Source organism: Myotis myotis, unplaced genomic scaffold (assembly GCF_014108235.1).
Source record: "Myotis myotis isolate mMyoMyo1 unplaced genomic scaffold, mMyoMyo1.p scaffold_m19_p_1, whole genome shotgun sequence".
Taxonomy (NCBI): Eukaryota; Metazoa; Chordata; class Mammalia; order Chiroptera; family Vespertilionidae; genus Myotis; species Myotis myotis.
Window position 1 is genome coordinate 26419273 of NW_023416313.1, and position 72089 is coordinate 26491361.

Consider the following 72089-nt stretch of genomic DNA (forward strand, 5'->3'; position numbering starts at 1 on the left):
GCATTTCTAGTGTACTCTCTTGAGTAGGAAGAACTGTCGCCTGCAATTATTTGGAAAGTTACTCATCCTTTCTACTCTACTAAAAGAATGATGGTTTTTAGGAATAAAGATTTAACTAGGGATTTTGGGCTATAACACAGGCTTTAACCATGGGACTCCGGGAGAAAACTCCTCACTTTTGGCACCCCATTTAAAAATGGGTGTGGACGATTTTTAAAAAGCTGCAAGGTAAGCTGTAACCTATGTGACCTAAGAAGTATAAGGGACCCACCCAGATCCATGTGTTCATTACAGACTGTGTCCTGGGAGAAACTGAGCCAGGCATGGTACCTGCAGGAGCCCACTGCCCTTTCTCAAAACTGTCAGCTCTCGGAGGGGCTATTTCTGATTCTCTCCAACCAGGGCCCACTGTTTGGATGGAGCCCAGTGACAGCTCAGCTGGTATGAAAGGTGCCCCAGTGTCTTCCTGAAAAAGATCGTAACACTCTTCCTCCATATCCCGTCTTTTCCCAGGAGATAGGAAACTGGAGAGCCAAGGGCAGGGCCCAGGAATGACCATCGTGCCTCACATCTCCTAACCACTCAATAAACGCTTAAAAAAAAGGCCCTTGCTGGGTGGCTCAGTTGGTTAGAGCATCATCTTGATATGCCAAGGTTGTGGGTTTGATGCCCAGTCAAGGCACAAACAAGAACCAACTAAGGAATAAGTGGAACAACAAAAATCGATGTTTCTTTCTCTGTCTCTCTCTCTCAAATTGGTAAAATTACAAAAAAATTTTTTAAGGAAAAAGAAGAGAAATATAAAATAAAATGGGTGTTCAGCTTTGACAGTACAAAAGGGAGATGGAACTAAAGTTGATTTTTGTTAGTTGCTGGGTAAGAACCAGAACAGGAAGAGAGAAGAAACAATGATTTTAAAGGTACTTGGCAAAAGCATTGGATCCTTATCTGGTTACTTGTTTGTAAAAGTAGCTTCATTTTAGGAGCAACTTTAAGTGGCCAGATTCCCAATATTCTCCCCAAGTACTTCCACGGCAAGGCACTTAGTACCTAGGCAATCGAAACATCTGCGTGCTGGGCAGATACCACCGCACAGTAAAGGCACTCAAACAATTCCCCTTGCTTTTTTGATTAGAGCACCGGGGAGGGCGAGGGCGGGGAGGGCAGGAACGCGCAGGGAATGGCGTGGGTGGCTCAGTCTGCGGGTGTCCTGCCTGCGAAATAAATGGGCAGGCTTGTCTGTCTAACAAAACGGGAAGGACTGTTTCCAGCACGGAATAATTGTCCTTAAAAATGTTCCCTGTATAGCCCTGACTGGTTTGGCTCAGTGGATAGAGCGTCGGCCTGTAGACTGAAGGGTCCCAGGTTTGATTCCAATCAAGGGCATGTACTTTGGTTGTGGGCACATCGATGTTTCTAACTCTTTGTCCCTCTCCCTTCCTCTCTGTAAAAAAAAATCAATAAAATATGTTTTTAAAAAATGTTCCCTGTACATATTTTTATTAGTATACCATAACATTTTTAAACAAAAATTTAAATTGATTTTAGAGAGAGGAAGGGAGACACTATAACCAGCTAAGCAGTTGTTCCAAATTATGCATCTGGCCAGGGAAGTTACACCATAAAGTTTTTAATATTAAAGCACCCATCGGATTAAGGCTTGGCATAGTTTTGAGAAGTACACACATTAATGGTTAGGGTATTTTGGGGAGTGAAGCTGCTTTGCCTCAATAATGATCGTAGCACAATGCTTTTTTACGAGTGGAATTTTCACTTTGGGAACAGGCTCATCTGTTTGCCTTTCTAATACCCTCTTTCTAGACTAATAGTTTGAGCAATTCATTTAACATTTTACAGCAGCATCAGTATATTTTACTCCAAAGCCTTTCAATGCAGCCAACAAGTGCTGCAAGAAGAAACAAAGTATAAGACAAGCTGGCAGGGAAAAGTGATTCTGAGCAGAGAATAAGGTTCCCGACTAGGAGTTCCTAACATGGGACCGTGGACAAGCTTTAGGGGATTCAAGAAGTCCCTGAAATTTCCTGGGAAATCCCGAGTCCATGCTCATCTAGGGACAGAGTGCCTCGTTTTTATGAGATTCTCAGAATGGTCTTCTCTACCCAAACGAGTTAGAATCACTCTTGTAATAAGTCAGGATAGACTAAGTTATGCTGCAGTAACAAGTTAACCCTGAGGCCTCTGTGATTTAAACCATCGTTGCTTCTTAAGTTACCTCCCCTTCCAACTCTTTGTCAGACAACAGATATGTGTTCAGAGCCAGTTCTGCTTAATGGCTCCTACCTAGGACCCCAGAGAGGGAGTGATCAGGAGCCTTGGCGTCTCATGACTTCCCTCCAGGCAAAACCCTTACTTTTTCTTTATCCGTCAGATTTTTATCCTCACTGTAGACAAAGAGGGGACAGAACCCTGGAGGTCCAGTGACAACAAGGTTGTGAAGATAGACTCCAGGTGCATAATTTGGAACAGTTTTAAATGTTTTTGTTGGTGTGGGGATGTGGGGAGTAGACGGCAAAGAGGGGCGAAGGAGATGTCCGATTTCTCAGGTTAGTTTCTGAACACCATTTATGTTCCAGGAAGCATTCTAATATACATCACCTACTTCCAGGTAGAAATAGGCAGCTTATAATAATAAAGCACTGTTGTAATTTTCAAAGATTAATGCAAAGACAGGAATAGAAAAAGATGGTCTATGGTGGTAGAGAATATGCGTATCAGAAAAGTTGAGCTAAGGGAAGCATCAACTGAGATACAACTTAACGCTGAGTCTCCTGGCAACCAAGGCAAAAAGAGAGACACACCCAAATAAGGAATGTGGACAAGTGCTTGTAAAAAACCTCGTGGTTCTAGGGGACCGAATTAAATTGATATTCATTGAGACATTGATAATAACTGCATGAACTTGAGCAAGTGAGAATGTTCTGGGCCTTACTTTTCCATAAGTGATGGGAACTGCCTGCTGAATCAGAAGATTTATAAACTCCTTCTAGCCATAGAAGGAATGGATTGACACTTCGAAGAATGGGCTTCCTTCACACTTTTCACCAGGATTACATACGTCTTCATTAGAGAAATGTTTATAGTTCCCTATAGATGCATGAGATTCCCCCTAGTATGCATCCACAGAGACATGTGACAGAGTTCTTCACTCTTTACCAATTTTAAAGCTATCATGTATTTCACATGTCATGAACCTAGCTTTGGCTTTGACATTCTTCTGTAGTCACAGAAAAAGCAGTCTATCTAAAAATACACCAGAAACGTAAAAGGTAATTATTTAGCACAAAGTGTTAATAGAAAACACAACAAAAGCCACAATTAAACACAATTATTATGTTTTTTTTTTCCCAATTGAATTAAAAATGCTTCTGTGTTGCCAGGAAGGAGAAAAAAAATCATAATTGGCAGACTAGGAGACGTTTTCATATCCCTGTTCCTCACATCTAGACAGAGCCTGGATTTCTTCCTGGAATCTGTGGAGAGTGAAGAGTGTCGGTGTTAAATCTCACTGCTGGAAAATGGACTTTGGGTTTTAAAAAATGTCTTTAAAAAAATTATTGATCTTAGAAAGAGGAAAAGAGAGAGATGAACACTGATTTACGGTTCCACTTGTTTATGCCTTCACTGGTTGATCCTTTTTTTTAAAAAAATATTTTATTGATTTTTTACAGAGAGGGAGAGGGATAGAGTTAGAAACATTGATAGCTGCCTCCTGCACACCCCCTACTGGGGATGTGCCTGCAACCAAGGTACATGCCCTTGACCCGAATCGAACCTGGGACCCTTGAGTCCACAGGCTGACACTCTATCTACTGAGCCAAACCGGTTATGGGGTCACTGGTTGATTCTTGTATGTGCCCCGACTGGGGGTTGAATCTGCAACCTCAGAGTATCGGGACAATGCGCCAACCAACGGAGCTTCCAGGCCAGGACTAAAAACATGTTTTTATTTTTTGTTACATTTTCTGGACCCCCTGCTTCTATTTCACTACGCAGCCTACTGTTAATTATATTTCATTTTTATTAGCAGTATTCTTACACATTCTTGTGGCTTGATGATTCCCCACCCCCTTTTTTTTTTCCTTTTTGGCTTATGAGTTTTGATATTTAATAGTAAAGATGGTAAAAAAAAAAAAAGGATTGATCTGGTCCACATTTTTATGAAATGAGAATGATTATCATAAAGCTGTATTTCAAAACCATGGTTGAATACAATATATTAAAATTTGACAATTGATAAGTACAAAGACCAAGATATTTTACTTTATCATTTATTCATTCACTTGTTCATTCATTCATAGAAGCAAGCATGTTTCTTCAAATCAGGAGCAGTGAATACTGCTTGGCGGAGGCCCTTAGGCTGAGTCTCTGTGGAGCATTAGGGCTGAATCAGAACCAAGACTCACCTGGAACCCAGGAACAGCACCTACCTGTATTCATCCATGCATTTTTTCCAGGGTTTTGAGCAGCAGTCTTCTCAGGCCAGATTGAGAGATGGATTATAGTTTGATCAGCCAGAGCTGGGTAGTCTTAAGAGGTAGTTACTGTTTTATCAGCCTCACTGTCACAACTTGTTCCTCTCAGTCTTGAAAGTCTTATAGATCTTAACTTCGAGGATCAGTTTTACTGGAGTTAAAACATGGAATTCTCACCTGGAGTTGGCCCACCTGGATTAGTAACTTGGCTTCACCACTATGAGCTCTTGACCTTGGGAACTTGTTGCTCAGCATGTTTTCTCACCTTTAGAGTGGGAGGTAATATTAGAATTTATCTCATGGGCTCGTTAAGAAGATTCAATGCAATAATGATAGTAAAGCACTTACCTACTGACTTAATAAATGTTAACTATTCAAATTATTAAGAATTAAGGTCATTTATGTAAAGAACTCTAGGTTTCAATGAGGTGGAACCAGAGGTACCTTTGAACTGTCTGACTTATCTCCATTATCAATGGTGCCTAATATCTTCCCTTTAGCCCTTCTGCACCTTGTTCATGAGCGAGCGGGCTCACCTGTATGGACGCCAATGGGTGCTCCTGCCCCAGGTCTCAGCGGCTCTCAGCTGGAGTGGAGCCTCAGAGATGGCAGGGAGGAGGGGTATTGGTTCCCCTGGATCCATCCCAGCAGACTCTTCACATGAGACCACATTTCCTCTCTTATTGTAGAGCCACCAACCAGTCACTTATCCGCTATACGATTTGCAAATATTTTCTCCCCTTCTGTGGGTTATTTTTTGTGGTGTCTTTGAAGCACAAAATTTTTTCATTTTGATGAAGTCTAATTTACCTACTGCCTTCTTTTGTCGTTTGTGTGTCATATTGAACAAACCACTGTTTAAATCAAGATCATGATGTACTCTTGCTTTACTAGTTTTATAATTCTAGCTCTTCCATTTAGGTCTATCATCTAGTTTGAGTTATTTTTTGTACATGGTGTGAGGTAGGGGGCTTCACCATTCTTTTGGATGCGGATATCCTATTGTCCCAGCACCATCTTTTAAAAGGACCATTCTTTCCCCATTGAGTTGTTTAGGCACCTTTGTTAAAAATCAATTGATTGCAAATGTAAGGCTTTATTTTTGTTGACCATCTGGGTTTCTTACATTTTCATTTTTGGTTAGCCTGCCAATTTCTAGAGAAGTCGGCTGAGATTTGGATAGGAACTGCAGTAAAGCTGTAGATCAATTTGGGGAGTATTACCACCTTAACAATGTTAATTCTTCCACTCCTTTATCATGGGATGTCTTGCCATTATTTTCAGATCTTTTAAATTTTCTTCTAATGATGTAGTCTTCACAGTATACAGAGCCTGGCCCTTATTTTGTTGTTTATTTCTAAATATTTTATTCTTTCCAATGTTATTGAAAATTAAATTGTTTTCTTAGTTACTTATTGCTGGTGTCTAGAAATACAATTGATTTTTATATATTGATCTTGTATCCTACAGAATTTGTTCCTAATACTTTTTTGATCTATAGCTTTACCTTGTGCAACCTACCATAAAACATCCAAAATCCCAAGTCATTTAAGCCTTTTACAGTTTTAGAATAAAATAATTTTAATTGTGGTCCCAATTCAAACTCAGATTATTTGGACTAAATTCTTGCTCTTCCATTTAAAACTATGGGTTAAAACATTGCATCTTCTAGTGCAAAAATAAAACATCTTTATATTTTCCCTAAAATGAAACAATGTGTGTTTTTTAAAAAATATGTATTTTATTGATTTTTTTACAGAGAGGAAGGGAGAGGAATAGAGAGTTAGGAACATCGATGAGAGAGAAACATCGATCAGCTGCTTCCTGAACACCCCCTACTGGGGATGTGCCAGCAACCAAGGTATATGCCCTTGACTGGAATTGAATCTGGGTCCCTTCAGTCTGCAGGCCGATGCTCTATCCACTGAATGAAACCCGTCAGGGCTGAAACAATGTGTTTTATCTTAGTGTTCACTTAGTCTGATTTATGAAACAACACTTCAATGCTGTTCTACAGTAGTTGATATGTCAGATTTGTATTTTATGCATTAACTCAAAGTGAGAAGACACAATCATGCCACTTTAGCCATAGCTACTTGGCTTTTGCACTCAGATCACTATTTAAAAACCATAAGCATCTTAGCTGGAGTGGCTCAGTTGGTTGAGCGTTGCCCTGTGCACCAAAAGGTTGCTAGTTCAACTCCCGAACTTAAACACAGCCATCCCCGGGTTGTGGGTTTGATCCCTGGTCGGGGAGTGTTCGGAAGGCAACAGATCCAGGTTTCTCTCTCATATCAATGTTTTTTTCTCTCTCCCCCTTTCCTCTAAGCATGTCCTTGGGTGAGGATTAAAAATAAAGTTAATTAATTAATTAATTAATTAATTAAAAGCCATATATAATCAGCATCTGTTCATTGTTCAAGGTCATGAGTAGCAGCTGCAGGCTTTTTGCCCCCTCCTGATAGAAAGATACTGTGAGTAGGTAAGATGTGTTTGAGGTATGAATGCACAAAATACTGGAAGGAAATCTTGGATTCCGTTTCACTCCTAGATAGATCATCACTGGTTGTCCCTTCCATTCACTGGATAACATGGAATTTTTTGGATGATTTTTGGTCAGTTCCCTGACATCACTGAGAGCTTTTACTTGGGTATTAAGTATTTAACATTTTCTTGGCATTCAGAGACAAGGAGAAAAGCCTTAGCATCAGGGAGAAAAACGTTCTCTTTTCAAAAAAACCCATAAAAGTGACTTCAAAGAATTGAAGAAAGATACAAAAAAGCAAGTTAAAACAGTTAACAGAGACTTGACATTTATTGTGCAATTTTATCTCCAACAGAACATGTGGCATTCTAGAGGTATATGAGGTAATAAAATCAATACTCCAATTAGAACACCTGAAATAACTGGCTCTAGTAACAAATGTTTCTTATAATTAAAAATATTAAATGCTTAAAAAACTCTTATTACATTTTAATTTCCTAAAAGAAATGCGCCTAACACTTAAAAAACAACTTACTCTTCTATATAAATTGTTCACAAAAAAATCTTGCTATTCTATATTACACTATGCATTTATAGTTTTATTAACTTGTCCCTAGTGGGCGTTAACTCTACACAGTACAATCAAATAGAAGTGATTCATAGAGAATCAACCAAGACTCCAACAATAAAAATATCAGGATCAATGGATTTGTCACAGTTTCTCCACAAGTGTTCATCATAGAAAACAGAGTAAAGGCAAGTTGGCCCCAGTGTCTGGCTGCTACATGAAAGTCCAGAGGAGAGACATAAAGGCAATGCTTAAACGGGGCAGGGGCAGGCCGGGCCAGAGACTTGGAACGTTTCAGGACCCACCTCTGGGTTTGGCATGCCCTGTTTCCAAGAAACACAAGCCACGCCTTTCTGGCCTTGACATGCTCTTGAACTTAAACACAGACAGAGATGTTAAAGCCACAACCACAGGAAAGAATCAACAGGTTACTGTATTTTCCTACAAAATCTTCACAACAGTTTTCACAGTGACATCAAAAATTAAAACCCTCTTTTCCAACCAGACTCATCAGTTCTAAGGCGACAACACATGTGAGAAGCAAATGGAACATTGGCTAACTGATGCCATTTCTAACATCTAGGAGTTCACCCCCAAAATATCACTTTGCTCAGTTTAAATTTTTGCTTTTATATCCCTGCATTTTTATACTGGGAAAGTACAGAATAAATCTGAACAAATAAAAGATTTAAATGTATTCACTACTTTTTAAAAAGACTTTTTACTCTTCATCATAGGATCTTAAGTAAGTGAACCCTTATGCAGAAACCTTGGCAGTTCCCAGAGGATATATGGTTATGTGCTCCTACTTAAGCGTCAACAGACTTTAAAAGGTGGTTTTTAAATAATAACACATATCAACTTTCCCTCAGTGGCATAAACAAAAGAACAAATCCATTCCAAAGGGTTGGGCTTTGAGAACTTTGACTATGGGGAAAACTGAACTAGGCATTCTGCTTAATGAGCCCAAATTGATCCTTTTATTAGCTGAGCATCCCAGGCAGTGTCCTTATCAATAAAATGGTGATAACAGCAACAGCCTTAGCAAAGCACCTGGCACACAAGATCTCAATGAACATTAGCGATAGTCATTACTGTTGTTGTCAGCGGTTTTGGATGGGCCTCAGTTTTCCAACAAGGCAAAGACCCATGGGGCCACTTGTACTGGTGCAGTTATTCTGAGAATGAACTGGTGTTCGAACAAGTCTCATTAGCAGATGTATTTTCATTGCAATCTGGGGAAGTGTGATTCAGTGAAAATCTAGCCCTTATATTACCAGCTATGGATGGTTACGAGAAAAATTAAACTGGTCACTTTTACCACAAATATTGGTAATTTAGAGGTTTCAATAGCCAAACTGATCAAGCTAGTCATTAGATGAGCAAAGTCCTTCCTTTCAATATCTTTTACAAATGAATATACAGTGGAGGGTAAAAATGGTCTCTCACTTGCAAATATATGTTACAACTTTAAATTTTACATATGAGGAGGCAAATATGGATGGATTATTATTTTTGCACTCCACGTTGTCTGGTATCAATTCCTCATTCTCCTCTAAAAAACAACACAAACAGAAGAGCCAGTGCCACTGGCTGACAATGCAAGAGGGCCATCAGCTGGGTGACATTTTCCTAATTATTCCAAGCAAAGTGGTTATTTTTATCCAGTACTTATACCACTGCAAGAAGCATGTTTACAAAAATATATCATAATGATACACACTGCTGTTTAGACACATTTACATTAGAATTCTGACTCAAGCATTCCGTTTGACATGTTCTGCCAGCCAGTTTTGGTTAAGTGTTGCCACATTAAACAGACATCAGCCAGACTTGCACCATATGTGCAAAATCATTTTCTATTACATTTCTAAAAATTTGTATCTGAGCTGTCAAATATCACACAGCTCTGTACTGTGAAACGACACAGTACTGAATGAGAAGTTATACATTTAAATATTTTCTAAAAACAAAGTTACCTAAGAATGAGATTTTTTTAAATGATTAAGATCTAAGAAAAAACCTAAGGAGGTAGTCAGTGGGTGTTAGGTTCAAGTTCTGGAGCACAGGATAAATGACAGAACCGAAATAAAGGCTAGGGAATGTTTGCTTTTCTGAAACTAGTGCACATTTCATCTTATTTGATGCTTCATCCATATTCTGACAGCAACAGAAGGGAGGGAAAGCCATTAAAGGTGGCAGAAAAATGTAGAAATCATGAACGGCAGACTCCCAAGCTTGGAGTACTGTCCAGATTTGGGGAAAGCATCTGACATTTACTGAACTGAAGAAACCATTCTACTGATATTGGACACATGGAGTAGTTAGATCAAATATATTGTAATAATTAAACCTCCCTCTAATCCTAATGAAGGTATCTCTAAGGTCAACGTTTTTATGACTTGGGAAGGGCTAAGCAAGACCCAGACTATACAAGGATCCACATCTACAGCTGTGAAGCAGCTCCATGTACCTCTGATCCCCCTACCGAAGCGGGTGACGGCAATCTTCTGCAGATGCCCTACTATTATCCGCTACGTTCCTAGCGACCCCTACGAAACACCGACGGTGACAATAACCTAAACGCTGTGGTGCGCGTGAGGAACGAGAGTGATGCCAGGGCTCAAGGGCTGGATGAGATATTTTCAGGCAGAAAGGGATGGTGCGAACTTTAATGTTTAGCGTTTATCTCCAAAGCACCTGGCACTGAGGTTAACCGTGAAAATTCTGAACAGTGCACCTTCCAAGAGACAGTGAGAAATGTGACTTCAGCAACTCCGCACAGACTACAGTTCCCACAAGGTCCTGGCCCACGTCCTCCAATCCAGACACTGAACTATTGTCCCGAGCCCAGCGGGGCTACAGGCCACTGCGAAAGCAGGTACGCTTTGCGACAGGTTTTAATTTGGAAAAACTCGGGACACATCAAGACGCTGCCACTGTTGGAAGGTACGGGCACTTCCGACAGCTGGGTGATGGCCCACACTCGGCCACTGACAAAAACATCACGTTCGTCGTCGGTGTCAGGCCAGTCCTGCAAGCGCCCCTCTCGCCAGTGCAGTGGAGCCCAGCTGCACCCGGAGCTGTGTTAACTCGATCTGTTTTATACTCATGCTCCACCGACTCAAGAAAGATTCTAAAAGCCGAGTCTACGTTTCTTGTCATGAGAACAATTTGTCCAATTCCAGACAAAGATGCGGAAAATTAAATCAAGAAAACAGGCAACATCTTCAGGCCTCCAAAGAGATCAATGGGAAGGCTGACAGCAGGGACAGCGAGCTTTTAACCGTCCTACATAGCGGCCATGCTGATCCCGCAGAAAAGTAGGTGAGCCATCTCTGCAAGCCCTGATTTAAAAATCAGGTGCCCACGCAGGCAACCACCATGAACCAGCTACGATACTAGCCTTAAAGGGGAAGCCTAGAGGATGGCATGGGACACGGACCAAGGAGCCAGCAGAATATCTAAGCAGATCCTGTGTCATAGCCCAAGCGTGAATACACGGGCAGTGAAGAACATAACAGAACATCTGACCAGGGGCAGGGGGTAGCAGGTCCTAGTTCCAGGAGAGGCATCAGAATGGGCTGTCTGATGCTCAGTCATCTTTCTGGGCCAACATGAAGTTCCAGCATTTTGCAATCTGTGAAATATTGGAGAACAGCTGATACAGAAATAATTCACCTGGAAAGGGGATGAGAGGCAAGAGACCAGGTGAGCCTTTGGAGCAAGGATGTGTGCAACCAGGTGGCTGGGGAGCAGAGCCTTCCCAGGCGCTTTCTTCAGGGGATGGTAACGGGAGTGGGGCCAGCACTTCATCAGTAGCACGCTGGCACATAAGGCCATGGAGAGTGCAGACATGCTCTCAGCGTCGCCATCAGCGAAGACCAGCACAGCACAGGTGAGCACACACCAGGTGATGCTGAGAGGTGAAGCTGTGTGCAATTCTCAAGATTACAGGAAATGGTAAGAGCTGATAGCGTTTAAAAGCAGTGGGCAGCCCTAGAAGGTTTGGCTCAGTGGATAGAGCGTCAGCCTGCGGACTGCAGGGCCCCAGGGTGTGATTCCAGTCAAAGGCACCTGCCTTGGTTGCCGGTTCCCTGGCCCTGGTGGGGGTGCATGCAGGAGGCAACCAATAGATGTGCCTCTCTCACATTGATGTTTCTCTCTGTCTCTCCCTCTCCCTTCCACTCTCTCTCTAAAAAATAAAAGCACTGGTCAAATATTGCTGCTATACAAAAAAAAAAAAAGGGGAGAGGGGACATGTACTCAGCAGTATGGATAACAAAATCCAATGCAAAAAAAGAAAAAGATGGATTGACAGATGAGGTTATGGTGGTTATTTTTCTTCTGGCCAAGATTTCATGTCATCAAAGAATCTTACAAAATATTGATTTCCTAGACCTTTAAAACTCTTCAAGAAGTACCTTTTTCTCTGTATAGCCCAATATTAGTCGCATGGTTCCCATAAACAACATCCCATTTGCCCTTATCATTTCTTAAAAACAAACAAACAAAAAAAACCTCTCAAAATTTTAGGTAACTTTTCCAATATAGGATCAAAATATTCTCCCCCCACAACTTTACAGGTCTGACAAATGACCATCTCTATACACATTAAACTTTTCAGTGGTTGAAACTATTTAAAAAGCTAAAGACAGACCTATTTCTCGGCCTTTGCAACTTAGTTGATGCAAATTATTGAACATAAAGGAATATTATTTTACTTTAACAAAAAATGGGAAAAATAACTACTTTATAAATGGATGCTCATAAACTTTAAATGAATTTCCAAAATCTTTATAGTCCCGTCTGTAGATGACATTAACAGCCTTCAACAATGCTGTCCACTCAGCCCTTTGCTTACAAAGGATGTGGCATCGGCATCAGCCTGAGGTCCAAGCCTCTCCTGAGGTCCAAACCCGAGGCCCTCAGAACTGGGCCTAGCCTCTCTGCAGCATTTGGGTAAGAAATGGCTCCAGACACTATGATTTCACACGTGAGACTCAACCAATCAGCTCAGGGGAACGTTGGGGGAAGCAGGCACTCACAGTTGGGAAGAAACAATTTTCATCAGTGACAACGAGAAACAGAAGTTTTATGCAAATTCTGAAGATCAACTGAGCACAGAAAGACCCTCAAGTTTCAGAGAAATTAGACAAGCCCATTGCATAGTTGTCAGAATGGCCTTGAAGCTGTGTGGACGCAATTCCAGAACATCTGGTCAACTCAGTCAATACCATCAGTCATACCACTTGTTTGGTCTTCAGTGCACCAAAGGACTGGCTGGAATTCTCACTGTTTAACCCGCCACTTTGGCACTGTGTCAACAGAGCCTGACTTTAGGTTACTGGAACCTACAAAATCAAGCATTTAACAATGGTTGGGATCTTTGGATGTTTCTTGACTGACATAATGAAAACTATTACTCTCTGTAAACTCCAGAGATCACCTAGTGCCTTCCTGATCAACATGGTAGGACTTTTTTGGTAAAAATAATCGAGAAAAATAGCTGACTTTCAACTAATCACTGTCTAGAGATGGCCGCTGTTCTCTGGTTTCTATTTAATAATAGGCTCTGTCAATGGAGACACAGCATATTATGTTACCTATCTGATGTCTTTGCTGAGAAGCATGAATTCAAGTCTTTGGAAAACATAAAAATGACTTATTTGAATTAAAGAGAATGCTTGTTCCATAGTAACCCATGTCTCTACCTTCCCTCATGGGCAGGAACGCAGCCCAATCTCCCATAAGGACCAGCTCTGTGCAGGAAGCAGAACTTACGTGAAGATTTCAGACAGGTGACCAGGAGTTTGTCTCCACCCCCTCATCCTCACCATGTAATCTTTTAAAATCAATGGTAGCTTTTACTTTTTACAATATAGTATTCTGAAAATCTGTGGTAGGCTGCACAGACTTTGCCAACAACCCTAAAATGGATTTCGATCTGGGAACTGCGGCAGAAGGTCAAGAGAGTTAAGACTGAGGCTGTGCATTCTGACAGATGCCATGCTGTGGGCTCTACAGTGATGGAGACAGGACAGTCACAATGGCGACTCTGGAGAGGACCGGCTGCTGCAATGGAAAGGTTTTGTCCACTAATCCCCGGACCCATCCTGGGAATTCTTACTGAAGACTTCATCCTGGGAGGCCTGGTGATCGATCCCTTCATAAAACGAGCCACCATTGTGCAGGAAAGTCCCCACTGCGCGCCCCTGCCGGGCGTGACCCACAGCATCGCTGAACACTTTGTTTATCTGCTCCTCCGAGGGCATCCACCAGTCGGGGTTGGAGGTACAGTGCATCCTAATGAATTCTGCGGGAATATACACAATAAAGAGAGAGAAACAGCTGGTTTTTGCAGAAGATGGTAGAAGAGGCTGCTTATACGTTAACAGAAGCTCTTGAGAAAAGCTTTATGAGAACTCCAATGCAATGCCATGATGATGTCACTCATCAAACCGTAAGTTTCCTACTCATGGGCAAGAGCACAGTCCCGTAAGCAAGAGGGTGATCCTTCTAAGGAACCTTTGCTACTGAAATTGAAAGTAAACTCGATTTGTAAGACATGGTAGGCACCGTGCCTGGTAAAAGTTAGTGAGTCACATTTTCAAAACCCCTGTTGTCACTGCCTCACATGTTTAGGATGTTAACTATCTCCAGAAGGAGAGCAAACTGTTCACATGGTATTCTTCAGTCAGCTACTAATTTGTAGATTAAGTGCAATAAAATCACAAAATCTCAAGGAGTGAGAAATGGCCTAAGTTTCTAGAAGAGCTTTGCACATTCTTAAAATGTTATAGGTTATACTGATTTCTCTAATTGCCTATATATGCACTGACAAATATTTTTAAAATGAGGTTTCCTCTGAATACTCAATTTCACCAGAAAGCAATTAGCATGCCTGGAAGAGTAAATACATAAAAAATAGCTAAGCTCCCAATGAAACCAACGTGGCCTCCTATAGAAGAGCCCAATGAACCCCTTCTGTTTCCTCAGGGGGTGAGGGCTCCTCATCATTCCTACATCGCTATTTCAATGGGACCGTTGTAAAACGCTTTGAACATTCTGGGAAAGTTGTAAGTCCGCCTGTGTTTTTTGCCCAGCTGACTGGAAGTTCAGGATGCCTGCTGCTGTTTACACACTGTTTCCTTTCCAGCAATGCTCCCTCGGCGGGGCGATAGTTCTTACTGCCCAACTGGGTTGGTCTGAAATTGCTTTGTGAAATCCACACTCTATCTGCCCTGGGGAGAAGCTAACGCCTTGAGTTCCTGGACCAGCGAACTCCCTCGCCCTGAACTATGCCCAGTGGACTCCAGCTGAGAAGACAGAGGTCAGGGGTAGGTGGGAGGGGGAGGGTCTACCCAGGTTGCTGGCTTGGCACACCCTTTGATTCTGCCTGAGGTGAGATACTCACTTGCCTCCCTCAGTCCCAGCCCTGGACGCCTTCCTTGGGGAAAGCATTCTGTTAATTCAGCTCCTCACTCCGCAACAGCTGGGAGCCTAATGGCCCATCCTGGGGTGCGAGCCTGGGAAACGCTGAAGGGCAATTCTAAAGTCCAGGTCATGACAGTGCTGGGCAGAGAAAGGAGGTATTCTGGGACCTCAAGGACTCAAATATCTGCACCTTATTTTCTCACCACTGTCCTCCAATCATCTCCAGCCGGACTACTTATTGGCTCCAGAAGCCGGGACTGTTTCCTATTCCTCCTCTGTCCTCCTCAAGTCTCTTCTGTATTCAGTGAGCATTCGACAACTGTTTCAATAACTCGCCTATCTGTTCAGATCCCCCTCTCACATGAACCCAAGGAAATGAGAGACTCAAAGCATCAGCGAGAGGAAAGAGAGGCTAATGGATGAGGATGCGCTGCTGTGACGCTCCCCCCATCTACCGCTGTGACAGGACTGTCCCTGAAACGGACAGACTATTAAAAGCTAAAGGTAGGGCTCATTCTGTGACACAGATGGGACGCATTTGGGAGCAGGCCAGCCCAGGCTGATTCTATTCCCTGAGCTCCCTGCTTTCCATCACTGAAAGTGGCCCTGGTCTGAGGCTTCCTTGGCCACTGCAATCCTGTTCACCACCCCCGGGAGTCACCAGGCCCGAAGCTTTAGGGAGGGAATCCCAACTAGGTCACAGGAGGGCCCTAGGATTGCAGCTTCTGGGACAGACATATAAATGCTCTAACCAGCTGCCCTGGACAGACAACTACCATTCCGTGCCCACACATTCTCCAGTGGAGGCCTGTGGGTCATGTCCCCACGCGGGCATGGGCTGGAGAAGGCAGCGCTGCTCAGGCAGCCTCCCCGGCGTTAGTGTCGCAGTGGGTGTGGCAGCATCCTCAGGGCACGGGCACTGGTGCTTTGGGACGTATGCTAATCCCTGTTTCACATACTTGCTAGTTAACATGTAAAATGTTTAATAAGGATTTCTGCAAAGGGACACCACTTGAGGCCCCTTATTCTGAGTCCCTTAGCCCCAGGGCAGCTTCTGCAGCACACACGGAGCCTACATTCAGGGGAGTCCCAGGCCTGCCCCTGCCTCTGGTCCTCTTGGTGAGGATCCCATCAGCTCTGATGATGTTGGAAAATACAGGACATCATGGGCAGCTGGCTCAGAAAGATCCTGAACATTTCCATCGTACCCACTCTGAGCAAGTGGAATTTCCAGAATGGCCAACAGGGGGTGCTCTAGAGCACCTGTGCCTGGTTAATATGGGTGTATTCATGCCCGTGGTATTCGGAAGGGCCACGAGGGCCATGGGCATTAGGATCACCCGGGAAGGTCCTGAGGCACAGCAATGCAGCCTCCCTATGCCCACACCAGACCAGTTGAATCAGACACTCAGGATGGGCGTGGGGAACCCAGCTGCTAACAAATACTACACAGGCGTTTAGCACACTAACAGTCACTGCGGGCACCCAGCAGGAGTGTGTCCTGGGTGATAACCGAGGCCTGGTCAGCGCTCAGGTTTGCCCCCGTGGTTTCCTCGTCAGGAAACATTTGATCCATGTCCAGGGTAAGTCACTGTTAAATCTTTCCAACCAATAAACTTACTACTGACCTATCCAGGTGAACATTGAGCTTTTTAATACGACATTTTTCAGGTGTGAATGGTGTATTTGTTGGCTCTATAATGTTCCTAGTTGTCTAATGTCTGCCTGTTTATTTGAACCTGCTACCTGAACGGTGTATCTCTTGATTCTTCCTCCTCAACCCCTGCCTGGCTTACCAAGTATGGATCAGATGCAAAGTAACCAGTTATTAATACAGATGAAGCAGTGCCTTCATTTTTAATACAGGAACTTTTTTTGAAACTAATAGAATAACGTTTGATAGGGCCAAGTAATACTGTAGGCACTGAGGAAAATGAATTCTACATAAATTTAAGGAGTTTGGGGGCATGTATTCTTGAGAGGGCAGCTAGATGGGGAGGGGGTGGGCCACAGGCTGCAAATGAAAATGGGCTCTACCTACCACCTGACTAATTAAAACAAACCACTCCACGTCTCCCCTTCCTCTGTGCCTGGCCCAAGGCTCCAGTGTGGCCGGAAAGGGCCTCCTCTGGCAGCAGAGCAAGTCGGAACTTAGAGCGTGAAACATGAGGTGCTATGCAATGCTACGGGCCGTTCAGGGAGAACACCAAGGCTAAAGCAAACTAGGAGCTTTTAAAGAGAACTTGTCGATACCCAGTAGATGGGCCACAGGAAGCCTATGAGGTCTCAGTGGGGAAAAAACCAAAGAAACAGGAAGGGCTACACTTGCACGCGAGCCACAGCCAATGCGGTGAAATGAGATCACAGATGGCGACGCTGAGCGGAAGGATGCAGTACCTCGGAGGCATGTTACTTTAACTGGATCCAGAGGGCGTCTTTCGGGACCTGTCTCTCCTGACTGCACTGACCTTTTCCTTTTCCCAAGGCCGCATGAGTACTTAAGCTCATCGGTCGTGAAAACAAATCTGATGAGGTATCGCAGGAGCCGTCGCCCATCTTTCTTTGAAGAATTCACAGCCTCGTCCCACTGTTTGCTCGTTATGTAGACAGGATAGTTGTTCAACAGCTGCTTGCTTCCCTGGAAGAGCGAAATATTTTCTCATTACCCACTTAGCCAGCCAGCCAGACGCCGAGGCGATCTCCATTTCAAAGGCAAACGTGCTTTCTCCCCAAGTGGCTGTGGGCTGACAATGAACCAGGTATTGAAGAGCACACAAAATTGCTCACACTCAGAACGGGCACTTTTCAAATTACATTTGCATTTTCTGTAACAAGAGCCAATGAGGTATAATGAACACCTTTGAAAGAGGAGCTATTTATAACTTGCATTTTAACAGGTAGGTTAAAATGTGTCAAGATCCAATGACAGGGAACACTATTTAAAAAGAACCCATAACTTTCCTTTTCAATCCATTAAAATATGCAGAAATGGCTTTGAAGAGTGTGATCAAATAGGCCCCTTCCTCCTGGGGTTGGCAGTGACGTACTTTTGGAAATGATGCTGGGGGTCTATTTTCATGAGGTATCACTTGTGCTTATGCACCTAACACCTGATAGCCATTGATGACATTATAGTGGAAACAACATTAAAAAGTAAATTTAAAAAAGGGGGAATTGTGGAAACTGAAAAAAAAAATTAATAATAGTACAAAACAGGTGGGTTTTTCTCTCTCCAAATTATAGCTTTTGCAAATGCCACTATGTCAATTCAAAATTTTTCGTACTTTTCACCTTCGTAATTTATGTCTGCTATAAAATTCCCAAGCTAAATAGCTGCAGTGGGACTAATTATGGGAATTTCTGTAACATTTATAAGCCATGTTTAGTCAACTGCTCCTACACAACCATTACTTTAGTTCTGGCTGTCCATAAAATTCTACAGTCCAGGACAATTAACCCATGATCTCAGTTTTAATGTACTCCTTCCCCAGTAATTAAGGTGTACCAAATAACGAAGGGAAAATGCATTCCATTTTACAGCTCTGCAAATTTACTACAGGTTATAAATTTGACAATGTTTGGGTCTATTAGGGTTTTATTTCAAAAAGTGTTCTGTGCAGTTAAGCGCTGAGAAGGGCAAACGGCATAGACACCAACAGGAAGGGGACAACCAGATTTGGCTATGAAACCGTCACTGAATTATACACTCATCTCCAAAGCATTCATCCTTTCGTGAATGAGCAGTAGTGTGACTCAGTTTCCTTTTTAAGGGAGGATGTTGCACATGGTTTGTATCTGAATTTAAAGTCACCTTGCTCTTTTCTGGTTAATCCTCACCCGAGGATATTTTTCTACTAGAGGCCCGGTGCATGAAATTCATGCGTGGGGGGTGGGAGGGAGGGGAAGGAGGTCCCCTCAGCCCAGCCTGCACCCTCTCCAATCTAGGGCTCCTCGGGGGATGTCTGACTGTTGTTTAGGCCTGATCCTCAGGCTGTTGGACATCCCTCTCACAATCCGGGACTGCTGGCTTCTAACTGCTCACCTGCCTGCCAGCCTGATCACCCCTAACCGCCTCTGCCTGCCAGCCTGGTCACCCCCAACTGCCCCCCCTGCCAGCCTGGTCACCCCCAACTGCCCCCCCGCCAACCTGGTTGCCCCCAACTGCCCCCCCCCCCCGCCGGCTTGGTTGCCCTTCATGGCTTCCCCTGATGGCCTGGTCACCCCCAAAAGCACCCCCTGTCGGCCTGGTTGCCGCCAACAGTGCCCCCTGCTGGCCTGGTCATCCTTCACTGCCCTCCCCTGCTGGCCTGGTCGCCCCACACAGCCTGCTGTTCAGTCATTTGGTCGTCCCTCACTAACCCCCTGCTGGCCTGGTCATCCTTCACTGCCCTCCCCTGCTGGCCTGGTCGCCCCATGCAGCCTGCTGCTCAGTCGTTTGGTCATCGCTCACTAACTCCCCTGCCGGCCTTGTCGCCAGCCTGTTTGGTCGTCCATTTGGTTGCCATGGCCCCCGGCTCTTTATATATATAGATTGCTTTTAGATAGTTGAAGGGGGCAGGCATTGATGTAAGAGAGACATCGACTGGTTGCCTCTCGCATGTGCCCCAATTGGGGGGCAGGGAACAGACCTGCAACTCAGCTACGTTTCTTGACCAAGAACTGAACCCATGAGCCATGTGCTGACGCTCTAGTCACTTAGCAACACTGGCCAGGGTTCCATTTGGGCTTTAATTGAATCTTGGCTCCGGGTCTTACTTGTTGTGTTTCTTAAGCAAGTTATTACTTCAACTTGTTGGATCCAAGTTTCCCTAACCATAAAATGGAAGGAATTAACTAAGTTATCATAGGTTTAAGGTTTAAGATACGAGTATTTGGGAGCATAAATCAATCCTGGCCTTGTGTATTACCACAAATGATCAAGTGATGGGCAGGAGCCCAGACTCCCAAAGGGCACCTCAGCCAAGGCTGCCGTCTCATGGGGGACATGATGGAGGTGGAGGAATGACTTGAGTCTGTGGCAGTGCAGATGCAGAAGCCAGCATGAAAGATATAGAATCAAGGGGCTCAGGCAAGCAATTCAGAGAGCCACAGTATGGGAGCCCGGGGAGTCCAGATGATTCCCAGGAGAAATGGGTGCCCTTCACAAAGATAAGGGTCAGAGGGTATATCCGGGAGGAGACAGAGGCAGGTAGCAAGGAAGAGAATTCCACTGCTTCCCATGCACAGGGAGGGAAGGGTCACAGGGTTCTGATTGGCTGACCCCTCAGCCAGGAGCGCAGCCCACTGGGGCCTGGGGAAGGTGGGATCCAGGGCTTGCTGCCTCAGACCACGAGCTATGTCAAAAGCGTTCCTGTGGAAGAGCCTCCCTAATAACTGTCACCATGTATCGAGCTACGGGTGAGCAGCCCGAGGCTGCCACATGCACCCTGTACCCCTGGCCACAGGCTGAGATGCTGGTGTAAGCACAGTGGTGGGCTCTGGTGCAGGCCCCGGCCAGGTGACACATTCTCTAAACGTAAGCTGTCTTCTGTCCCAATAAGGATAACAATCCCAGCCTGCAGGTGTGGGGAGGAGTCCACCAATCTCCCCACCAGGAGATAAGCCCACGGGGGCTGGGATGATTATCTGCTTTAGTCTGTGTCTTCTTCCAGGGCCTAGAACAGTGAACGAGAGAGCAGGTGCGATGAACATCTGTGACTGACGATGCAGTGTACGCCACCGCCACCAGCACATGGCAGACACTCAGTAATGCGCTGCAATGCAGGCTTCTTGCCTTGTTTTCAATCCCTGCGGCATTGGGACACTTGAAGAGCTTCTGACTCTAATAAACTGGCGAAGTTCAAGAACTTTAAGGAGACCATCAAAGTCAGAGGGCCATTGAAAAGAACGATGAAGACAGAGGACTCCCACCTTCCTTAAGTGAAAACCAGCTTCTCAGGTACGGTCCCTGTAAGCACCTGTCAGCCTGGGAAAAGGAGACCGTGCAACTGGTTTTAAACCTTGTGGTCATTCAACACTGCACAAGTTTTAAAAGGGCTTTCCCTTGGGTGTATGAGCTCATCCGACAAGCTAGGATTCCCACAGCTGTTTGGCTAAGGAGGTTAAGTCCTTTCCCAAGGTCTCCTAAGCCAAAAGGCAGAGCTGGGAACCCTGCCCCCAATTTCAGAGTTCATCTCTCGGGCCAGAGTTGAGTCTATTTCAAGACGGGCAGTACTTGAGATTAGGGAGCGACAATATGGGGAAGGAGCTTTCTCAAATCCTTACAAAATATACTCAGACACCTTTCCATGAAATGTAGCACTCATAAAATATAGAAATAGCATCCGGAGGCAGTTTTTTTAAGAAAGAAAAAGAAAGTAATTTACAGCTTAAAACAACTCAGAATGCTCTGTGTTGTGGATGAGATTTACCGTACATGGTTAATAGAAATAAAATGTAGTAAATAATACCTATGAGAAAATGCTCATATGTCTGACATGACAATAAAAATAATATAGTAGTAATGATGATGGGTCAAGTTTAATAGTCCTATGCAGAGGAAATGTAGGCATTTCCCCTACTTTTATGTTTTCATAGAATTCTGATCGCATACTCTCCTCAACTCGCCACCAACAGGTTATTAAAGTCTGACCTACTGTTGAGACAACTTTGAAAAAACCAAGATGAACAGTGAGTGCTCTATGTCTTCATAGACTCAACCAAACGGAAGACTCAGATGGACGCTGATTTTTCAGTAAGTGCAGAATTCATCTTATAAACAATGTCCTGGCGAGCAGAGAGGGTCTAGGGTCTGGCAATCAGGGAGAGCTTCTTGGAGAAAGCGAGCTTTTCAGATGTGCTTTCTGTATAATAGAAATGTTAAGCTAGGAAACTGTGGGCCCTGTCCTAAGGAGAAATCCAGTATGTGACATTCATTTTGTATCCACACTTTAGGAAAGTAAGTTCAGTTGGAAAATGGAGAAGACAGGATCTACTGTCACAGCCCAGGTGAAAAGTGATGAGCGTGAACCAGAGACAAGATGAGAGACTATTCAACATGGCTGTCAAACACGCGGATGCCAGGAATGAGGACGAGGAGAGTCAGTGATGCCTCAGAAATTTCTGCCTGGGGTTGGTGCCTCGTTAAATTTTTTAAAATATATTTTTGTTGATTTCAGAGAGGAAGGGAGAGGAAGGGAGAGGAAGAGAGAAATAGAAATATCAATAATGAGAGAGAATCACTGATCCGCTGCCTCCTGCATGTCCCCTACTGGGGATCGAGCCTGCGACCTGGTCATGTGCCCTGACTGTGACTTTCTACCTCACAGGTCGACCCTCAACCACTGAGCCACACCGGCCGGGCAGTGCTGCTTTTCGTGTAGATCAAACAGGAGTCCAGATGGGCATTCAAAGGGGTCTTGAGTTCGGGGTGCATGGCATTCCACTGCTGGTCAGGCTCTGGACCCCCTGGTCCAGAGTTGAGCCCTGGAGACTGGTGGTTCGGAGCTGGATTAGGGACTCGTTAACCTACAGGAGGCTGATGTTCAGCGAGAGAGTGAGAGAACATGACTGACCAGGAAAGGGTGTGGAGAGCAAGAGAACGATGCAGACCCGGCTGCGTGGCTCAGTGGCTGAGCGTCGACCTATGAACCAGGAGGTCACAGTTCGATTCCCGGTCAGGGCACAGGCCTGGGTTGTGGGCTTGATCCCCAGTGTGGGGCGTGCAGGAGGCAGCTAATCAATGATTCTTTCCCATAACTCATATTTTTTCTTCTCTCTCTCTCTCTCTCTCTCTCTCTCTCTCTCTCTCTCTCTCTCTCTCTCCCCCCTCCTCTCTGAAATTAATAAAAAATATATTAAAAAAAGAAAGTAAAATTTTTTAAAAAAGAGAGAACAATGCAAGATGAAACTCCGGCGAACACCAGATGGAAAAGGCTAGAAACCAGGAGAATGTCCTGGCGTGAAGGCCGCAGAGATCATGGAGGAGGGTGAAGTTCTGAGGCTTCTTATAGGGCATTCTGACACACAGTGGAGCTGGAGACAGATTCCAGGTGGTGGGAGAGCAAGTGGAAATTCAGAGGGTGGATATGACGAACAGAGACCCACCTTTTGAATGTTTAATCACTTTTAGAAAATGAGGTCACCATTTGGCAAGTGCTTTCAAGGGCAGGCACTAGGAGGCTAATGGGGATGAGATCGGGGCTAGGCTTCGAGGAGGGAGATGTGCTGTGGTGCAGAAGGAAGGTGCTGCCAGAGGATTCTTTGGGTGATGGAAGGAGAAAGAAAAGATAATAATTGGTGGAGAGAAGGAGGAAGAAAAGGAAGGCTTATTTTCAGGGTGGGAAGACTTGAGTGTGTTTGATCCTCAGGAGAAGGACCCAGAAACAAGAGAGAAATCAGTGCACAAGACAAAGCATAAAGGCTAGCGCCACATCTTAGAAGGAGGCGGCGGCGCTGGGTAAACTAGACGTGGACCAGCCAGCACTGGCAAGGGCACTGCCCTCGAGGGAGGTGTGGGGTGTGCGCGAAGGCTGATGGAAGTGTGGCAGAAGTCAGTACATGGAATTCAACTAGGGTATCTGACTATCTTGCTGAATTCGAGAGGGGGTGTGGTGGGACCAAGGATAGGCTGTGGCTGCCGCAAAGGACCAGGCCTTTGAAAGCCCTCCTCCAAAGTTCAGGGGAAGAGAGCGTCTCAGGTCACAGGGCACTGAGTCTCAGTCTGCACGAGATGACTCCACCCTTTTCATCCCGTCTCTCACAGCGCGGGGGACTGGACCACTGTGTGGCCTTGTATTTCTTCAGCAGAGGCACAGGGGTCGGGTGGGAACAGGTGTGGGGCAGGATCTACTAAATGGTAAGCACAGGGATAGCACTTTCATATTATTTAACTGGACGCGGGGAATGCCAATGGATGTATGACCACGAGATGACAGAGTGGGTCAACAACGTACTGTTACTGACTTGGACAACTCGGCCTGCCAAGTGGAAAAACTGAGCTACTGCAACCTCCTGTTATCAATCCTAGACACTGGTAACCCCCGTAAGGTACAGTGCAGTGGCTTCTCCCACTGCATTAGGTTCTGCGGTCCTAAGATGAAAAGCACACACCCAGAAAACAGCCTTAGATCCTGCACCAATGCACTGGTTTAACAGGTACAGCCATTACCATCAAAACAGACCGCTTCTCCTACACGATGAAGAGGTCGTGGTTTCTCCCACTGAGGCCCAGAGGAACAGAATGCTCACATTCAGGGGCCCTGATGTTCGGGAAACATCTATCTAAACACTGGAGAACCTCAGCTTGGGTGACGTCGCACAGAAAGAGGCGTTCGGGAACCCTGGCTCTGCCTGAGGAACGACAGGTGGGGACTCCCATCTCCAGCCCCCTGTGCCAAAAGAATGGGGGAAAAACTTCCCACATTATTTAAACGGCGATTTCTCTCTTACTGCCCCCAGAGTTCAGACGGACTCTTTGGGCGTTAAATACATGCATCATCTTTTGCCACAGGCTGCATCCTCACAGGTGGTAGATGCCTAAGCCTCAGCGAGTCAGAAATGTATTTTGTTAGCCAACCTGTTCTGGGATATGTGGGTAAGCCATCAAGACACTTCATTTTAAGGAAATTCCCGATGGAACAACATTTACCTCATTACAAATGGAGACCTACCTCGGAGGGCTGCTCAACTGGCTGTGGGATCATGAGTTGGTTGTGATGCTGTAGCACCGTCTTCAAGTAATCTAGAACAGTCTGGCAGGGCACTGGTGGGAGAAATTGCAATGATTATACATTAGCTAACCTGCCACAAGGAAACAAAACCATTTTAAGGTCTAAAAAGACTTTTGACCTAAACTTGTAAAAAAAACCCACCTGTCTAAAGCAGCGGTTCTCAACCTGTGGGTCGTGACCCCTTTGGCGGTCAAACGACCCTTTCACAGGGGTTGCCTAAGATATCAGATATTTACATTACAATTCATAACAGTAGCAACGAAAATAATTTTATGGTTGGGTCACAACATGAGGAACTGTATTTAAAGGGCCAGAAAGTTTCTTGGGATATATTCCTAGAAGTGGGATCACTGGGTCAAATGCAAGTTCCATTTTTAACTTTTTGAGGAAACTCCATACTGTCTTCCATAGTGGCTGCACCAGTCTGCATTCCCACCAGTAGTGCATGAGTGTTCCCTTTTCTCCGCATCCTCTCCAGCACAAACACCAATCAGAAAGGATATATGCATCCCTATGTTCATAGCAGCACAATTTACCATAGCTAAGATTTGGAAACAGCCTAAGTGCCCATCAGCAGATGAATGGATTAGAAAACTGTGGTACATCTACACGATGGAATACTACACTGCTGTAAAAAAGAAGGAATTCTTACCATTTGCAACAGCATGGATGGAACTGGAGAGCATTATGCTAAGTGAAATAAGCCAGTCAGTGAAAGAAAAATACCACATGATCTCACTCATTTATGGATAATTAAGACCATTATAAACTGATGAACAAAAATAGATACAGAGGCAGAGCAGCATCGAACAGACTGTCAAACTACAGCGGGAAGGCTGGGGAGGGTTGGGGGGTGGGTAAGAGATCAACCAAAGGACTTGTATGCATGCATATAAGCATAACCAATGGACACAAGACACTGTGGGGCGGGGGTAGGGGAGGCCGGGGGAATGTCAAGGGGGAAAAAAAAAGGAGACATATGTAATACTCTTTGTAATACTTTAAGCAATAAAACAATTTTTTAAAAAAATATTTTATTGATTTTTTACAGAGAGGAAGGGAGAGGGATAGAGAGTTTGAAACATCGATGAGAGAGAAACATCGATCAGCTGCCTCCTGCACACCCTCTACTGGGGATGTGCCCGCAACCAAGGTACATGCCCTTGACCAGAATCGAACCTGGGACCTTTCAGTCTGCAGGCCGACACTCTATCCACTGAGCCAAACCAGTCAGGGCAACAATTTTTTTTTTTTTTTTTTTTTAAATAAAGGGCCAGAAGGTTGAGAACCACTGGTCTAAAAGGAAACAGAATCTTCTTGCATTTGACATGTAGTTATTTCCATTTGTGAATACAGAACAGATGCTAAGGTTTGGGGGGAATTTTTAGGCTCAGCACAATTCCCTGAAAACTTTCCAGTCAAAATTAATCTAAGATGAATTTAAGGAACGTCTCACTGAAGGAACATGATTTGTCTTCTTTCACTCAAGTTGTAACAGTTGTACCCAATGAGGCCCTTTAAAATTAAAATACTGGAAGCTAATACTCTACTACTTTTTAATCAATAACATAACACCCATTTTTTTAAAATATATTTTATTGATTTTTTACAGAGAGGAAGGGAGAGAGATAGAGAGTTAGAAACATCGATGAGAGAGAAACATCGATCAGCTGCCTCCTGCACATCTCCTACTAGGGATATGCCCGCAACCCAGGTACATGCCCTTGACCGGAATCGAACCTGGGACCCTTCAGTCCGCAGGCCGACGCTCTATCCACTGAGCCAAACCGGTTTCGGCATAACACCCATTTTTTTAATGACAGATTTATACCTAGTTCTTCAGAGAGCAGGACTGTCATGCAATTTAGTCCTGTTTCCAACTGGAATTACACCTGCCACACAGTTCCCATTAGGTTTCCTATTCTCTCTCCTCTCAAGAAACCCAACTGACCTGGCCCGATTCAGATTTGGTTATTGTGTAGGTCATTAACTGCTCATTATTTTTTTGAGGCTTAGTCTTATAGAATCACTGAGTAATTACAATAAAACTGACCAGACAGCAATCCAACATAGAGCCTGGCATTTTTTGTAGCATTGCATAAGCAATTCCTACATCTTAAGATTTATCTCAGAAGCCTTTCAGGAGTACTAAGTAATTGTTTTTAACGGCCTTGGTAGCTCAGGTAATAGCCTAATTTATACGAATTATTGCCACTATGTCTTAGCTGGGTGTTTTCTTAAGATGGTTTTGTCACATTAAAGAAAATAAGAAATATTTAACCTAAGCCCCAATTTTAAAGTACCACTACTGGGCTTTCTTTACTTTTTCTCACCACTTTTTTTTTTTTTAAAGAAAGCAAACAGAAATGATCATCTTTATCCACTGCTAACAGCTTTGGGATTTTTAGGCAATATCACATTGACACTACAAATCAAAAACCCCATCAACACCCTTTGAAGAATTTGAATGACAGGAAGTAGGAGTGGGTTAGGAAATGTTTCTTCTTGCCGAAAAATTATTTTCTTAAATAACCATCTTTATAGGCTGCTGCCTTACAGTCCTGGGTCACAGGCCACTCTTGGATCATCATTTAAATATATTCTTCAAAAGTCAACAAAAAGAAGGCGTACCTGGCCCAGTCTGAAGTAGGACTTTCCTTAAACCAAAGTTTAATAAGACCAGTCAAGTACCCACAATGTCACCTGCCTATTCAAAGTCTAATCCACTTAACAGATTCCATAGTGAGTGAGAACCAATCTCTCGCAATGGGCATTAATTACGGGAGAAAAAGCAGCAGCCTGGAGAAGCTAATGGAGGCAGAACACAGGTTTGTGTCTGAGTTCTGGATTTCACTGACTGGGAGCCTCCTTTGGGATCCACTTGACTCCCTGGGTTGAAGTCTGCGCTGCACAGGCTGAGCGGGAGGACCCCAGGAGCAGCACTCTGTCCTCAGCGTTTGTGGTTAGAATCGAACGCAACTGGACAGATGTCACTGCTTTGCCAAGTAACACGGGCAAGGTACTGGATCTAGTTTGAAAGTTTCAGTAAAATTTGTCAATACTGATGAATGGATTAGGATTTGAATGGAAACTTCTTTTGATCCCTTACTCATATTTGAAATCCTGCCATTTGAACAATAGGATGGATCCTGTGAGTATCATGCCACGCAAAATAAATCTGACAGAAAAGGACAAGAACCACGTGATTTCACTCACATGTGGAATGAAAACAGAAAGCAACAAACCAACAAATGCATGAACACGGACAACAGTGTGGTGCTCCCAGAGGCAGAGAGGGCTGGGGGGAGGCTGAAGAGGGTAAGAAGGGAGTCAAATATATGGTTATAGCAGGAGACTAGACTTTGGGTGGTGAGCACATGATGCAATAAACAGATGATGTATCACAGAATTGTACACTCAAAGCTCATATAATCTTATTAATCAATGTTGCCCTAATACATCTAATGAAATAAAACAAATTCTGAATATTCAGTATGACTTCCACCTTGTTAAAGTAATTATGTGTCTAGAGAAAGAGACTGGAAAGAAATAAGCCAAAGTGTTAATAATTAGAAATTAACCATGATTATATTTTAGTAGCAGGATTCGTGTAGTCATTACATTCATCCTTTATCGAACTTGCAAACATCAGTTTTAAACAATTTCTACAGTGGGCATGTATTACAAGAATCTGAAAGTTGTTTGAGGGATGTCTCCATTCCTTGGCTCTGTTACCCTCAGTGCTGATCATGGGCCCTGGAAGGGCTTGGAGGTCGACTCTCCCATTCTGTACACCCCGAATACTAGTATTTGGGCAGCAGTGCGAAGAGCTGTGAGCAAGGTCAGCTGCTTCAGACATGTTGCACTTAAGGGGCTCCCCTCAGGCGAGTGGGTCCTGTTGGTTGGTGCCTGGCACACAAGGCTGAAGGCCAGGAAGATAAGGCTCAGATTCAGCCAACTGCTAAAAACCGGAAATAACCACTGCCCGGGCCCCCGGAGCAGCCCCGCCCCTTTGCCCCCCATGGCAAACTCCCAGCCCTGGTCCTCAGGAGGCAGAGGCCTCAGGACCCTCTCCCCAGGGCCCCTGCCCTCACGGATCTGGGACATCACCCCCGATTGAGGGCTCTTGGGAGAGTTGCCTAGATTTACACAGGGAAGCTATAAAATCAAGTGAAATGTTTTCTGTGGAAAAAAATAAAATAAACCAGTCAGCCTGGAAAGTAGAGGTAGTTGTGTCTCTTAAAGCAGAGAGGAAAGGGGGAAGACCATCCTGACCCACAGCTACCCCATGCTGCCTGCCCGGGGCACACAGGGCACTGAGCAGGAGCGGTGGAAAACCCGCGGTCCTCTTGCCCTTTTGTTTTGTTACCGACAGCTCTGTGGACACACTGGGTTTTGTGAGTGAGGACGTGTGGGGACCTCAGGGATGGGGGGTGAGGGGCCAGGGCTTCCCGTGTGGTTTTGTGCAGCCCTGGCCTGACCCTGTTCCTTTGGCCTCTAAGGAGAGAGAGGTCAGGGCTTACGGCAGCCGAAAGATCACAGAATTCCCAAGGAGCTGACGGATGCTCCAGAGGCCTTCACATCTAATTGTCTCCTGGTGCACGTGACGAATCCTAAGCGAGTCATGGCTGATGGAGAAGCCACCCCCAGCCCCATCGGGCAGGGCTCACTCACTCACGCATTCTGACAGAGTCAGGTCCATCTAGAGCAGGGGTCCTCAAACTTTTTAAACAGGGGGCCAGTTCACTGTCCCTCAGACCGTTGGAGGGCCGGACTATAGTTTAAAAAACAACAACTATGAACAAATTCCTATGCACACTGTTCTTTTTGAAGTAAAAAAACGAAACGGGAACAAATGCAATATTTGTATTTGCATGTGGCCCGCGGGCCGTAGTTTGAGGACCCCTGATCTAGAAAGTTGAATAAAAAAATGAGGAACCAAAACTGTAGCAACTTCTTACTAACGGGAAGTGAGGATATGAAGGTGCCCCAATGTCCCTACTGCCTGTCCTGATATTGACATTTACCATTTTTTTCCTCCTCTATGCAGTGACATTTTAAAATGTATACTTGACAATTCTGGGAAAAGTATCAAATACCTGGGAGGGAGAAAGCAAAGTAGGAAGATCTTTTGCGTCAATCAAGTCCGAACTGAGAGGAGTCGGTTGCCAATATCAGGTTGCAAATACCTGAGCTCCCTAGATGAATGTGCTGCGCTCACAACGAAGATGCCCTGGCCTGGGTGGATGATTCACGTCGTCATCAGGGAACGTTAGTTAAACCCACACAGACAGGGTCTTCGAGATAGTCTGAGAGACCCAGCTGGTGTGGCTCAGTGGCTGAGCATCGACCTGTGAACCAGGAGGTCATAGTTCGATTCCCAATCAGAGCACATGGACGGGTTGTGGGCTCAATCCCGGGTAGGGGGCATGCAGGAGGCAGTCGGTCAATGATTCTCTCTCATCATTTATGTTTCCATCTCTCCCTCTCCCTCCCTCTCTGAAATCAATACAAATATATTTTAAAAAAGAAGCTGGTCTAAGAGAATACTAGTATGTAACAGTTCACTGACAGAAAGGGTAGGGAATTGGTCCAAAGGTAATTGTTGGATACTATTTTTTTCCCTTCATGCACTGACTCTGGCACTTTTGAGCTGTGTGATCCCGGGCAAGCTACTTAGCCATTTGTACACCGTAAGCGTCTATAGATGCAAGTGGTGGACCTTTTTAAATTAAATGTAAAATATCGTCACAGTTAACTGGTTAACCTCTCTTAGCCTCTGTTATCTCAGTTATCTCATCTGTAAAACAAGAATATTACGCCCGGCCTGGTGGCTCAGTTGGTTGAGCGTCATCCCACACACATAATAAAAGACTGCGGGTTTCATTACTAGTCAGGGCACATACCTAGGTTGGGGGTTTGATCCCCGGGAGGCAATAGATTGTTTTTTTCCCTCTCTCTATAAAAAAAATCAATGGAGCCCTGGCCAGTATGTGTTAGTTGGTTGAGAGTCCTCCCATGCACCTAAAGGTTGCTGGTTCGATTCCTAGTCAGGGTACCTGCCCAGGTTGTGCGTGTGGTCCCCAGTCAGGGTGTGTGCTGGAGGCAGGCAACCGAACCATGTTTCTCTCTTACATAGATGCTTCGCTCCCTTCCTCTTTCTAAAATCAATAAAAACATATTAAAAAAACAAATCAATGGAAAATATCGAGGATTTTTAAAAAAAGGGATATTACTTACTGCATACATGAATTAACTGAAATGCATGTAAAGCAGAAGGCACCCAGCACATACTGCCTAACGTAAGCTATTGTTATTTCATGAATTGGAGCCTAGTGAATTCCTGAGAGGGGCCACTTACTCGACTCTGCTGACTTGGCTGCTGTCTAGTCTGAGTGACAACTGTGAGGTACGGCTCTTCCAAGGAGCTGCTGCAATTCTCTTTTTGCCTGTCCTAAGGGCACTTGGGTTTCAAGGGCCTGATTTTCATTGCAGATTATTGTGTTAAAATCTCAATCAGAGTTTCTCTTCTCATTCCTCAAGCGTTATGTAAGCTACCTTGCTCTATAATTGTTTGTAAATCTCAAAACTCGATCTCAAAATACACGACGTACAATTTCACAGGGAGACCGACATCCTTCACGGTCTTCGACGACCAGGCCATCTGCGCTGGTAACATCTCTGAGTGTCCTACTTACATCGTCGCTGTAAAGTATGAGCGCCTGAACTGTAAATAGCTAGAAATAAACAATGAGCTTTAAGCATTACTCAGCCAACAGATGCATGGTTATGCTTTTGATAATGACAACATTCTGTGTAACCTAATTGACGTGTGGATGCTACATGCCTGACACTGGGCTGGAGAGTAGGGATACAAAGGTGACTTGTCTCTGTCCTCAAGTACCTTAATGGCCTGCCTCTCCCGTTTCAGGCCATCAGGAGAGAGACATATACAAAAAGTAAGACCTTCCCCTGATACGGACTTTAACAGAAATAGGCTTGATGGGAAGTGGTTGGTTTTGCCTGGGAACCGTGGGAGAGGTTTGTTAAAGGGGAGTGTTCCCTGAACCGAACACTGAAAGGCGAGGTGGAGTTTCTCAAGTGGGAAAAAGGACGCTGTGTTCTCAGAAGGGACAGCAGGCATAAGGGGAGACCAGAGGCAGAAAGTGTATGGCTCCTCAGGAATGGCACTGTCCAGTGGGGCTGGGACACTTGGTGTATGGCGGGAAGTGAGATTCAAGTCTACAGAGACAGGCAGGGAAAGCCCAGGCAGCAGAGGATTGCGCGTGCCGCACGGAGGGTGCTGGGCTTGATTCCATGGACGTGTGAAGCCTTCAGAGGCTTTTCAGCAGTGGCAGAGCCTGGCGTCTGGGAGAGGAGCTGAGTGGCGACTGCAGCAGCCCGTGCTGTGAGATAAGCCCCGATGAAAGCGGAGGGTGAGAGGAGGGAGCCACTGATGGGGATGTCTGAGCTGGAATCCACAGGAGAAGAGGCTGAGAACAGCGGAGAGAGATGCTGTATGGACAGACCTGAGGTTTCTCACCTGGGGAACTAACTGAACGGTGCCTCTTCACAAGGTAAGAATACCACCTATAATCTAAGAAAACCACTCAAGACAGGGGTCCTCTACTACGGCCCGCGGGCCACATGCAAATGCAAATATTGCATTTGTTCCCGTTTTGTTTTTTTTACTTCAAAATAAGATATGTGCAGTGTGCATAGGAATTTGTTCATAGTTTTTTTTTAAACTATAGTCCGGCCCTCCAACGGTCTGAGGGACAGTGAACTGGCCCCCTGTTTAAAAAGTTTGAGGACCCCTGACTTAAGATTTCTGTCTTACTAGGCAACAAGTTTCCCTCTCTGGTTCTTAAAGTCACCATTTACTGAGTGCCTACTGGGAGACCTAGTTGCTACTTAATGAATACAATACTTCCAACCTTCCTATAGTGTTATTCACCTCACTTTACAGAAAGAGGAATCTGCGGCTCAGAATCATTAAGTGATTTGCCGGAAATCACAGCCTGCAAATAGCAGGAGCAGAAATCCAAACTCCGGTTTGACTTGAAATCCATTCTCTTCACCTCCCGTTGTTCTGTGTCCTTCAATCTCACCTATGGCTGTAACAAGAGTTGTGATGACTTTTACCAAATTCTAAGTAAACAAACTTGATTCTCTGTTCATACCATTTGCTCTAACTTTTAAAAAAATATATTTTTAATGATTTCAGAGAGGAAGGGAGAAGTGAGGGAGAGACAGAAGCATCAATGATGAGAGAATCATTGATCAGCTGCCTCCTGCATGCCCAACACTGGGGCTAGAGCCTGCAACCTGGGCATGTGCCTAGCCTGGGAATCAAACCATGACCTCCTACTTCATAGGTTGACGCTCAACCACTGAGCCACACTGGCTAGCCTCTAATTTTTTTACAATGAAAAATTTACATGTATTCATTGTCTCTCCCCCCCGTCCCCCCGCCAACACACACACATTAAATATGATCACAGTGTGTTTCTCGGGCCCAGAAGTCGGCCAAGCATTCTTCCGCAAGCACTTCTGGGCACATGGGAGTCTGCAGGGCGGAGTGGGCAGTGGAGGTACTGGCGAATCCACACTGCATTAACTCTAAGGGCTTTTTATTCTGGCTAAACTACTATTACCCCACAGCTGACATGCATTTACGTTTAAGAATCTTACTTAGAAAACGACAGCTGTGGACTACTAGGATCAGAACTGCGCAATCCAAGGTTCGTTCTCCAGTTTGTAGCAGGCGATCCCCTTTATTTGCGGCTTCTGTGTTTGCAAATTTGCCTGCTCTCTAATGGTCAAATCAACACTCAAGGGGCTCGTGGGGTCGTTTGCAGGTCACTGGAATGTTTGAGCCGCCCACGCACACATTCCCAGCTGAGGCCGAGCAAGGTAACGCTCCGCCTATTTCAGCTCTCACACTACAAACGAGTGTCCTTTTCATGGTCTCTTCGATGCCACATGATGCACATTTGTGCGCTTACTGTTGGTGATTGCGCAGTTTAAAATATACTCCAATGTACAGCTGAGTGCCGTCTAGTGTTGCCAAGTGCAAGAAGGCTGTGCTGTGCCTTAGGGAGATGATCTGTATCAGATCAGTTTCATTCAGGCACGAGTTATAGTGCTGCTGGCTGTGAGTTCAATGTTAATCAGTCAACACTATATATTAAATAAGGTCTCTCTAAACAAAAACAAACATAGAATAAGGTATTACCCGGCTGATAAAAATGCTGTGACCAAAGGCTCACAGGAACCTAGCTCTGCATTTCCCCTAGGATAGTGGTCGGCAAACTCATTAGTCAACAGAGCCAAATATCAACAGTACAACGACTGAAATTTCTTTGGAGAGCCAAATTTTTTAAACTTAAACTATATAGGTAGGTACATTGTTATTAACTTAATTAGGGTACTCCTAAGGCTTAGGAAGAGCCACACTCAAGGGGCCAAAGAACTGCATGTGGCTCTCGAGCCGCAGTTTGCTGACTACGGCCCTAGGACAGTGGTTGGCAAACTGCGGCTCCTTGAGTGTGGCTCTTCCACAAAATACCACGTGCGGGCACGCACGTAGAGTGCGACTGAAACTTCGTGGCCACACTCAAGGGGTCAAAGAGCCGCATGTGGCTCGCGAGCCGCAGTTTGCTAACCACTTCCCTAGGAGCAATGGTTCAGTGTTCAGTGCCCACAGCAACTTTAGAGAAGATAACTACCATGAAAATGAGATCAACTGTTTTGAGGGTGGAAGTTGCTAATAACCTAGATCTGGAGCAGAGGCCTGGAGTACATTCCCAGGTCTGCACAGACATCACCTGTCCAGGTTTCAACACCTCTGTCTGTAAATTGGAAATACTGGAGTTACGAGGATAAACTGAGATGATATTAAGTGTACTTTTTAAAAAGTAGAAAGTTCTTTAAAAATATCAACAAGTATTTCTGTCCTATAATGTATCATAATAATTTTACTTAGGAAATTATTTTTAAATGACCATATCTTATGGTTCTAACACCTGTATTTTCATATTTTAAAATCTCTGAACTTGGTGTTCGAAGATAATTATAATCTATTGCAGAGTTTTTCTTCTTTCTTAGTGGAACACAAAGTATTGGTGTGCCTTACATTCACCGGGGTCTTAATTTACATGAAATAATGATCTTTGATATCCATCCTCTCTTATGACTTTTTGTCACCTAGTGCTGATGGTAAGCTTTTTAAATACATGTCAGTACTCTAAGCTGACGCCCTCTCCACGAAAGGTTTCCCCAGCATTTTCCTTCATTTTTTATTTATTTTTTAATCCTCACCCAAGGATATTTTCCCATTGATTTTTAGAGAGAGTGGAAGTGAGAGGGTAAGACAGAGAAATATTGATGTAAGAGAAACAATTCAATTGGTGCCTCCTGCACGAGTCCCTATCGAAGGCCCGGGCCAGGGAGGAACCTGCAACCAAGGTATGTGCCCTTTACCAGAATCGAACCCAGGACCTTTGGTCCACAGGCTGATGCTCTATTCATTGAGCCAAACTGGCTAGGGCCCATTTTCCTTCCTTTAATAACCTCGCAGCTCTTTGTATTCCTGACCCAAATATCTTTTCCTTTTGTGCCTTTTTTCTTTTAACCTGTTTTCACTTTACTTTAAAAAATTTAAACTTTTAAACAGACTGTCTAATTTCTAGTGTGATCATCTAACACAGAAGAAAATGTGCTAATGCGTCTTTGGGATAAAATATTTAATTGCCTACACGTGCAAGTTAACTTTGGAAAGTAAGTTAGCGAGTATTGTCCAGAGCCCTTTGCTTGCAGGTAGTTGATAATTAGTAAGACTTTGTTGAATGTTTCACAAATAATACAGTAACACAGACCCTCTCAAGTGGTGCTGGAAAGAACACCTCTCCCCGCCTTTCCTTTTAGTAAGATCTACCACCTTTCTTTCCCCCTTTGATAGCTACCCAAGCAAAATCTTTTCTTCCTGTAAACTAATAGGCTCATGTCTTTTGAACGTTCACATCAAGAATTGCTCTCAGGTACTAATGCTTTATTTCAGGAAAAACAAGAACAACAACAACAAAACAAGAATCTCAGCCAAAACCGGTTTGGCTCAGTGGATAGAGCGTCGGCCTGCGGACTGAAAGGTCCCAGGTTCGATTCCGGTCAAGGGCATGTACCTTGGTTGCGGGCACATTCCCAGTAGGAGGTGTGCAGGAGGCAGCTGATCGATGTTTCTCTCTCATCGATGTTTCTAACTCTCTATCTCTCTCCCTTCCTCTCTGTAAAAAATCAATAAAATATATATTTAAAAAAAAAAAAAAGAATCTCAGTGCTGCTCACCAGCATGACTGTGGGGAGGCAGAGAAGTGGCTGAGGCAAGTGTCTTGGCTCAGACCTAGAGCAGGTGCCCCATCTCCCTGTTAACCTTATTTCCTCTGCTAACTGCGGGATGCTACCATCTCCTTTATAATCATCCATCCTGCTGGGCTGTAACTAGGTTCCACCAGCGGAAGGTCCCAGGTCCTTCCATGCAAATGTACTGGCCTCCAGGACAACAGAGGTCTACCGGGGCCAGTGGGAAGCTGACATTGATTAGAGAAAATCGATCCCACATGACACTGGAAAGTTACTACTTGCAAAATACTCTTGATACATGCAAACCCAGAGTGCTACTTGCTGCACTTTTCTTCAAGTGGGTATCTAAAAATAACAGATTCCCCCCCTCAAAACAGATAGCTAATGGAGTGAGAAGTGGATTCTTGGGTGATCACCAGTCTGGTTGGTTGTTTAGCCAAAACAGAAGTTGGGAGATGAAGGCAAGAGGGCAATAATGTCCCTTTTTGAGTCGAGTTTTCAGCTCCAGGTGACACATTCAACCTGATGCCCAATGCTAAGGTGTCCCCAGGTAGTGAGGACCTGTATAAAGTGATCACAAATAAATTATTTCCTGCGCTTTATAGTAATTTTTTTCTATTCATAATAGTCAAACTGATTTTCATCTTTATAGCTGGGTTTCAGTATAGATTATTAACGCAACCATTGTTCTCCATGTAAAATGTCTGTTGGTTCAAGTTCAAGGTTATCAACAGGGCTGAAATGCTTACAGTAATAGTAATTAGCTAATATCAACCTGTGCTATTCAATGTCTGAGTGTCAAGAGGGGGTCAAGAAATTGCAGCATTTCTGTCTTCCCGGGAAGTAGACAAGGACAGTGATTAGTGGCAGGTCTGTGATGCGTTATCCCCAACATAGACATTTCATCTGGGACAGATTCAGGAAATGAGAGGTGGGCTGAAACCCCCTATTTGCATAGAACTTACCAAGGACAGATGGTTTGCCAAATACTTAGGATTAGGAATTAGGCAATAATACCCTGGACATTTATGTCACCTGTCCTTGCACTCTAGAACTCTTACCCACAGCTCTGAATAGCTGCTTTAAGTATCACAATTGGTTGGTCTTGATTTTCTCCCTCAATGAAAGAGAAGGAGTGGGGAGTAAAATGGGAAATACTGCTTTGGGGGTAAAATCCCATAGTTAATCGACCATCATTTATGGAACTGTGAAAGTTGTAAAATCCCACAATGTGTTAGCTGCACCCATATCTCTCTGACTTGGAAGTGCTCTAGTTCCATTATAGTTTTGCAGGTTCTACCCAGTCTCTCTCCTGCAGTCAGTGCCAACCTGCTGGAATACGTGGCAACCTGGCAGAAGACACCGTGACTCTGTATCTAACCCCAAGGCTCAAACACAAAAGAAGGAATGGATTTACTTTACCTCTTGCTTCTGTCCCATAAAACTACTGTATTAAATCTAATTCCAAAATATTCTGAACCAAACCTTAGGTCTACTTGGAAAATTGTTTTAAATAAAATGAAAGGAAATAAATTTCTGATTTGGCAATTCTTCACAATTGTTTTTGCTTCCCACGTGGGTGACTTCTTTCAACATGCCCTTTCTAGATTCAGCCGCCTAATTGGGTGGCACAAAGACACCGAGTTAGGAAAAAAAGTGACTTCTGTTTATATTTATGTATCAGCTTTCAAAAATTTAAACGTAGCCCTGGTTGGGTGGCTCCACTGTCCTGTACCACTAACAGGTTGCAGGTTTGATCCCTTACCCAGGTTGTGGGTTCCATCCCAGACGGGGTGTATATAGGGAGCAACCATCAATGTTTTTATCTCACATCCATGTCTCTCTTTCCCTGCCCCCCCTAAAACAACCAATAAAACATATCCTCAAGTGAGGATTTTAAAAGATTTAAGTTTATTATGTATGCTTTATTTTGAACATAACGTATTAGTATAGTAGAACATGTACTATGTAATTAACCAATAAATGTGTACATTGGTGCTCAAAATTTTTTATCAATGGCTGTGTAATTAAAGAGGTTTGAAGATACTGCTCTAGATAATGATCTTAATATTTTTTAAGAAAACATGTGTGTGTGTGTGTGTGTGTGTGTATATATATATATTTTTTTTTCTTTTTTTTAGGGAGAGAGGGGAGAGGAGAGAGGGGAGAGGAACAACCGGTTGCCTCCCATATGCACCCTGACTGAAGGCACCCTGACGGAGAATTAAACCAGCAACCTTTGGGTGCACAGGACAACACTCCAACCAACTGAGCCACACTGGCCAGGGCTTAATATCTTTTGTCAGCCACAGACATGCAGGCATGAATTCAAATACATAAGCATAATCAGTACCTTGCCATAAAGATGACTTTTACTTTTCTGCAAATCTAGTGTCTCTAAGAGGCAGAAAATGCCTCATATTTTGCCAGGGGCACAAATAGTTTGGGATCAGCCTAATTACTGGTCTGTCTTCAATCTATTCCTTTTAGTTTACAGCTGCTTATTAACTGTACGGAGGAGTTTGCATGCTAAAAAGACACCCTGCCTGTTGAAACTTAACAGGAAAGGTGAGAAACTAATGGACTAGAAGAGTTCATCTGTTCATTACTACTCAAGCCCTGTCCCTCTGAAGGTATCATTTCATTTTAATTTCTATCTCTGATTAATAAAACACATACATCAATGTCTGTAAAAATACAAAAGGCGTTTTAAAGGAACAGGGTCATTTTTTTAAGGAAACTCAGGCTCACAGTGCTTGGCCTATTCTGATCTCACTGTACCACACGTAGGGATCACTTTTATATCAACAGAGGCATCTTTCAATGTGACTATGGCCTTCAGGCCTTTACCCAAGAATTATGTGGCTTAAACACAGACAGGACAAGGCTAGTGGCTCATCCTGAAGTTTCTGTTTGGCACAGGCAGGCTAAGGGTACCCCGTGCATACTTGTTTTTCCAACTCTTCTACATCGCTGGCCAAAAACAAACAAATAAGCAACATATACATGCATGCATACACGCACACAGATGAGACAATGGAAAGAAGGAAGCTGCAGTTGTCCTGTAAGTAACATGACAGGTACCTGGGATGCTCTCTAATTTCCTTCTGAGCTCTTCATTTTCTTGTTGCAGTGAAATGACCTCGTGCTCCAGCTCTTGGCATCTGGGACAGTAGCCTTCCTCCTCCTCCTCCTCTTCGTCTTCGGGCAGCGTAGAAGACGACGGGTGACCATGGGATTCAGACGTTGCCGGGGAGGTCCAGCCTCCGAGTGTATGCACGGGGGAGGTTGACAGAGGGTCCACGTCGGCCAGGTGGCCATACTCGCTGACCGATGAGGTGTTTGGAGTTGGAAAGCTCCCCGAGAGCAGGTAATTTTGTAGGGAGTCAGTGAAAACTCTCAAAAAGGCAGAAGTTTGTTGTTTCCTTTGCATATATTGCATCTCTATGTCTACATTGTCTGAAGTCTGACTGTGGACCCCTTTCCCCATGTGACACGGGTCCTGTCTTTCAGTGTAACTTGAGCCCTCCTGCTTGACGTAAGAAATCATGGACTGAGAATGGTTGGAGTCCAGAAGTTTGCCTCCACAATTGAGGAGGCTAAGAACTCGACTGCACTGCTGGGCAAAGGCATCCAAGATCATGCGACTCTCTGAAACACAGGAAAAGGCACATTAGAGACCAGCAGCCAAAGACAAGAGATAAGCCAAGTCCCCAATTTTGAGTTTAACATTAAAAAATGTTAGAAATATGCATTTCTACCATCGCATATCAAGGTGGCATGGAGAATGCACTTTTAACAAGATGCGCAGCTTCCTGCTGTTCTGGCTGGTAGGGTGCCTGATGAGTCGTCCCCAGCGCCTTCCTCTGGACTGTGTGCCTTTGGGCACCGTAGAGAGATTCCCCTCCCTGTGGCATTAACTGGCCTGCACAGGTCTGAACTCGCACCTATGGCTTCATTAATGTCGTTACTCTAATGAATCGAGCCAGCCACTGCAGACTCGATTTCTCATTGATAGGAGGGCTTAGAGCAATCATTACTTCTATTTCTGGAGTGCCCTCTCGCCCTTGCTATTAATCAGCTGGCACAATCCCTGCCGAGAGTACGTTGCTCCCAGATACAAATGGGGAAGAAAGATAAGTCTTTTTGAAGAGCTCACTAGACATCTAAGATAAAACAAAGAGTGGGCCCATCAGGCACACCATGAGGAGTCCCAGAGCAACACTGTACGTGCTATCCAGTATCTGTGCCCACTGCTCCTTCTTTTAATTTATCTGCCAACTTGGATTTCTCGTCAAGGCCAACGTTTAGGCTGATCTCTGTCAGCGTCATCTGAAAAGCAGCAGTGGCTCTTCTGTCAGGGTGCCACACCTCCTAAAATGGCATGAGAATGCCAGTTCACATACACGAATTCTAAAGCTTATTAACTGTTAATTGGCGAAAGCAAAGAGAAAAGAGAAAGCAATCAATGCACTGACAAAAACAAAGGGGAAAAAAAACACCCCGAAACGGTGGAAATGTGATTTAATATTGTCAGTCTAAACGCCTGGAAAATTCATCCTAAATATAAATGTCACAAGGTAGAGTCCCTTCTTTCCTGACCACCACCCAGCATGGATGAGCTACTTCTAAGTCAAGAGAGAGAGAGAAAGAGAGAAAGAGAAAGATAGAGAGAGAGAGAGAGAGAGAGAGAGAGAGAGAGAGACAGAGAGAGACAGAGAGGGAGAGAGAGACCCCCACCCCCAAATAATGGCAACAAACAAAATATTGTAGATTTTTGGTGTCAATAACTGCTGTTTATGATAGTGTGTAACCAGCTACTTGCTGTCTCTGAAAAGGTTGACTAGCTATATTTTCCCCCTTGAAAACAAACAAGAAAACAAAACCCCCACAACTTTTAAAATGAAAAATGGTGAGATCCTCCAGGGCTTCTATGGGAACAAGGAACCACAAGAGTTGTGATTAGAAATTGATTTCTCCAGAAATCCAGGATATATGACCAATGACACCACCCTTCGGAAACCTCCATGCTCCACTTTGCTTTTTTCTTTAAATTTTATTTATTTATTTATTTATTGTTAATCCTCACCTGGGGATATTTTCCACTGATTTCGTTTTCAGAGAGTGCAAGGGAGGGGGAGAGACAGAGAGAGAAACTTTGATGTGAGAGAGACTCATCCATCCATTGAACTGGTTGCCTCCGCACGTGCCCTGACCAGGGCCGGGGATCGAACCTGCAACCAGGTACATGTTCTTGCCAGAATCAAACCCAGGACCCTCCAGTCCACAGGCTGATGCTCTATCCACTGAGCCAAACCAGCTAGGGTGCTTTTTCTTACTATTCTTTCCTGAAGTAATTAAGGTACTGGGAGAATTGGAGGGGGGTCCACATCTCCTATTTCAAGATACCTGGCATACAGGAAGCACCCCTCATATCTCCCAAATCCATACAATGCTACCGTTCCCAGATCCCCGTGAAACAATCAGAAGTCAGCACACAGAGGCTGGCGCTCTTAGGTTCAGGAGAGGAAGAGAGACTACTTTCCATGAGCACAGTGGGGGATGGAGTGCACTGGGGTCGGAGGGCTGGCATGGTACCTCAAGAAACATTTACTGAATGCATGAGGGACTCCTGTATACAAACAGAGGATCTCAGTTCATAGCAGTTTCAGCTTTACTTGGGTGGGGGTGGCAAGACCCCTCCCTCTAAGCGGGCTGGGAGGCCACAGTAGCATTTTCTTCTTGGCTTGTGCTTCCTCACTCTTAGGAGTAGTACTGCCCTGGACACGGGCAGGAGGGCCCCTGCCTAGACCCTCCCCTCTAGCCCACACTCTCCCCACAGCGAGGAATGGAATTCCCTAGTCAAACTGCTTCCAAGGGCTGGTCTCCTCCCTGAGCCATCTTCCCAAAGACAGACCATGGCGCCAGAGCTTGGAAGTTTGAACTGGGGCAGCCACACGTGTGTGCATAGGAGGTCCCTGCTACAGGAAGATGACGCTGGGGGTGGCAACAGAAGGCCACGGGCTGGCTGAAAGTCAAACGTGGTCATGATGATGGTGTCTTTGCCAGGGTAGGCAGATAGAACATACTTTTGTTTGTTAGCTTGAGTAGGTCTTTTAATTATTTAGATCTATGATATGTGGGCTTGCATTTGTACCCCTGTCCTGAATCCCACAAATAATAGACAAAGGTCTGTTGTTTTACACTACTAGTTTGAGGGCTAAAGAAGGAACCAGATGCCAAGCATAGTTTCAAGCCAGAATGGATTGATGGGCTGGGAACTTGGCTGAAGAAGCTACCAAGGTGGTCTGTTTCCTGCCTTGGAGAAAAAGGGATATAGACATGGCAAGCATCTCCACACACCAACCACTGGAATTGACGGTGCTCTGCCCCCTGCCAGGTGGAGTGAAGAATTGAGCCCATGATTTAAATAAAAACTTAATGGGGGAAAGACCTCAAATATTTGGGTATCAGTTCTTCACTATGACCAAAAACAAGATGGCAAACAGCTGAACCATTTAACTGGGGTGGGTTAAGATGTTGCCTCTTCATTTCTTTACTTGCGGGTTTTTGTTCTTTTATTAGTAAAATCAAAGGATGATATTGATTGGGAATTTTCAATTCTAGCACACTAGCAGTTTTCATTCATTTTAATCCTATAATCCCATTCTAGACCTGAAGTTGTATTTACTGTTTGCATTTTAATCAGCATAGTCCCAATTGATTTACAGCCTATACACTGTTAACATAACCTTGATGAAAGGAACAAAATATGAAAGGGAAGGCTAAAATAGAATTGTCTAGAAAAAATTGCTCAATATATTTGTTCACTATCCTAAATAAGACTCAGTAGTTTTAATCATATTGATAAATCACATTAGGGTAAAGATTTAAGGGAAAAGAATCTGACTTAGGGACAAGTATGATTTGTTTTCTTAATTGAAGGATAAACTCGTAATATGCTGAAAAAGAAATCATTATGTAATACCCTACATTATGAAGATAATGTATTAAAGTGCACTCATAATATCAGAGAATAGCTACAACCATAAATAAGTTTTTGCCTGCAGTTTTTTTAAATGCTGCATTCTCAGACTTGACATATGCAAAAACAGCAACTATAAGTGTTAAAATGGAATTTCTTCTCTTTTCAGTATGTTAAAATATTTGAATAGTTTTAATATCAATACATTGAAGAGTGTGATGAAAAATATTACTATTACACTTGGTAGAAAACAGTAAATCTTTCCACTTAATACATTCTGCAGCCAGCAATACTTCAGCTTTCCAGACAGAATATAATTAGAAATGCAAGTGTTGTGCTATGCCCGTTATCGCTAAGAAATGGAGAAAAGTTGTTTTCATATGCACACATTTGAATGGCCACTGATCCATGATTCTTAATTGTGCAAAGTGTGAACGTGTATTTTGAATTTTTAAACTGTTTTTCCCCTCTAGTCACAGAATGCTCCACTCAGATGATGGCCGAGAAGTACAAAGTCATCAGTTTACAAAGGGACTTTAAAACTACTTATTTTATGCCTAACTTCTCTGATAGACACATAAAATGTTAGTCACAAACCACCCTACAATGACCACTTCTGTCTAACTTATTTTGCTTTACTGTGCAGACTGTTGGGAGATATCAGGGGGCAAATTGCACCTAATCTGATTCCGGAATCAGAACCCATGGTTATTTTTTTAATTAAAAATTTTCATTTCTAGAAATTTTTCTGAATTTAAGTGGTTTAATCCATCTTAAATCTGTAAGTGAATAAGACAGATAGGAAGTCAGCAATCAAACACAGGGTCCCTACTTTAATGTGCTTCTTTGTAAGCAAAGCCTTGGGTGGAATTTGTCCATCACAGCATATCCCCAAGAGTATTCTGTTTCTATGAAGGAGATCACAGTAGTTGAGATTAGTGGTAACCTTTTGATTTTAGCCCAGCCAAGGGTGAAATCTATTAATATTAAAAATGCAGAAGCCAAAAAAATTTTTGTGACTTACTATTATGTATTTATATAGTATATCTACCCAAAGGATTTCCAGCTAGTTCAAAATAGATTAATTTCCTTGAAACAGTAATATACCTTCTTTTTAAGAAAGGACGTCATGGCATAGAAAGTTAGAGAATGAATGCCTGTTTGGAAGCATCCCCCTTGTCTTAAATCAATGAACTATGTCTTTTTAAAAAAATGTCATCCTATTTTTTTTTCGTAATGGCAAACATCAACACAGCAAAACAGGATGTAATTTTTCTAAATAAATAAATCAATGATGTGTCAAAAATTAACAGATGAGTTAATATACTTGGTGCTATCAAAACCAGATGGTGCTCCCTAATACTCATCCTGCTCAGTCAATCCCTGAATATTTTCTGGACCATCGGTATATAAAATAGGATGCTGCTATTTGTGATGGCAAACAAAAGCAATCATGCCTGCCAAGCACATACTATAACAGGCAGCATTTCAGCTCTGCTAGACAGAAAGTAATTAGAATGCTTTTAATGTCCAAAAGAATGATGCTGATAGGCTGCCACAGATGTGTAGATTTATGAATATTTATATGGTGGTTTATAGCTGACACTTTTATCAGTTGAAGAAGATAAAATATCTGCCTGACTCAAAAGCTTGACAGTCAGGTTAATAAAATCTCATTAAAGAGAATGACCTATGCAATTATATAGGATTTATTGTAATTCATTTTTGATTGTACTCTGCTTAAAGATGCAATTTCCCATTTCCTGATGCCAAATTTAGGCTGCATATCAAGATCTACGTGGGTTTTAACTCTAAGCCTCCCGCAGAGGAAAAACATGCTTTTAAAACCATGGTATATTCACCCCTTTTAAGGAAAATTAGTAGTACACTCTTCATGATATTTTATAAGAATGTTGAAAAAAATCTATTTTTAATCACGTATTTCTCTTCTCAATGGTTTATGGCCCTTAATGACAAACGAGATTCACTTCAAGCCTTTCATCTCCTCACTGCATTTGCTCTGGACACTCTTATTCCCCTTCTTCTATACTTGACTCATTTAAGCATGTTCTGACTATTTCCAGTTTTCTTTACTAGGTGGTTTGAGAAAATTGCAATAACACTTTTGTTAGGGGGCAACAAATAAATGACCACCCCCACCCCCACTCAGTATGCTTAAATGGTCATCCCTCTGAGCACACATGCTCATTGGTTCAAAGTGGAACCACTAGTTCATCAACGAGCCAATCAGCACTTCAGGTGACTGTCCCTCTGATGGTCACTCACATCACTGTGCCTGTTAGGAGATGGCCTTGTCCATCAGTGACTAATAGGACCACAATTCATGATGTCTAGTACCATGGGCTATTTTTTCCCCCCAGACCAAGCACGTGGTATCCTGACCTTCGGTGTTATCAAACTTACCACTCTATGACCTCTCTCTAAAAAAAAAAAAAAAAAAAAAAAAGACGAAGAAGAAAGAAAGAGAAAAAAGAAGCCTTGACAATAAAAGAAAGGGGTCATCGACAAGCCCCTTTTCACTTCTTTAGATTCAGTGATGTGATTTCCACCTGGGGACAGAGACAAAGTAGACTAAATAGGTTATTAGAAGAAACACTAAAAGAGAGCATTTGGAACACAATGAGAAAGGCAAAAAAGAAAAAGGAAAGGAAACTACTGTGAAAGAAAGCAGCAGGGAAAGTGCCAGAGTAGGAAAGACTATGGGCAGGATAGCAAGTGACTAGTGCAGAGAAAAGAAGGAAAAAGCAAGGTTAAAATAAAACTATGGGTAAAAGTGGAAATGAGAGGGGCAGATTTATTGTGTATAAAAGGAAGTAACAGACTGAAAGCCAGCAACCACTGACAAGAGAAAGCAAGATGAGAGTAAAGACTAAACTGGACCGAAAAAGGAGAGGGGGGAAAAGCCGAATGAACACGGTGGAACTGAGGTTATGCAAATGAGTTAAGCAAAACACAGAAAACAGGAAAAGGACTCACTTCTGAAAAACAAAATAAAAATATAGAAAGATAAAGCAACGCTGGGGTTAAAAATGGGCATGAACAAATCAAATCAAGTCCGGGGAGGAAGAATACAAACCTCTTACTGGGGGTAAAACAGAAGAATAAGGAGGAAAATAAAAGTGGGCAAGTAACCTGGAGAATGAATATAAAAACACAACAGAATACTGGGCCAAGAGCAACTGAAACAAACAAATCACAGTGAACAATACGGGCACCCACATAAGAACCCCATTCAAAGCAGTCAAACGTCTCCAAATCAGTGAGGTATGCAAAAAAAACCACAAGTCTTCACTATAACCTGTAATTAGGTTTTCTTGCTCAAAACCCATCCTTCATGTGTCAAAATATTGACAAACAACAGAACACTGGCATCGGCACCTATAACTCATTTAGAGACAATGCTCGTATTTTCATTAGAAATAAAGCCCTGGATTCACGGAGATGCAGAATTTGGGGCAAGGGGCCTCTAAAGTGTCATCAAAGGCCTGAGCAGGAACTTTTAGTTCTCATGAGCCAGGAAAACGTGGTTGCGTGTCCTCAGGGAGCAGCGAGGGCCCTGGGACGCAGGCCCCGGGCTATGTGTGCACTGGCCCACCTTCCTTCCCGCTGCAGGCAGGAGGGCTGGCCTTTTCCCAGCCCCAGTCCTCCCCACCCCCCGCCCCCCAGGCTCCAGGTGAAGGAGAGGAACCGGGTACCCTGGGGTGCACCCGCTCCACAAGGCATTTCTGCAGGCCCTGGCCCAGACGCTCCGGGGCGGGAGACCCCGCGGCGCAGCAGGGTCCCCCCCCACTCCCGCGGGGAAGCGGGCGGGGTGGGGGTTTGCGTGCCAGGGCCGGAGCGCCCGGGCTCTCGGGGCTGGGGCGAGCGGCGGGATGCCTTCCTCCGTGAGGTGGGCCGCGGGGTCGAGCGCCGGGTCCACCTGGTGGCGGGGACGGAGGAGCCCACGGGCTGGGCTGAGACTTTGGGGGGCGGGTGGGGAGAGACACAGAAGCGGAGACCAAGCGCGCACTAGAGCCAGCCGCGCAGACCGCGACACTGAGCGCATCAAAGAGGAGGAGAAAAATAGGACCAGAAGGCAAAGGAGGAGAGAGAGAGAGACGGAAAAACAAATGGGGAGAGGGAGGCGAAGGGAAGAAGTGGAAGGGAAAACGTCGCGGCGGCGGAGGCTCTCCAGGGAGGGCGTCCCCCAGGTCGCCGGAGCAGCTCGAGAGTGTCGGGGCGCGGCCGCGGCTGTCACCCTGGGGCGTCCGGTCTCCACTCCGCCTGCGGCCTCGGCGCCACGGCTGCCCCCCGCGACCCCGCCCGGTCCCCGCCGCCGACGGGCCGCCTGGGCATTTCCTGGGCGCCACGCGGGATCCGAGCGGCGGAGCCACCTGTTAAGAGGCGCGCGCCGTCGGAAGCCCGGGACCGGGCGGCGGCCACGCGGCGGAGCCCCCCACAACTTGCTGCCCGCGCGGGGAGGCCTCCGGGGCGCGCTCGGACGCCGCGACGCCCAGCTGGGGGCTCATCCCCCAGCCCCCCGCCCCGCCGGCCAGGCCCGGGGCGCGGGAAGGTGTCCGCCGTCCCCAGCGGCCCCGTCCCCGGTCCCCACCCCGCCCCCCGGCCGGAGCGGGAAGGAAAGTTGCGCGGAAGAGTTGGCACCTGCGCTGAGCTCCAGGCTCGCCCCGTCACTGCCGGCGCTGCTGCCCGCGGCGGCCGCCGGCCCCGAGCCGTACCGGACGACGGCGGCGAAAGACGAAGATGAGGATGCGGCGGGGGCGGCGGGAGTCCGCAGGTGGCCCTGGGAGGCGGCGGAAGGCGATGACGAAGAGGGGGCGGCGGCGGCGGCCGCCCGGCCGGGCCCCGGGGGGTAGGTGCTCTGCGCCGGGAACGGCGGCGGCGGCGGCGGCTCGCTGCTGCTGATGGAGACGGCGGCGCGCGTCGCGAAGGGCGGCGGGGGCGGCCGGACGTGCGGCAGCTCCACCAGGGTGGGTCTCTCGTAGCGCTTGGCCAGCGCCGGTCTCTTGCCGGGGAACGTCTTGAGGACGCTGTAGGGGCTGCGCTGCTTGTAGATTTTGGGGACGCTGGGCCCCTCCTCCGCGGGCTGCATGTCTTCCTCCATGCGGCGCCTCGGGGCCGGTCCGCGGCCGCACGCCCCCTCCCCGCCCCGCGCCGGGCTCCGCGGGTGCCTCCGCCGCCCGTCCGCCGGCGCTGCCCGAGCGCGCGCGTGCGGGAGGGTGTGTGTCTGTGCCGTGGCCGCCGCCGCCGTCACTGCCGCCTGTCGCCAAGCCTGGCATCGCTGAGCCCCCGCGCGGGGGGCTGCCGCCCGAGAGCTGATTGACAGGCCGCCTCGCCAATGCCTGGAGGGAGAAAGGAAGTCAAGAGCAAGTGTTTAGGGTAATAGCTGCTAATGATCATGGGGGAGGGGCGGGGCCTGGCGCCGCCGCCGCCCGCGGGGGGCGCTTTCGACGGGGTGGAGGGGAGGGGGGAGGGGACAGTTGGGACGCCGAGGGCGACCTGGTGGCGGGGAGGTTTCAGCCTCGGAGAGACTTCGGAGTCCCAGGTGGAGAGGCGAGGCTGGGGCTGCTGGCGGCGTCCAGTTTTGGAAAGTAGCTCCTGGCACCCCCTGCACCACCCTAAACTCCTGGCGTTGCACGGCGTGGCTGGTGGTAGTTGGGACGGACGGGGCGGGGTGGCTAGAGTGCGTGTGTGCGTGCGTGCGTGCCTGGGGCAGGTATTACAGCCCGTTCCCAGGGTCGGGAATGAGCCCCCTCCCCCCAGGCTTCAGCGCGTTTAAGGTCTTGACCCAGGTTGCTGCGCGTGGTTTGCACGCCCAGGGTTCTGCCCACACCCAGCAAGGGGCCGTGGAGTTCATGCTCATCCTAAGAGTGCGCAGGGCGTTGCATTTTCACATGATTTCGTTAGTTCTCTGTAGGGGCCCTGAGAGTGCATAGCAGAATCATTTTCCCCATTCTACAGATGGGAAAACCGAGGCCCCTCAAGGAAAAAGCTCAAAGCCACACAAGTGCAGCTAGATCGTTTGAATGCAAATCCTCACTTCTTTCCATAGCAGATACTCTCTGTGCAATTGAGGGTAAAAGATGACCTGACACTTCCCTTTGGGATGGTGATTAGATACTTTCAAAAATGTTATTTGATATACGGGGTGTCCTGTCACCGCCCCCCCCCCCATGTATACACACTTTAACAGCTGATACTCTCCCTTTTTGAAAATGAAATGTATTTTAATAAAACATTACCTTTATAATTATTCCCAAAGTGTGTGTATACATTTTGGGGGACACCCTATAGATGTATATGTGCTTGTAGGGCCAAGCTGGCCTGAGAGCTCTCACTCTGCATTTCGCAGGCTGTTCCTCTCTGCATCTGGGGCCACCAGGCCACGGTTTCTGGAGGACACCAATGAGAGAAGGGCCTCTGTGGTTTGGAGGGGGATCCCATGGGACTAGAGATGTCTCACAGCCACTTTTTAGAGCAAATGCCCCTTCCCCTAGTCAACTCCAATGCCAGCATACCCTCCCCCAGGTTTGTTTTCCCAGCCTTCGATCTTCATTCTCCAGGTTGGAATTTTGGGCACATCTCCTTGATGTATGACACGCATCTTTCCACTGGCAAGTTAGGTTGGTTTTCATAGCTTTCCTTTTAGTCTTGGGGAATGACCGGTTTTCTCTTTCTGGGGGTTCAGGTCTTTGGCTTCTCATTTCCCACAGCTCCTCCCTTGTTTGGAAGCCTCTCTCTCTTTCCTGACTCAGCCTCTGTGTGCCTCCACCCTGGATAGACTCCCTTTCCCCTGCAGCCTCAGATCATGCTGTGGTTCCTACCCAACCTCCATTTATTAGAGATGAAATAAATAATGCCATAAATAAAAGTATTTGGGAGTCCAGGAACTGTCAGGGCTGATTAGGGCATAGAGGACATTTTCTTTCTCATTATGCAAAAGCATTTCATGGGGAAATAAAAGAGGTTTCATTGTAACTCATGCATGTCATATTTCAAGGAATTCAAGATATTAATCATATTTAACATTATTTGCAACGTTTCTCCCTGGCTTCTGAAATCTGCTAAATGAGGACACGTGGATCACTGGGAAAAAGGGAGACAAGCATGAGAGGGACAGCTAAAAAAATAATGAAATGCTGGTGAAAGACAGGGAGAGAGAATGAGATGCCAGGAAGATGTTTCTTAGGCACATAAGTGAGAAATGGGGGAGCTGCTTCTGAGATGTGAGACAGCTGAAATTGAATGATGTACTGGAGGAAATAAATGATAACAAACCTCCCCACACACTTCTTTCTATAAAGCAGCTCTGAATTTTGCATTGAAATGTTTCCCTCCCACTTTACTCCCAGATAATTTGCCAGTAAGTCCAGGGTTTTGAAAAGAAATCAGGGTAGTGGCAGTGTGTGTGTGTGTGTGGGGGGGGGGGGGGGGGCGGGGAAGGGCGGAGTGTTGGGGGGAATGTTAGAATTTTTACTGAAGAAGTAATTTCCTATCCCTGGAGCTTCCTCTTTTGCTTATGCATTTTTATATCATCTTCATCACTTAAATCACCGTAAGAGACTGGGAATAATACTTCTGTTGTTGTCTTTTTCCAACTGAAAGGACCTGCCATCCTGTATATCAAAAAGTGGTTGTTTCTATAAAACTAAATGCTAAAATTAGTGATCTAGCTTTTTAAAAAAGTGTGGGGGTGGGAGGGCGGGTGACGGGCTCCTAGAAGAAAAAATATATAAGAAATTTAAAAATGATCAGCTGTCAGATCCTCATGCTAGCAGTCATTTATGTCTGGGCCCATAGAAGAATGAAGTGCTTAATAATCACTCTTTTGAAAAGAAAATGGGTATTTATTCCAAGTGTGGAGTTGAACTCAATTAAAAAAATGTAACTGATTTACTAATTCCTGCCTGGGATTGTACTTAGTTGAGTATTATACATAAATGCTATGTATTAAAATGATTATAAAATCACTGGTAGCACTTTGCAAGCTTATAGTCTAAATCAGTGATTTTCAACCTTTTTCATGGCATACATAAATTACTAAAATTCTGCAGCACACCAAAAAGTATATTTTTTGCCGATCTGACAAAAATATAGGCATAATTTTGATTCATTCATACCGGATGGCTATTGTTGTGTTGGCTGTTGTCATTTTTTAAATTTGACAATCTAAGAGAAAAGAAGTCAGTGCACCTGACTAAACAGTCAGGTATTGCATATTTTAAAAAGACTGGTTGAAAATCGCTGGTCTACATGATCAGAGGGTGACTTTACTGATATCTTCTCTTTAGGGTCTCATAGGGGCTGATACAATAGTAATTGTACTCATGCTTTAAATCCTTGTAGATATTTACTCTTTATTTCAGAAAAAAGATAGTAAACTTTTAAAACTGAAGTGGCTATTTATGGACAGGGTGATTTTTTTGATTGGCAGCATGTCAATTTCTTGAGCCATCCAGAATATGGCTTTTAAATAATGTCAGCCATGGGAAATGCTTTTTATTGCACCAATTTCAATGATATTTAATGAGCTTCTGATTGACTGTTTGATCTCTCAATGTTTTGTGCTACTTTTAATTCATTTCATAAAATAAGAAAAAAAGTAATTGGAATAAAATTTTGTGACAAGATAATGACCTTCTACTTTGAAATTAAATGTCTGATTAGTTTCAACATTTTAATGCTGAGATGATATTGCAGCAGGAACAGGGGTGCACATACTGTCATTTGGTGGAAAATGACTGAGGAATGCTCCTTTGCGTTTCCCAGTGCATAGCAGAAAGGGGTGGTGGCCATGAAATCATAGATTGATAGTGCAAACAAGGGACCTTAACAGTCTTTTCGTCTTGTGATGAGCTTATGCCTACAGCTTTTCTATGACCCTGTCAGATGCTTAGAAACCTCCAGTGATGGGGACCACGCTGCTTCCAGAAGCATCATTTACTCAGGGAGTTATTCAACAAATATTTATTCACTGTCCACCATATGCTAGGTACCTTTCTAAGCACGGGGTGTATAATGGAGCCAGATTCCCAAATCCTACTATTATGGAATTGGGGTGGGCAGATAATAAAGAAATAAACTAGTAACTAACTGAACACTAATAATATACAGGGTGTCCCCCCCAAAATGTATACACACTGTCACAGCTGATAGCTCAATTTTGAAAATGAAATCTATTTTAATAAACACTGCCTTTATAGTAATTCAAAATGTGTATATACATTTTTGGGACACCCTATATTTATTAATACATAATAAATATATTCATATAATTTATAAGAACTATAATGTAGTATACTTATATAATCCTATATAATAAAGATGTAATATGCAAATGTTCGTTACGCCGTGAAGCGTAACAACTGACTGAGTAATGACCGGATCACGGATCAGCAGGAGGGTGGGGCAGCGAGCTACAAGCGGGTGGTGGAGAGCTACAGGAGGGGGCAGGGCAGCAAGCTATGAGTGGGGAGGAGGGGAGCTACAGGAGGGCAGGGCAGCAAGCTATGAGTGGGGGGGAGGGGGGAGCTACAGGAGGGTGGGGCAGTGGGCAGAGAGCCGCTGGCGCACAGATTCATGTGCAGGGCTACTAGTAAATATAATAATATATGAATATACAACATAAGACTGCTATTATTTCAGATATAAATAACTGGTGAAGAAATAGGGTGGGGATGTTCCTTTTGAAAGCGTGGTTTGGGAAGACCTCACTGAGGTGGAACAATTGAGCTGAGAGTTACTTATGATTATGAAGAAAAGCCATCCATGAGATGAGCAGCCCGAGCTGAGGGACAGCAGGTGCGCATCCATAAGCAGGAACAAACTTGATGTTCTCAGGGCTGAGAGAAGGGTGAGTGGTCAGCGTGTCCTGGCCGGGGGCAGAGTGGAGGAGATGAGGCCCGAGGGCAGGCTGGGGCCAGGGCGTGCAGGGTCTTGTACACCGGGGAAATGTTTGGGGTTTCTTCTAAATCCAGCTGGAAGCTTGCAACACTGGGGAGTGAAATGACCAGATTTATGTTCTCAGAAGATAATTTTCAGAAACGGTACAATCATGGCTCTCATACAGACATAGAAATGAACAGATTTTGAAAATGTTATTTAACTTGTTCCATATCCTCATATTATTCAAAGGGAGAGTCAAAAAAGCACAAACTGATATGAAATAAAGGAATGTTCACTTGAATGCGTGCATGGTTTTTGCATGTGTAAACAGGTTTTTTCACGGGGGTTGGGGGTGCAAGGGGGAAGGGAATCCCTACCAGACAGAAAGTCGGCATGTTTATCAGTTACCATCTAAACTTTCAAAGTTGTAAAAATAGTTCAAAGACAGTGAAGGAGTAGAATCAGATAACTGGGCACTGTATGCTGGATGTAGACAATGCATACTTTTCCAGTGAAACAATTTCTTTTCTTTTTTTAAAAAAAAAATATTTCTTTATTGATTTCAGAGAGGAAGGGAGAAGGGGAGAGAGAGATAGAAACATCAATGATGAGAGAGAATCGTTGATCGACTGCCTCCTGCACGCCCCACACTGGGGATTGAGCCTGCAACCCAGGCATGTGCCCTTGGCCGGAACCGAACCTGGGACCCTTCAGTCCGCAGGCCGACACCCTATCCACTGAGCCAAGCTGGCTAGGGCAACAATTTATTTTCTACGACGCTTTCTTTAAACAACACTTTTTATTTAGAAAAAATTACAGATTCACTGGAAATTACATAGTGCAGAGAATTCCCATTACCTTTCATCCATATTCTCCAATGGGTCCATTTTTTTTGTAACTATATGTATAAAACCCTAATATGCAAATAGATGGAATGGTGGAACAACCGAACAACCAGTCACTATGTGGTGTGTCCCAACCACCAGGGGGCGCGCACGGAACTTGGCAGGGGTTGGCCGTGGCGGGATGGTGGAGCAGGTGAGCAGGGGTGCCAGACCTAGGCCGGGTGCTGGTCGCTGTCATCAGGGTGAGCCTCTGGTGGTTACTGAAAATTCTTTGCTCCCATACACCATGGTCCCGCCCAGCGCTTGCACCTGCTGCCGGTGCCCGATGCTGGCCCCGATTGCTTGATGCCATCAGCAGGTGTCAGCGACAGCTGCCAGCCCTGATCACCTCTCAGGGCTTCTCCACCTCCCCCTACTTCAGAGGGGCAATTAGGACAGCAGCCACTGCTCGCACCTGCTGATGGCGCAGACCCCGCTCACACCTGCTGCTGGAGCTGGCCCCAATTGCTCCGCACCATCAGTGCGTGGGAGTGGTGGTAGTCTGAGCGGGGCTGCCAGCAGACAGGGGACTGGGGGCTGCGGTGGGAGGGGCCGGGCAGGGGCAAGGAGGATGGGCCAAGATCCGCCCCTGTGCCCACCGCAGCCTCGTGGTCCACAGTTTCTTTCAAGATGCACAAATTCATGCACTGGGCCCCTAGTAGTTATATAAATGGAATCATGCAATGTGTGATCATTTGAACTTTCCCACTTAGTTTAATGCCCCTGAGATCCATCCATATTGTGTGTATCAATAGTTTATTCCTTTTTCTTGCTGAATAGTATTCCATGGCAGGGGTGTCCCACAGTTTGCTTGACCATTCACCTATTGTAGGACATTGGGGTGGTTTTCAGTTTGGGGCTATGACATGTATTTGTGAGGTGGTGTTTTATTTGTCTGGAAGTAAAGGCCCAGGAGTAGATTGCTGGTCTGTTCTATGGTTTTTTAAAAGATTCATTCATCTTTGTGGACAATGAATGGACTGCAGAGGATCAGATTCTTAGCAGAGAGACTTTATTTTCTAGTAACTGAGTGACCCTTTTAAAATATCATTATGTGTCTTACGTTCCCACACCTTGGCTCTCACGGACTCTGGAATCTGGTGCCACTGGCTGTGCCCCTGCTGTGGGCAGAGATGAGGAAGAGCCACTGCCTCTAGGCTTTGGAGGAAGCGAGGCCCTCTCCCAGGGACATCCTTAGAGAGGTTGGGCACAGAGGGGCGCTGGGCGCATGTCCCGCCGCCTCCACCCCGACCCCTATGTATCCAGCCTCCCCCATCCTGTCCCATTTGTCTCTAAGCTCACCTACATGTTCAACAGTGGGAAGGTTTTTATAATTTTATTTTATTTATTTATTTATTTTTTTTTTAAAATATATTTTATTGATTTTTTACAGAGAGGAAGGGAGAGAGATAGAGAGTTAGAAACATCGATGAGAGAGAATCATCGATCAGCTGCCTCCTGCACATCTCCCACTGGGGATATGCCCGCAACCCAGGTACATGCCCTTGACCGGAATCGAACCTGGGACCTCTTAGTCCTCAGGCCGACGCTCTATCCACTGAGCCAAACCGGTTTCGGCGGTTTTTATAATTTTAAATCATTACTGCTTTGACATAAATGGACATAAAAAATAAAATATCATATCTCTCCATGGTGCTCCATTGTCTCCCTCGTCCTTAGAGTAAAATCCAGAGTCCATACAATTGCTTACTTCAGGCCCCTCATGATCTACCACCACCCCTGCCTCTGGGAGCTCATTCCTTCTACCCCCTCCCTCCTCACTCCACTCCAGCCTCTCTGGTCTTGAACAGGCCCCAAGTGTACTGCCTCAGGATTCTTACTCTCAGTATTCCTTCTGCTTAAAATGCTCTTTCCCCAGTTGTCTGTGTAACTTCCTACTTTATCTCCTTCCATTCTTAGGTGTAGTGTCTTTTTTTCAGCGAGGCCTTCACTGATTACCCTATGTACAGTTGCACTCCACCCTCCCATATAGCAAGTCTTTCAACCTCATTTCATTATAGCGTTGATGAGGGGAAAAGATTGATTTCAGGGGGGAGCACTGTTGTGTAAAATTTGCACGTTCCCCATCTCTGCATGGGTTTTCTCAGGGTACTTCTTGTCTTCCCATATCCTAAAGATGTGCACATGAGGTTAACTTGAGTGTCTGCATTGTTTCAGTCTGAGTGTGTGTGTGTGTGTGTGTGTGTGTGTGTGTGTGTGGCCTTGTAATAGAAGGGCGTTCTGTCCAGGATGGGTGCCAGCCTCGCTCCCTGAGCTGCTGGGGGAGGCTCCAGCCATTTGCAACCCTGAACTGGAATAAGTGGGGTGGAAAATAATGATTTTACTTGTTTTTATTTATCTTTCTTAAATAGATGTATAGCTTACATTTATTTCAATGTTTAATATTAGAAGTGTTTTGGGTCTTTATTTAGAAGTTTGAGGATGCTTTTGTGACCAGAAATAGTATATAGTAGTTCTCGTTTATATTAGTCTATGGTAAAATTGGTTTCCTTGTACATCATTTTGCTTAAAGTCACAGTTTCCAAGGACCTATCCATGATGTGCTTCCTTCTCCTTTTCTATCTAGAATTTACATTTCTTTTTTTGTTTGTTTGTTAATCCTCACCCAAGGATATTTTTCCATTGATTTTTTTTTTTTTTTAGAGAGAGCGAAAGGGAGAGAGACAGAGAGAGAAACATTGATGTGAGAGAGATACATCTGTTGGTTGTAGGCTTGATCCCTGGGCTGGGGATCAAGCCTGCAACCAAGGTATGTGCCCTTGACCGGAATTGAACTTGCGACTCTTCAGTCCACAAGCCAATGCTCTATCCACTGAGCCAAACCGTCCAGGGCAGAATGTACATTGCTTGAGGGCAGGGATTTTTGTCTTTTCTGTTCCCTATGAGTCCTCAGCATTTAGAATAGTGCCTAGGGAAGAGTAAAGGCTAACAAACATTTGTTGAATGCATGAATGATTATAGGAGGCTCTGGTAGATTACAATAGAACTGGGACTGCTTAGACCAGTGTAGCTATAGTGACAGTTATGTAGAATGTATTCAAGAGGTGGTCCCTTCTATTTCCTCTTCGGTCCATTCCATTTTATACAGCTCTCAACAGAGGAAATATTTTCATTGCCTTAAACCCAAATTGGCTTCTTTGCCTCCCAACTCTTGACCCTTGGGGCTATTCAGAGGAAGTTTAATCCCCTTCCCCAGCCTCTTTTTAGAATAGATCTACAAGTTTTTTCTTTCCTTCCAGTGATGGTTTCTAGAACATTTTTGGATTGGATACATCCTTTTAAAGAGTAGAAAAGGACAGTCATCTTTGATTAATTACTGTTTATTTCACTAATAGGGTTCTATATTCATTGGAGCTCTTTCAGTAGCAAGTGACAGTAACAACACAAATGAATTAAGCATAAAGGTGCTTATAGCTCACAGGACCCTGAAGACTAGAAGTGTATCTGGTGTAGAGCAGCTATGGAGGCTCATGGTGTTATTAGGAATCCACCTTTCTCCATTTTTTGTCACCAATTTTCTTTGTATTCATTCATTCTCTGGCAGACTCTTCCTTTGTAGTACTCACCTGGCCACCAGCAGTTTGCCACCTCTGTCAAAATGGAACACCTCTTTCCTATAAGCTCCAGTAAAAGCACCAGAATTGACCATCATTGACTAATTGGCTCTTGATAATGGATTAGTTTATTTGTTCATTGACCCGTCCAATGTTATGCTGTGGGGACTGTTTCCCTTAAAGCTAAAAGAACTTAAAAAAATACATTTTTATTGATTTTAGAGAGGAAGGGAGGGGAAGAGAGAGATAGAAACATCAATGATGAGAGAGAATCATTCATTGGCTGCCTCCTGCATGCCTCACACTGGGGATTGAGTCTGCAACTCAGGTATGTGCCCTGACCGGAAATTGAACCGTGACTTCCTGGTTCATAGGTCGATGCTCAAGCACTGAGCCACACCAGCTGGACAATCCTAAAAGAACTTAACAAAAAGGAATTGAAGAAAATTGAACTCGTATCAAGAAATATTCTTTGTCAAGCTTAGTAAACTTAATATTTTATTCTCTATTTTTTATTTTCCTTCAATTTATAAAAGAATATTTCTCCCAATGAGCTGAAAGCATTCTGGACAGAAGTATGCGCTTTAGATGTTTATGAGAATAAAGTTGAATATAAAGTTGGAGGGGGGAAATAATTCAGAGCAAATTGAGGAAATGTAGTAACAAGTCAAACTGTGGGTGATTCAGTTTCTAAGAAGAGTATGCGGTCTCCACCAGCAGGATCAATTTCCATTCTTCCCTCTCTAATTTTTTCTCTATGAGTGTTATATTGCAATAGGAAATTATCAGCCCATAATGTTAATTAGTGGTTAAGCCAACATTTTATTCCATAGAACCACAGGAGGACCGACTTCCATGGAAAAGGTTCTGAATTGAGCCAGTGAAATACAATCTTAAATATTGGCAACTTGAGATTTTGTAAGATCACGTATTATATGCTTTACTGGAATTTTTACAAATTAATCCACCCTATAGGTACCCAACCAAGAAAGCAACTGGATTTGTCTGGTGCCTGGAGGATTTCATGGTTTGCTAACAAAGCTTCTGTGAGTACCCATTTTTGAAAACCAATAGACATATGTTTTTGCTGCAAAAATTGTGACAATTTTCTAACTGCTATAATGTCTAGGCAGCTGGGCTTTTTGGATTCTGTTTCGTAGGCTAGGAAGAGGGAAGTTTTGTTATTTTTCTCTTTTTTTGTATTTAAAAAGCAGCTGGTAATAAACCTCATGTGTTGCATGATGATCAGCAGTGACCCTTTAACTTGTTCAGGTTATTCAAACTTTTGGGTCTTCTCCCCAACACTACAGACAGCATCAAAGGTGAATGATTAATGAATCATAGACTTTTGTGTAAGGGTCTGTATTAGTTTTCTAGAGCTGTTATAACAAAGCATGGCAAACTGGGTGGCTTACACCACAGAAATGTATTGTCTCATAGTTCTGGTGGCTAGAAGTCACCAGATTGGTTCCTTCTGAGGGCTGTGAGGAAGAATCTGTTTCCTGACTCTCCCCTGGCTTCTGGTGGTTGGTTTGCTGGAAATCTCTGGGGTTCCATGGCTTGTAGAAGTATCCTCTCCACCTCTGCCTTCATCTTCACATGGTGTTCTCCCTGTGTGCCTGTCTTTGTGTCCAAATTTTTCTTTGTGGTATTGTCTTACTGTAGCCCTAGCAAACTGAAACATATGTCATATAAGTAGGTTAGAAAATTTATATTAACCAAAATGAGTTATGTCATAAAAGGTCAAGTATTTGATATTTTAAAAACAAGTCTGCCAGAATTGTATGGATTAGTATATATAGACAGAGACTTAAATGCACACAACAGATAGACTCACTTGGGCACAAACAGTGGGTTCCCATGAGACTACAGACCACAAGGCCAATTTGTAAATGATGTTAAGAACAGGGACTTTAGATAATTTCCATCACACCCCTGGAGATATCCAATATGCTTTAATGAATTCAAGCATAGCCCAGGAAATGCTGAAGGAAAGTTACATAGGGGTAACACCTCCATGCCTTCTCTAGCCCCTCCCCACAAATCATGGTCAGACAACAAGTTATTCTGGTTGAATCAAACATAAAAATTACTTAAAGTGTGGATAAATATATTTTTAGTCAGCCAATCGTAATCTTGGCTGACTTAACCTTGGCTGGGTGAAATTTGAAAAATGTTGATACCCAGGTCCTTCCCCAGATCATTGAAAACAGAATCTCTGGGGTGAGACCTTTCATTGGTGTTTTTAAAATCTCTTCGGGTGATCTGAATATACAGCTCTCTTGAACACCACTGCTTGAAGTAATGGCAGTGTGACTGGAATAAACACATCATGGTATCAAGGTAACCACTTGGAAGACCACATTGGGATGTCTGAGCATTTTGATATTTATGACTAAAATAGGGTCCCTCCAGGTCTCCTCAAGGACAATTACTGCAGTTAGAGAGCAATCACATCTGCTTGAAGTCCAGGCTAGGTGGGGAGTGAAAGAGAAATAAATGGATTGAATACAGAAGACAGTGGAGACTAGCAAGATGACAAGTTTGTTGGGTATAAAACTCAGTCTTTTGTAAGAGGGAAGTACCTTCAGCTCAGGTGGACACCTTCTGTGAGTGGTCAAGGCAGCGATTTAAACTTTTAGTCTTTTATAGTATGACTCTACATGTTGCAAGAGACAGAAATTCAACTCAAACCAGGTTAAGTACAAAGAGAAATTTATTGGCTCATTCAACTCAGAAGGTTGCTAAGGTATCTCATAGGAAGCAAAAAAGGACTGCAAGAATTAGAGAAAAAGGGGCTCACTGGTTCCAGGATTTTCTCTCTGTCCACCTAACTCTCCTCTCTCCATGTTGGAGGAAAGGTAGCTAGCAGACACAAAGTGTTATCTTCCCAGCTTAAAATCCACAATAGAAAGACAGCTGTCCTGCGCTATCCTTGGATCAATTTGTTGTTGTTGTTGTTAATCCTCACCTGAGGATTAGAGATAGTGGAAGGGAGAGAGAGAAACATGGAAGGGAGAGAGAGAGAAACATCGATGTGAGAGAGAGACATCCATTGGGGATCCAGCTTGCAACTGAGGTACATGCCCTTGACCGGAATTGAACCTGGAACCCTTCAGTCAGCAGGCTGATGCTCTATCCACTGAGCCAAACCCATAAAGATTGGACCAATCTTTATTGCTTGGGAGAAAGTTCTGTTATGAACGAGGCCTGGGTCACAGGGCCACCCACTGGTACCACATGGGGGAGTGGTCCCCTAAGGATAGGATGCTAGGTAGACAGAAGCAACTGCTTTCAACTGCATCTTTGAGCATGAACTAACAAGCTTGTCTTTCAACCCTTAACTAAAACCACTGTGGGATAAACATGCTCATTAAGGCAAGGAAAAAGCCTTTGGAATTGTAAGAGAAAAATGAAATGGCAAAGGAAGACATCGTTGAATGTCAAAAGCAAGGGTCAGATGGTTTTTCTGCTTTGCTATCTCTTTTCTAGTTGGTGAAAGTTAAGAGGATTGATCTGGACATGTTTGTTCATAGACAGATACACCTTTTCAAACTGGACTTACTCTGGACACGTTCTGCTCTGGAAAGCAAGTACTGTACTTTCTGTAATGTGTATGACAACGTCTGTTACTTGGGCTACTTTCCCTTTAATGAAAGAGCCTAGTGGTTTGGTTTTGTTTTTTTCTCCAAGCGGGACTCCAGGCTTCATAAGAAAGGTCATCCACAAATCCAGAAGATAAGAACAGACACATGGGTGCGAGTCCTGCCTTGTGGAGCCTCCATCTTGAACCTGTGGGGGCAACGTGGTTTCAGCCTTTGAAACTATCATAGGTGTGCTGGGTGTGAGCCCTGCTTTGGGGAGCTCAAATATAGATTTGTTTTTCTTCATATATAGGTTTGTTTTTCTATGGAGTAAAGTTGAAAGAGAACCTATTTTTTTTCTTCAAAACATGTAAGCTGCTCTATGTCCCCAAGTGTCTCATTTTTGCCAGTAGAAGGGTAGCATGAATGCTATTCTGAATAAAAGTCTGAGTGGCACAATGTGGAATTATGCAGTTGGAGGCTGTGTTAACTAACCATTATCTGTGTGTCTGAGGAGCAGGAGAGCATAGAAATTAGGAGTGTGAGCTCTGGAGCCAGTCCCTTGGGTTTTATGTTGGCTATTCCACTTCGCAGCTATGTGTCCCTGCACTGGGTTTAACTCTCAGTACTTGGTTTCCTCATCTATAGAATGGGGATAATAATAGTGCCCACTTGGCAGCATTGTTCTGAGGATGAAAGAAATTAATATGTGCTACACAGACAGAACCCGGTACACAAAAAGCACTCAGTAAAGTTTAACTCTTATTGTCTTCATCATCATTAGATAATTAAATGAAATCCTTTGTGTGTCTCTTAATCCAGCGGTTCTCAACCTGTGGGTCGCGACCCCTTTGGCAGTTGAACGAACCTTTCACAGGGGTCGCCTTAGACCAGCCGTGGGCAAACTACGGCCTGTGGGCCGGATCTGGCCCCTTTGAAATGAATAAAACTAAAAAAAAAAAGACGGTATCCTTTCATGTAATGATGTTTACTTTGAATTTATATTAGTTCACACAAACACTCCATATTCTTTTGTTCCGACCCTCCGTTCCAGTTTAAGAACCCATTGTGGCCCTCGAGTCAAAAAGTTTGCCCACCCCTGCCTTAGACCATCCTGCATATCAGATATTTACATTACGATTCATAACAGTAGCAACATTGCAGTTATGAAGTAGCAACGAAAATAATTTTATGGTTGGGTCACAACATGAGGAACTGTATTTAAAGGGCCAGAAGGTTGAGAACCACTGTCTTAATCCCAAGTGGACAGTGGCCCAGGAGAGGGATCTTTGTAGCTTAGGCTCCTCTCCTGGCCTCACTGTAAGCCATGTGAAGAGCACAGACCTTGGAACCAGCAGCCCTGGACCCACATTTAGGCTCCACCACTTACTGGCTCTGAGATGGTGGACAAGTTGTACTGATACCATTGTGATTAACTGCTTTCCCTTTTCCGGGTCAGACCGAAAAGGCCCATAGTTTCTCAGGGGGGAAATCTTAGAATATTTACCTTAATTTAATTTAGGTGGACATAAGGGCTTCAGACAGGTGTGACACACCTGCCCAAGGAAGCCACTCTTCCAACCTAATCGGGGACACTGTAAGTTAATCTTTCCATTTATCACATGGATTTTTACCTCTCACTAGACCTTTAGTTGTTATGAGTCTCCTCACTTTTGAATTATGCTTTTTAACTTTCTTCTCAAGTTTGTCATTTCTAGAATACAACAAGGATGCCAACTTGTCCAATGCATCATTCCCCTGGACATCACCCATATCACCTCCCAGGAACACATGACTGACCTGGACTGTGCAGGATCCCTCTTTCCTACATGAGACTCCATTCCCTTTTTGCTTCCCCTTCCTCTTTCAGACAGGGAGAACCTCCAGACCTTGGAATAGGGAGATCTACACCCTTTTGACAGCTCGAAGCAGTTACAAGAAGATAGAGACTTTCTTCTGTTTCTCCTTGGTAAGATTACAAGAGGTTCCTTTTTTCTCAGGAGGGAATAATTAACCCAGTTATGAATAACTCGAAAGAAACAAAGGGAAGGCCAAATATTATGGGCATGTCCAGTAAAGTCTGAGTGAAATAGAGAGGGTACTTGTCTGTCAGTCACACCTGAGAGCAGGTCATTGGCCAGAGTAGGTATGGCCATGGCAAGGGTGAGAAAATTTGAGATACTTAAGCTTCTAAACAAAGGAGTTCACTCTCTTGCCTCCTGTGCTCTGGTATGCTTGACTCCTGGCATGCAGGGGCTCTCACACTCCTGCATTCGCCTGCATGGCCCACAGCCTTGTGGGTCCCACACGATGACTGATGGACCACAATTAGCCTCATGCTAAACTGGACTCAGTTCCACCATGGAAAGGAAACTTTGGACACTGGCTTTGCTTCTAGCTCTACTAAATCTCTGGCTGCAGGATTAAGGGAATTGGGATTCTGGGAACCCAAGGATATAATTCTATGCAAATTAAGCTTTTTACAACATCTCATCATCTCATGAGAGCGTCCAGAAATTTTTATTCCAGCAGTACCCAAGTACCCTACTCCCACTAACAACAGAGAAAGGTTATCCACTTATTTCTCCAATAACAGTATGACTCGGAGTCCCATTGGGAAACCAAGATAATGACACTGACCTCACTCCTCTGCTGAGTGGGCAGATCAAAGGGACCACGTTTACCAGCTGCCCCAGGCTCCGCATCCATGAGCAGCCATCGGCTCAGATACACTTCAGCCTCTCTTTTCTCCCCCCACTGGTAATGTTTCAATAAACGGAAGATGCCCTAAAATGCATTGTGACTTGTTTTTAATAATCTCCCATTTTGTCCCTTTCTTGCTTTCAAGTTTTTGCTATTCCGGATTTCAGAAAATAGTTCAGTCGCCAGAATTGATTGGATAAGCTACTTTTAAAGTTAGTCAAGTGATACAAAGTTCTGTTTTGCAGAAGAGTCCTAGCAATTTTCCTTTCTTTTTTTTTTTTAAAATATATATTTTATTGATTTTTTACAGAGAGGAAGGGAGAGAGAGATAGAGAGTTAGAAACATCCATGAGAGAGAAACATCGATCAGCTGCCTCCTGCACATCTCCCACTGGGGATGTGCCCGCAACCCAGGTACATGCCCTTGACCAGAATTGAACCTGGGACCTTTCAGTCCGCAGGCTGACGCTCTGTCCACTGAGCCAAACCGGTTTCAGCAGCAATTTTCCTTTCATAGAACCATCCTATTAAAGCGTTTTGACAAAAAAGGAGGATTTATAAAATTCACATTATGAGAACTCTTACCATCCACACCCAGGAAAATCCTTATGCCATATACATCTCTTCCCTTCCTCTTGATTTATCAGAACATCAAGATAAATCAAGACATTGATTGTCATCAAATAATCTAACATGGAGGAATCCAAAGATAGGAAATTTTAATGATTTATTATTACCCACTTCAATAGTGAATTCCTTGCCAAACTGGTTTGGCTCAGTGAATAGTGAATTCCTTTCTTGGGCTACTGGCTTAGTGCTATCTGGTGGCCGTAAGTTTTAACTTTAACTATTTAATTTAAACTCAGTTCAGTTGCTCATGTTTATGGATAAATGAGCAAAACAATGAAGATCAAAAGCAAAAAATAAAATTACTATGGAATATAATATGTCAGAAAGCAGAGTCTGGTAAATGTTAGGGAAGTGTGGCTGTTCAGAAAGAAAGGCCAGCACTTATGATGTTGCGGCTAACAAGGAAATGAGATTGACACAGCAATTCTCTGTTTTTGTTGTCCCCTGAGGTTAGAGATTATGCAGTGCATGTTTCTGCTTTTAGCTTCTTTGGTAATTCCTTCGGTGAGAGACTACACTCTGCATATTTGTCAAGGTTGCACTCCTGTTAGGTCCTGAGTATTTGAGGTAACACATTAAACACTGCTCTCATAGGAGCTTTGAGCTCCATCCCTCCCCACTGCCCCACGATGCCCCCTTCCCGTGGCTGATTTCTTTACTTTTGCTCAGTTACCAGGGAATTCCACAGAGGTAACCTAAGTCTATCTCAAGAATTGTTGCTGTGAGAAATGTTGAAATGGTTGGCCTGATGACAAAATGTTTACATTCTCTATTTGATGTGTCATTGTAATCCTGAGGCCTTTTAACACCAATTGAAGGTAGACTAAGAACAGGAAACTGTGGAAGATCAACATGGATTTAAATGAAAAATAAACTAGTTAGCCTTCTTTTATGACAAAGAAACCTCGGTTTGGATGCAGTGCCTCTTTGATAATAGTTATTGTAGCTGAATGCTAGGGTAGAAGTGTCACCAATAAACCCAAATCAGGCCATTGAAGGAGCAAAGGGCTATGTTGACTGGCTTCCTGGGAAGGTTACAGGGGTAACAGAGTCACTGTGGAAGTCATGGCTATGGCGACTGGAACCAAGTTCTCAGTGCTGGCAGGACTTCTTCCTTCCCATCCACTCCTTAGCCCTGCTTATCTCAGTTTCTCTTTGTGTTGTCCTCATTCTCTCCTACTGAAGAGCCACTCTGTCTACCTGTCAGCACACAGCCACCCTCAATCTCAGCTGAGTACCAAGGCAAAGAGAGCTGCTTTCATTCAGTGCTTGTATAGAAATCCCAGGCTAGGCTCTACTTTGAGACACATGCCCACTTCTTGGGCCAATCAGTCTCTGCCAGCCAAAGGATGGATATTGTGATTGGCTGATCTGGGTGTGATGCTTACCTCTATAGCCAGAAGCAAGAGTGTGTTCCCAGGGGAAGAGGGATGAGGTAGTTTTCATTGTGTTATTGGGGGAACTTGGGTTCTTGGAGTACCGCTGCAATGGGCATTTCTGGAGGCCCCCATGGGAGGATGAGATATGGTTGAAAGTTTTATTTCCATGGAATTACATCTGTGCAGTAAAGCTAAAATCAGAGCCAGTGTCCAAAGTTTTCTTTCCATGTTGGAGCTGGGTTCAGTACAGCATTAGGCTATAGTCCATTAATCATCATGTGTGGGGTCCACATGGCTATGGGCCATGAGGGCGAGTGCAGGGGAGCCCGACAAACCAGAGTCACACAAGCCAAGAGTCCCAAGAGCATCAAGAGAGCTAGCTCCTTTGTTCAGGGGATTAAATATCCCAAATTTCTCAGTACTTGCTGTGGCCACACCCATTCTGGCCAACCATCTCGTTTCCCAGGTGTGACTGACAGTAAGCACCTTCCCTAGTCATCCCAAATTTACTGGGCATGCTTCTGTCTTTCCTTTGTTCAGGTCCCTGGGGAGGTAAAGTTGTAACTTCCTGGGGAAGTTGTCCAAATGACATATCTATAATGGCTGGCTTCTCCCTTTTCTCATTTCCTGTTATTAATAATTAGGTTAATTACAACAGTATCAATTGGAGTTACCAAGGAGTTCTATGATATCAGTCCATGCCTTGACTGCCATATATATATATATATATATATATATATATATATATATAGTCTCATACAGTCACAAGAATGTATTCATTTATCATAACTGTCCCATATTTAGCCAAAACACAATCACATACTCCCTATGAGAGAAACTTGCTATGCAGATGGCTTTTGCAGGGGGTTGGGGCAAGGGGTTGGGTGCTGGCCCTGCCTGGGCATAGCCTGGTCCCGGACCTTTCCCATGTCAGGTGACCTCCAGGTTCTTGATTCATGCAGGAAAAATTTCAAGACAGGAGTCCAGGTGAAAGAGAGAACAAAGCAAGTTTTATTCAGAGAGAAAGGAAGAGGCCAGTGCGTGGGCGCTATATGAAAGAAATGAAAACTACGCATCTGAGTGGACGTGGGCCATCTCAGAGTGAGTTGTGCACCTGGTCAGTTCTTGGGATTTTATGTGTTTCCAATGGGGAGGGTTGTCCCAAGTTTAGTGGCGCCAAATTCTGACTCTGCCTTCTGGTTGGGAGGTGGGTCTTGTTCCTAATATGGTCGTTACTGAAGTGTCATGGCGTTTGTCCCCCTGTTCCTCCCGTGGACTCGTGTTATCCATTTTCATTGGAATGATGGTATAATGAGCTTTGGGATTGTTCTCTGGTTAGTTTCACCTGTCTCTTGGATTAGTCTGGACCTAATTGGTGTTTGTTATCAACCTTCCGACTATGGTGATTTAAGCCATCTGCTCTACTAGTAGGCATCCTGAGCTAGGGAGGATAGGGGCTTGTGATTTATTAGCTGGCTGTTAATTGCTCAGCTGGTCTGGCCATTTGTTTAGTCCTTTGTCTGTTTTCTCATTCCACCTGCCAGGGAATTTTCCTAGTTTCTTACTAACCTGCCTCAAAATAACCTAATATCACATCCAGTTATTACATGTAGTTCTAAGGGTAGCATTTCTGGGCAATGCCTTTTCCTCTAGGTCAAGTTCAAGCATGGTTCTTTACAGACTGGCAACCGAAAACTAATCATCTCCAAAATACCCAGCATGTAATAATGGAGGCAGAAGAAGATGAATGTAGTAAAAACTCCCAGTGAGAAAAAAGTGAACACGGAAAGCAAAATACAGCAATCACCGATGTTTCCCTACATTGCTAGACAAGTTGGCGGATGGATAGGAGCTCTTTGGGAGTTCAAGTCTTAATCTTCTTTGGGGGCTTCAGGTCAAATATATCCTGCACTTGTGTGCTGCTGCCAGAGCGATGCTTTTTATTTATTTTTATTATTTAAAAAAAATATATATATATTATTGATTTTTTACAGAGAGGAAGGGAGAGGGATAGAGAGTTAGAAACATCAATGAGAGAGAAACATTGATCAGCTGCCTCCTGCACATCCCCCACTGGGGATGGGCCCGCAATCAAGGTACATGCCCTTGACCGGAATCGAACCTGGGACCCTTCACTCCGTAGGCCAATGCTCTATCCACTGAGCCAAACTGGTCAGGGCCACAGCAATGCTTTTTAAAAAAGCGAAGTTGGGTCATGTCATTTCTCTGCTCAGATCCACAGTGGTTTCCCCTGTCACTCAGGCCACAGCCCACACAAGGCCTGCAAAGACCCTTATTGTCCCCACCCACCTTATCCCTGCTCTCTGATCTCACCCTCCTGCGCTCACCCCACTCCATCCACACCAGCCTTGCTTTTTCTGGGGCACATGAGGAGCAGCCCCATTTCAGGGTCTTTTTGCTTGCTGTTCCCTCTGCCTGGAACTCTCTTCTCTCTGGATCCACAATGACTTGCTCCTTAAGCTTCTTTAAATCTTGGGTCAAATTTGCAGTGCGAGTTAGCACATCCCTGAGCGAGATATCAAAATCTCACCTTCTCAGCGAGACCTGTGCTGCCCCCATGCTCACTCACCTCCCTGATTTCTCTCCAAAGACTGCCACACATACCTCTTCCTGCTTCCTTCCTTTGTTGATGGTCTACCTCTCCTCACTAGGATGTGAACCCCATGGAGGCAGAGAGTTTTATTCGCCACAGTATCCCCAGCATCTAAAACAGTGCCTGGCTCAGTAAGCATTTGGCAAATGAATGAACTGAAAGCAGTTTCCTCAGAGGCTAAATGATCGTCGTCTAGAACTCCTCCTTTTTATCAATACGGATGTCCACTCGTTAATGGAATATATATCTTTTTGTAAGTTGGCTATAAAATCAAATCTGTTTGCCTGTTGATTTGCATTATAAAATTAAAGATGCATTTCTATGGGGGGAAAATATCTTCCAGGAGATTAAACAAAGATTAGGAAAACTTCCAAGCCTTTGACATTCCAGGCGTCATTGTCATGCTATGCTACTTGCTGCTTTGGCAACTCGTCACTTCTTGCTCCTTTGTAACATTTGCAGCCCATAGTGGTGATTCTAATGCTGTCTCTCTCTCTCCGAAGACGGAATTTTTTAAAATGCCAGAGTGCCCTCACACTATACTCATAATATTTTGAACTACTCTTTTCCTTCTCTTTATGCCTAAAGTGTAATGATATTATTCAACGGTTACCAAGCACACCACCTTACAGTTACCAACAAAGTCCCAACAGCATCAATTTAGATTTCCTGTCCTTGCTCTCATTTACAGTGCAGAGTCATTTCCAGAACCAAATCCTTTACTTAAGCTGCGGGACTTCGTGTTCTCTAGGTATGTTTTGTGCTTTGGTAGGCTGGATCCGCCCATGGAATGCCCCTAAGAGTACATACGTATTAGGGAAATCCCTGGATCCTGAGGTGCAGATGAAGAAAAAGAAAAGAAAAAGACATTGGTGTAGCAAGAATTTCAGTATTGAGAACTTGGACCTCAGGCCTGGCTGTTGCAGCTTGATGATAAGCACAGTTAATGTCCTGTTTACAGGAATAAACTGTTCTCTGGGAACGGACATGACTTTTCTGGAAGGAGGGGGGAAGTTAGAAGCAAGAAGCCAAGGATCCCTCCCCCACTTGGTGTGGAGATCTTTGGATCTGGTGGATGGTTCACGCATCAGCTACATGGACTACAACCCTGGTGGACACCAGAAATAAACATCCAACAATAGCTTTTGTTTCTGTCATTCTCATATCCTGTTTGATATTCCATGAAGCTTTGAGTAAAAATAATCAGCATTCATGAGATTCATTTCCATTAGTCACAAACCCATCCTGAATCTAAGAACAAAAAAACAGAATTTGGATGTCCAAACAACTTGTACTTTTGGGTGTTGATGTTTGTGACACCTTCAGTGTTTCTTTTTTATGCCATTTTTAAACAGTTCCCATATTTGTCTATAGAATAGTATTTACTTACACATCACAGAAGTTTAAAACTGCCTTGTGAACCATGCATAGGCATCTGATTCGTTTACTCAATCAGCACATTTATTGAGCGCCTACTATGGATCAGGTGTTATTTTATGAACTGGTGGTGAACAAAACAAATTTCCTATCTGAATGAGCTCAAATTTAGTTGAGAGACAGAGGCAATAAATGAGTACATACATCAATAATGTAAGTGCTAAGAAGAAAAAAAAATGATAGGGAATTGAGAACAATACAGGTGGGAAAGTATCACTTTGTACAGACAGCCAAGAAGATCTCTCTGAGGAGATAACTTTTAACAGAGACCTGTGGTTTTGTGGGGGAACAGCATTTTGTACAGAGGGAACAGCAAATGTAAAGGCGGTGAGGAGCAAGTGTGATGGGCTTGTTCAAGGAATAGTAAAGATAGTAGTGGTAGTGGAGTGGACATTGAGACGGTGGTAGTAGTGGGATAGTGGTGGGTAGGAAGCAAAATGTTTTAGGACATAAATGACGGAGACGTGGTCAGAGACCAGAACAAGTCAGGCAAGCGATGGACTGCAGGTTTTAATCTCTGTGCGAGGAGCAGCCATTGGAGGGTCTTGAGCATCATCTATGACATGATCTGACTTGTGTTTTGGCAGACACCGTGGTTGCTGGGCTGGAGTGGTTTTTCCTAGAAGGGCTCCTCATCTCCCACCTCCCTTCAGTCAGGGCGACCCGCCTTGATCTGTCTTACCCATCAGGCTTCTGGATAGACCTTTTGTGTGTGTTTAAAGAAAGGTTGTTATGGTTTTAAAAACTTCTAATATTATTGTCTTATATTGCCTAGATATTTATAAAAATGAGTGGCAAGTTGTGTTGAGCCAGCACGGCCACGGTTGAACCTGAGAGGGGGCGGTGAAGGATTGAGAAAAGACAGACAAGAGAATAAAGCTGGGGCTAGGTGGGGTGCTGCTTCTCTGATGGAGAGACAGCGCCACGGCCTGTAAGCCGAGTCTTTATTTTATAGCCAGATTCCATGAGGCAAAGTAAGGGCGTGGATACAACGTTCTTGCGGGTTTCGAATCTACTCAATTACATGCACCTGATCAAGCTTTGTTTCCTTGTTGCACCTCCCACAGCCCTTATCGCTCAGCCACGTGGGACCACAGGTTCGGACCATAAGGTCAAGCTTACAACTAAAGCCTTGGCTGTAATTGTCCTGGGACTTGCACGTGGCTTTGCCAGGAGAGGATCGTGCCCTCTCATTAGTCCCAGGCTTGAACCTGTCCAAACGCTATAGCTGATCTCCACAGCAAGTGGCAAAATGAAAGTGAGAGCAAATGAGTACCTCATAAACGTTCCTTAACTAAGCAAAGGTGGAACCCACCCTGCGGCAGGTGGCGGTCGTCCTTCACCTCAGCTGGACCACCCGCTTTTCCGCCGGTTGAATCATTCCATGGTGTTTACTACAAAGGAAACGGCAAAATTAGAGGCGAGGATTATATACGGGATTTAGGATACTTTTTAGTTGCGTGGGCATAGAAGTCTGTCCAAACGGGTGGGTTGTTCACATCTATCTTTAGGCACATGCACTGCAAATTAACATTACTTTTAATAAAACTTGTTAGTTTTGCTTCTTTTCCTTTGTATTACATTGTGAATGGGGGAAAAATCTGTTTGAATTTTTAAAAATTGATATTGTAAGAAATTTTCATGAATTTTTAAATTCATTATCCTGGAGAGGTATTGCCGTATTAAATTGTTGCCTGACATTTATTGAGTGACGACACTGTGTTAGGGCCTGCATTTTTAATCTGATTGATATACAAAGGCAAATCCTTTAAAACTCAAAACCGAGGTATGTCATTCCTTATAGGAAGCCTGCTTCCTGCTAGGCTCTGTGTGGAATGGACATTTTTTACGCATTAACTCTTTTAATCTCCACAACTACTCAACACTTGGCATGAATGTATCCATGTTACAGATAAGGAAACTGAATCGAAGAAAATAAAGCTGTTGACCCAGCAGCATAAGCGAAGGAGTGGTAGAGGGGAGCTCGGGAGGTGGGCTCTTCGCTGCTGAGCGGAGCATCTCCCAGGTGGGACAGGTGGCTTTTCTGGAAGGCTCTGGATCGAATCTAGATCTGGGTGGCGGAGAGGCCCATCCTGCGAGCCTTCTGTGGAACTTGTCTTCATTGGAGCCCATCAACCAATGAAGACACATAGAAACTTGTTCCTAATGCTCTGAGTGATGGAACTTTAACTTATCAGCCATTTTATGTTCTTTAGGGAATAGATATTTATGGTTTGAAATAGAGTTTTAAAATTACTAATAAAAATCTCAGAACTTTGATATCCATAAAATTTTATATATATATACTAGAAACCCAGTGCACAAAAATTTGTGCACTCGG

The 72089-nt window shown here is 44.4% G+C and overlaps 1 protein-coding gene across 1 annotated transcript; it reads right to left on the reverse strand.

Annotated features, from left to right (window-relative positions):
• Window positions 1-11817: 11817 nt before the first annotated feature.
• On the reverse strand, window positions 11818-48188 carry BEND4 (BEN domain containing 4). The gene is made up of 5 exons (XM_036300639.1): window positions 47702-48188; window positions 39139-39705; window positions 24634-24725; window positions 17381-17621; window positions 11818-13862 (listed from the first exon to the last, which is right to left on the reverse strand). The coding sequence occupies exons 1-5, from the start codon at window positions 48159-48161 to the stop codon at window positions 13645-13647; spliced, it is 1578 nt and encodes a 525-aa protein (XP_036156532.1). The 5' UTR covers window positions 48162-48188; the 3' UTR covers window positions 11818-13644.
• Between the last annotated feature and the right edge of the window lie 23901 nt (window positions 48189-72089).

What these genes read in the sequence shown, in the direction of transcription:
- BEND4 (XM_036300639.1), bottom strand. Translation starts at nt 48,161, where the DNA reads ATGGAGGAAGACATGCAGCCCGCGGAGGAGGGGCCCAGCGTCCCCAAA. An exon ending in GAGCCTGGAGCTCAGCGCAG is followed by an intron (nt 39,706 to 47,701) that starts GTGCCAACTCTT and finishes CCTGTGTTTCAG; the next exon opens with AGAGTCGCATGATCTTGGAT. An exon ending in TAAAGTAACATGCCTCCGAG is followed by an intron (nt 13,863 to 17,380) that starts GTACTGCATCCT and finishes ATATTCCCGCAG; the next exon opens with AATTCATTAGGATGCACTGT.